Source organism: Nelumbo lutea, chromosome 4, assembly GCF_056320005.1.
Source record: "Nelumbo lutea isolate HS-2025 chromosome 4, American lotus-T2T, whole genome shotgun sequence".
Classification (NCBI taxonomy): Eukaryota; Viridiplantae; Streptophyta; class Magnoliopsida; order Proteales; family Nelumbonaceae; genus Nelumbo; species Nelumbo lutea.
This window is the reverse complement of record NC_142687.1, coordinates 86,854,680-86,926,768: the sequence shown is the minus strand read 5'-3', so window position 1 is coordinate 86,926,768 and position 72,089 is coordinate 86,854,680. Positions and strand designations below refer to the sequence as shown.

Here is a 72,089-nt window from a genome sequence, read left to right as displayed (position 1 = left end):
TTTTCCAACATAACACTGATGTGATACTGTTTTCTGGAGCAACGGCCACGATACCAAACAAACGCTTTGGTGGGAGATTTTAACGTTTTGCGCGGGTGGGGTAAATAATTTAACCACTCCCAGGAAAATCCACAGGAAGAAGGCCTGAGTATTCAACTAGATCAAGCTACCATATTATCTCATGTTTAACTGAGCCTGTTAAATGAATAATGCGCATTATTGATGACGTGGACGTGGAAATGATGAGGTGGCAATGACATGTATCAGGCATTATTAGCTCTTAAGAGTGCATACCCTCTTGTGTTATTATTATTGTTGTTCGGTTTTGGGCTTGAGACACACGGCCCAAAAATCACAGGAATGAAATGGGTGGGGGGCAACCTCCACAGTTGCCCGCCCATAGGGGATTCTATTATAATGATGGAGAGGATGAGACAGCGCAGGATTTGATTGAAAAGATAGTATAGGGTGGGGGGAGAAGCAGCAAAAAGCGAGCTATTAGTGTTGCTTAGTATTAACGTCCATAAGCCACGTGGCTACATCCTAATAGTGGTTATCTTATCCAAATTCCGATTCTTAAATATTACAATTGATTTTATAGATAGAATAGGTTTGATGTCAGCTGAAGTGATCGAACCAGTAAACTTAATTTGCTTTGAAAAGAGGTCATGATTATTAACTCTTTATCGCCAAAAGGAAGGAATTTAGATCGATTCTTCACATAGTGATGAGGAGATGTTCTCAGGTGGGATGGGATGTGAGGTTGATGTAAGGTGCCTCTGTGAGAGCAAATCTCAACTTGATTAGAAGTTGAAATTGGGTTGATTACTATGTGTTTAAATGCTTTATTGCTTAATTATTTTATTCAATTAATAGATAAAAATAATGTCATTCAGTTCTACCACCTCAACCATTATCAAATAACCTTTGGTCATAACTGACCAAGGGGTTGGGTTAATGCCAAGGCTACTCAGAGCAAATTGGAGCATTGGGCTCTTTTATGGCACAACTACAAACGCAATACAGATAAATAGCAAATTGGACCTGGCTGTCCAACCCAACAATTAGATCGGTTCTAGTTCTAGGAACTAGAATTAATGGATCTGTTCCGGTTCTTGATATATTGTCTCGATATGTATAATATTAAATAAATTAATATTATATTATTTAATATTTTTAATAGATTTATTATAATTGGATTCATTTGGAGAACCGATCAGTTTAATTCTGGGTTTAAAATTGCAGACCCTATTAGGTTTGGCTCGATTCTAAATCCCTGATAATTTCTTTTCGGGTTGGGCCTGGTTTTACTTAAACCCAACCCATTGGATTAGCCCTTTAAATACCGAGATATTCTACAGTTAGGAGATCATTTTCTTGAACAAGCATAGTTTGCATTTTCTTGGAACAAAGAAAGATGGGTTCTCTAACAATGACGAAGGGTAGAGCAGACCCAAAACATCTAATCTAGTATAAAATTTTCTGAAAATGCAACTTGTGAGACCGGTCCAAAAGCCTGATTTTAATATAGTATAAAATTTTCAAATCAAGTATCCAATTTACACCCCTATTATAAAGAGAAGCATCTTTAAAATTTAACCAATGTCCAGACATATCTTGGATAATATTTGACTCATGCTGTCAATGACCATGGATTGGTGATTTATCTCTCCCTAGTGGCTCCGTATTTCGCTAGCTATTAGGCCTCATGGCAGGGTTTGCGTCTCACGCCGACTTCACAACACATATCATCCGTGCATTTGAAACATTTTCTCGTGAATTAAAAATTTACAAGTAAGAGATGTTCAAGGTGCGCGATTGATGTGTCCTGTGAGGTCGGTGTGAGGCGCAGTTTGTGAGGAACGCATCCTATCTCCTCATTGCAATCAATTACAAATTACATTGCGTACAACTCTTCTACTTGGGGCGGATAAAAACCGGAGAGAATCTAATATTTTGTCTTTCAATAAAGAATACATTTGGATTTATTCGTACTTTTCCATTTCTTTAATCTTAAATATGGGAATCTAAATATGCCTCCTTCTATAAGTGAACACATACTACGCACTATCCTCATCGTCTATGCCTTAGGTATGTGTTTTTTTATTGTTTCCAAAGTGGACTTCTTCAAGCTTGGCCTTTACCAAAATTTTAATGGGCCTAGCCCGAAGCTTGAGTGTGAGATAGTATAAAGTTGAACTCAAGCCCAGTCATTAACAGGTCTAGTTCCAAATTATATATATGCTTATGTTCCAAAATCGGGAAAAAAAATACATATTCTTAAATTTCTAGTTTAAAGAACAGTTTGAACCACTCAATCCATTCATCTTAAATTTAATCATACCTAATGAGGGCAGATTTGGCCCTCTAGTGATAGTGGGCCATGTGGCTATCCTAGAACCATAATGACACTCCAATACCATGTAGGCGATGACTTGCCTTATTCAAAATAATAGAGACCTACTCGGAACCACATTGGATGCGCCTCGCATGCCCTGAGGGTTCTTAGTCACCACCTCACCATGGCCGACCTGTAAACACCTTGTTATGATCGGGGCGACCACCTTAGGACCGATCTTGAGACCTTGGAACAAAGGCAGACCTCCCACCGAAGACTCACCGATCAGACTAAGGTCCAGGTAGCAATCTACATGACATGCTAGCCAACCTGCCTACACCTACGCCGACTTGACAGAGACCTAGCTTACGACCTACCACCGTCGACCTGATAGAGACCCAACTAGCGACCTACCTTCGTCAACCTAATAGAGACCCAACTAACGACCTACATCTGCCAACCTAAAGGCATAAGGTCTCGACAATACTAGGTCAGCAAAAGAGGCAACCTACCTCCGCCGACCTGAAGAAGACTCAGGTGGCTACCTCATCAAGGTCGAGCTAGGGACCTCGGCGTTAGGGGCGACTTGACTAACATGGAGACCGGTCACTTCGAAGTGAAACATCATGCCCAACTCCTATGGGATAATGTCGCTTGATCGTTAGACCCATCTCCCCACGCCACCCACTTCGAAGTTAATCTATGCAGATTCCATTTCTGACTAAGAAACTACTCTCGAGCATGGCGGATGACTTATCGAGGATCTTGGACGTGCTATGGTAGCCTCCTCCTGGAGATCTTGGACGCACTACGTTTACAACGACCTATGCCTATATAAAGTTTTCTCCTTCATTCAAAAGAGGTATGTGTGATCTAGCTCTCACACACTCTAGCTTTTTCACATTATCAATTCACTGACTTAAGCATCAAAGTGCCCACCCCGGGTAAAGCAACCCAAACACTCTAATCACTTCTTTCTTGCAACTCAACTAGGTAACCTATGCAATTCGACATCCAAGTTGTCTGCCAGTAGGGAGCATCAAATTGTGCATCATCAATTGGCGTCGTCTGTAGGAACACACTACACAAAAGCTAAGTTCTCGCCCATTCTTTGAGCCTCAAGTAATGGAATCCTCAAGCAACAATAGCAACGCCTAGATCAAAGGAATCCCCATAGGGGGCAAAATCAAAATGATCATCTTGGATAGAATCTCCTAGCCCTAACTGTGAGGCTGCCCTCACAGGTCGAGTCCTCCATAGTTCTCGTGTGAGTTGACGGCCAACAGACTGTGGAGCTGCCCTCGTAGGTTAGCCCTGTATGGTTTCTATGGGAGTTGACAGTCAATAAACTGTGGATCTGCCCTCGTAGGTCAGCCATATCAAGGTGACAAGGTGTGTGTAGGCCAAGGTGCTAAGATCAAACTAACCTATTAATATTTCGGTAAGGTCATGTTAACGTAAGAGGTAACCTAATTCTACCAACTTGATTGAGACCCGCTTTGGTGACTTGGACGAGTCAACTCGTGATACACGCACTTTTGCAAAAATCTACGAATGAAAAGCCAGACCACATTTAGCATTAAGGCTCCCTCAAGCTGACCTATTTGAAACACAATGACAATTGATAACTGACATGCGCTAAGCGCACGACTACAAGCTCAAAGATGCAACACCGTCCTTATCCTCATCAACAACACCCTCGTTGGCATCATTCTCGTTGCCCTCTCCGCTATCCTCCACTTCAATTTTGGGCTTTGCATCGACCTTGTCGGCCACCCACTTGAGGACTGGCTTGAGGGACACCGTGTAAAAGTCTGTAAGTGGAGCGACCTAAGGAAGCATGGCATAGTTTGAAGTCCTTATTGAGGGTGGGCACGACAACCTCTACTCTTGAGGTACTCAGACGAATGATGGAACTCCTTGATGGCTACACCCCTAGCTCGGCGGATGCCCTCGGATTGCCCGCTATGCCTCTCCTCATGTTTATGAGTTCGCTCCCGCACCCAGTGGTCAAGATGGCGATATTCTACCTAGTGCCACATTTAGCCCTTAGACTCTTTTAGCTCAGACAAGCAAATTGGATTAGTGCAAAAAAAGAGAAAAAAATATTAGCTAAACTGTCACTTTGGGCCAGAGATGTGCAACAAACTACACCCTTTGTCAAGCTAACCTTAACTTGGGAGTGGGGCAGAATTGATGAGGGAAGATTTGGCCCTCTAGTGACAATGTGCTATGTGGCAATCCCAGAATCATCGCATGACACCCTGACACCACGTAGGTGATGACTTGCCTTAGCCAAAATGACGGAGACCTACTTAGAACCATGTCACATGCGCCTCGCACACCTTGAGAGCACTTCATCACCACCTCACCATGGCCGACCTATAGACACCTCATCAAGATCAGGACAACCACCTTAAGACCAAGCTTAATACCTCGACACGAAGGGAGACCTCCTGTTAAGGTCTCATTGACCAAGCTGAGGTCCAGGTAGCAACCAGCATGATGTGGTGGTCATCCTACCTTCCTGCACCTTCGTTGACTTGACAGAGACCCAACTAGCAACCTACCTCCGCCGACCTACTTCCATCAACTTAATAAAGACCCTCTAGCGACTACCTCTACAGACCTAATAGAAACCCATTTATCGACCTACCTCCATCAACTTGACAGAGACCCAGCTAGTGACCTTCCTCTATTGACCTAATGACATAAGATCTCAACAGGACTAGGTCGGCAGAAGAGGTGGCCTACCTTCGTTGACCTGACGAAGACTCAGCTAGTGACCTACCTCCACTAACCTGACAAAATAAGATCTCAATAGGACTAGGTTGGTAGAAGAGGCAACCTACCTCTGCCGACCTGACGAAGACTCGGGTGGCGACCTCATCATGACTGAGCTAGGGACCTTGGCATTAGGGGCGACCTCCCCCGAGACCCTACTGACTTAACTAGGACCTAGTTGGTGACCTGCCTAACGTGGTAACTAGTCACTTCAAAGTGAAACATCGTGCTCGACTCCTACAAGATCATGTCACTCGATCATTAGACCCGCCTCCTCGTGTCGCCGTTTTGGAGTTAATCTACACAAGTTCTGTTTCTGACTGAGAAACTGCTTCCGAGCATGGTAGACGACTTCTCGAGGATATTGGATGCACTATGGCCACGACCTCCCGAAGATCTCGGATGCATTAAGGACACAACCACCTACACCTATATAAAGGTGTCTCCTTCAATCAGAAGAGGTATGCGTGATTTAGCTCTCACACACTCTAGCTCTCTCGCATTCTTACGATCACATTATCAGTTCGCTGACTTAAGCATCAGAGTGCCCACCTCGAATAAAGCAACTCGGACACTCTGATCACTTCTTTCTGGCAGGTCGACCAAGCGACTTACATAGTCCGGCGTCTGAGTTGTTTGCCAACAAGGAACACCAGATTGCGCATCATTAATACCTATTTTATGGTGCAAATGATCGAATGAGGACCCAATCCAAAAGTCCAATCCTATTTTGTTAGATTTGGATTACCCTCGCCCTCCCTTGTTTGATGTTTGGATCGGATGATAGGATCTAACTAAAAATCGGATCAAATTTGAATCACCCCTTATTATATTTAACTAATTTTATTAATATGTTTATATTACATTTTTATAATTTTAATATTACATTTTTTATAAAAACATGTATATATATATATATGAAGAAAATAGTTGAAAATTACTTGTAGTTTTTGTTTTTATTTTATATAAGCTGTTATGTTTTTCCCTTTTAATAGTTTATTAAATTTTTTAAAAATTAAATTGGATCAGATCAGATCATATTAGATTTACATACACCTCAATTCAAATTCAATCTTGTCCATTTGTAACCCTAATATCCACGTGTAAATAAGGGTCAAATGACCCATTATGGTCAAGGGAAAAGGATCAAGTAGAGGTGCATTTTCATGTTGCCTACATTGTAGCAAGTCATGTTAGAATATGACCTGTGAAGGTTGGGGGTGGGGCCCAACATGAGCCTAGGCCAGCCTGCATTATTCTATTTTCAGATTTTAAATCTTTTTTTGGTTTTCACTAAAAAAAACTAAAAAAAATATAAAATAATAATGAGAAATAGAAGAAAATTTGGTAAATTCAATGATAGCAACAACAATTTGAATAAAAAATCATCTTAAAATGTTATTCCATATGAATAATCAATTCACAAAAAAACTGTTTACAAAATATTTGATAATATGATGTTAAATAAAGTCTATCAAATAAATATGTCAGAAAACAAAAATATGAACAATGAAATAATTATTTTAGTAATTGAAATTAAAAGTTTTCATATGATATGTATCTTAGAAATTTTAACAAATTTGTGTGTGTGTGTGTGTCTATATATATTAAAATATGTATGTACATATATGTAAATATGTATGCAAAATTAACATATATACATATGTGTATAGTTGGGTTGGGTTCAAGTAGACCTGTTCATGGGTCGGGTAGCCCAATGGCCCGGTCTCTGGATGGACTTGGACATGTTTTTAAGCCCGTAGGCTTGACTTCGGGCCTAAAATCCCAACTCGATTATATTTTGGGCCAAGCTTGGGATATAACAAAAAAGCCCGACCTGAGCCCAACCCATCCTAACTTTTTATATAATATAAAATATACAATTATTTTTTTATAATTTCTAAACCCTTTCCCTCTTTTTAGCTTTCACCGATCTCACTTCTCACTCTCAATCTCTAGCTTAGCGAACCAACAATAGCTAGGAACCACCGACGCCACCAAAGAACCAGCAATCTCTAGCAAGTCGGAATCGAGCATAGGCTAGCAACGACATGCGACAACCATTTTTTTGACATTACCTTCTTTGACGAACTTAGGTAGTAGAGAACTAGCAACCAAATCCTCTTGTCAATTGTCATTTTTATCATTCTCTAGTGAGGCGGCAACGAACTAGGCTAGTAGCAGCAGCCGACGATCGACCAGGTCCTCTCTCTCTCTCTCTCTCTCTCTTTCTTGTTATCTTCCTCTCTCTCTCTCTGTTCTGTTATAAGGAAGTCCAAACTCTATTTTTTGAGTTCATCATCACTGTAACTCATTAACTATGTGAATACCGATCCGGGTTAGATTTCTCTTTTCCCTTTTCTCTTTCCTGGTTCTGGGCAATCTTATTTGCTCCTACAAGATTCCACCAAGTTCTTTAATTGACTTGAAATTTTAATGTCGAATATCTCTTAATTTCTTGTTTCTTTTTCTATAAATCAATTTGTTGAGAATTTTCACTTCAAAGTCTACCATTAATTCTATTCTGGTTATGGGTTTTCGATTTCTTCTTTTTTCTCATTTTGGGTTAGTTCTAGCGAGACCCATAAGAATCTATACTAAGTTTGGACACCATCATGGACCAAAGATCTGATGATCATAAGAGTATCATCCTCAGACCACAGCAGGTCTGAAGTCTTCCACAAAATACTTTGGAGCTTAAGAGATTTGCTATTGAAAAAGTAATTGTAGTAATTGGGGGGAGTCTGATTGTATGAAGTCCAAACATGGTTTTGCCTAATAAAAAATGGACTCTTGTTCTATGTACATTGGGTCATTAACCCAAAGTCAACGAATCAAAAGAGATATACAGCGTTAACCTAACATGTGAGATCTACGTATATGATCTAAAGTTGAAATTGAGTATACTCTAGTCACTTTACTATATTTTTGAAGTAATATAGTTCAACAACTTAAGATATTTATCAAAATTAACACAAAGGCTATCAAACAAATTGATTGAGGTATATTTTCTATGTATAGATGTTATAATGTAAGAACAAATAAAAATGACTGATAAGGGATATTTGACTCTATTTTTATTTTAGTTTTTTTTAATATATGCTTGTCTTATTGATAAAATTGGAATGTATTATGCAGGTTATTTCATATTTAATAATTGACATGACATATGCTTGTCTTATTTATAAAATTGGAATGTATCATACAAGTTATTTCATATTTAATAATTGACATGTCAATGGCAAGTGAAAGTGTAGTTTTAGGAGTAGATATGGTAGATGATGACTATCAAGAGTATGATCAGACTTCTAATAAGAAAATATTGACATCTAAGGTGTGGGAAGAAATGGAAAAGATTAATTCGGAGAAGGCATGGTGTAAGCACTACAAGAAAATCTTACAAGGTAAATCAAGTAAGGGAACTGCTCACTTAAAGCATCATTCACATCGGCTATGTGAGAGAAAGAGAGAGAGAGAGAGAGAGAGAGAGAGAGGTGTGAAAATTGATTTGTCTAATGCACTTGGTTGAATTTGTTTAACTTCTGATAATTAGAGATCTGAGCTCATTGATGATGAATTCATGTGCATAATTGTTCATTGGATTGACAACAATTGGAAGTTACAAAAAAGAATTGTTCACTTTAAAGTTTTGACGCCTCCTTTTAATGGACTATCTTTAGCAGATGAGATGGCCATGTGCTTAAGTGAATGGAATATTGATCAGAAAATTTTTAATGTCACATTAGATATTGCTAGTTACAATGATATGATGGCTTTCTAAGATCTTCAATACATAAATCTTTGGTGTGTAGTGGTGATTTTTTTCAAAGTTGGTTGTTATAACCATATTTTGAATCTTATTGTACAAGCTGGTTTGAAACTTGTTGATGATGTTGTTACTAAGATTCGTGATGATGTGAAAAATATAAAGAAATCAGTTGTTCGAAAGCATAAGTTTTATGAACTTTTTGAAAAAGGTTTTCACTTGAATACAATTAAAAATTTGAGGTTAGACATGTGTGTGAGATTGAATTCAACTTATTTGATGCTTGAACATGCCATCTATTATAAGCAAGACTTACAACAATGGGGGCAAATGGATAATATTTTTGAAATATTTATACTTTTAGAAGAAGAATGGGGAAAGGTGGATAAGCTTTATAGATTATTAAAGGTTTTTAAGATGTTATTTGCATGTTTTCTACTACTAAGTACCCTAATTCAAACATTTACTTCAAGAAAGTGTGAATGATACATAGGTATTTAATAACAATGAGTAAGGAATCTCATAATTTTATAACTGACATGGTTAGATATATGAAAGAGAAATTTGATAAATATTGGGTTGAATATAGTATGATTTTGTCTTATGTTGCTGAGTTGGATCCTCATTGCAATGTTAGGTTAGTGGAGTGATGTTTAAATAAACTTTATGGTGATGATGTCGAGGACCCTGTTAATGATATAATTAGAACCCTTCATAATTTGTTTGGTAAATATAAAGACAATTTTTCCTCGACCTCCTTTGTTGGATTTTCTAGTCAAATTGACATAAACGAAAGAAATGATGATGGTGATGGATTTGAGGATTATGAGCAATTTTTCAGTTCAAAAAAAAAATTACAAGATGAAAAAACTTAGTTGGGCTTTTACTTAAAGGATCAAAACCTTGATATCAAGACAGATGTTAATGTATCCTGAGTTGGCATTAATGGCTCGAGATATTTTGGCAATTCCCATTTTCACAGCTACATCTGAATCTGCATTTAGCATTGGAAAAAAGGTGATCAATCCTCGGAGAAGTTCACTTAAATCCAAGACAATTCAAGCTTTAGTTTCTCTTAAAGATTGTCTCTGTGCACAAGGCTTTGTATTAGGTAACTTTTTTATCTATTGATTATTAAAATATATGACTTCATACTTCATTGAATTTATTCTAATAGTTTTTCCAATTGTATGTAAGGGGATCAATTTTGTTAGGGGATCCGTCAGGATCTTCAAGTTTGTTAGAATATGATGAAGGATCAAGTAGTGATGATGATAATGAAGATGTTGAACTTGATGATATGTTTAGGTATTATACTAACATATCTTTCCGTTATTTGTTTGTTATTTGACATGATAACAAATTGCATATGTGATATGTGCAATGAATTTGTCTCTTATTTTATCTTTTAGGATGGTTTGGAACTTGAGAGTTGGAATATTCTATCTTGTTGGTGAATTTAAGCATGGATGGAGAACATGTTTTGTGGATTTTGTTTGTTTTATTCATATATTTTTTATGATTTTGGAGAAACATGAAGTTATATGGATTTAGTTTTAGTGTGTTGTGCTATTTGTAGGAATATGAAGCTATATCAATTTGTCTCATGTGTTTTATTTTCAGGTTTGACTTGTTTGCCTTCTCTCATGTGTTTTATTTTCGAGTTTACATTGGTTGTATAGAAGCAATCGAACAATAGGGAACATATTAAACAACCTTAAAGGTTGTTGAAGATGCGGTTGCTGATTATAAGAAAAAATGGAATTAAAGTGGAATGTGAAACAATTTCTTTGTAAGAATTAAAATGGATTATGTCAATTTGAGCAGATTTTACGATTTAAGAATGTTAAATGGTTGCTCTGTAGGTGGTGATTGGTGAATGTGTGCCCTAAAACGTAAAAGAAATCATGATGAAATCTTTAATAAAAGAAAAAAAAAATCAATCATTTTGTTAGGTTAGGCTTTGAGCCCGGGCCCAGGCTTTAGGCTTTTTATGAGGGTTGGGCTTAGGCCCAATAGTTAGGTTGGGCTTAGGACTGGGCTTAAATAAATTGTTAATGAAGAGTGAAAGCCCAATTTGACCCGACACATGAATAGGTCTAGGTTCAAGCTACCCAAGGGCTAGGCCCAGGACCAGCCCAAAAAATAAAAAAAGCCCAATTTCTTGGGCCCGAGAATCGAAAATCTAAGCCTAGGCCATGTAAATTTTTGGGCAAAGCAGGTTCGAGCTTGGGTTGGGCCCGTCCAAGTTGCACCCCTATATCTATCACTACCCCAATATCTATAATTTACCCTAGTTTCTAACATAGGATAAAGCATAAGTGGAATTCCACAAATATATGTTTTTATAGGGAAATTTCCCAATTAGTACCCTGTACTTTTGACTTAGTGCCACTTTGGTCCTTGAACTTAAAATGTGACAATTCAACACCCGAACTTTCAAAACATGTCAACCCAGTACCTATCGTTAACATATCCATTAATCAACCATTAAGTGGAATTTAAAGACACAAATGCCCTTCGAGTGTCATCTAATTTTCTTTATCAACCATCCAAACATTGATAAAAAATGAACAGTCCCAAATCCTTACATCTTCTATTCAAGAAAGTTGGGGTCACGTCTTAGCAAGCATTCTAGTGACCCCAACTTTCTTTAATAGAAGAGGCAAGAATTTGGGACTATTAATTTTTCATCAACATTTGGATGGTTGGTAGAGAAAATTAGGTAACACTCAAAGGACATTTGTGTCTTTAAATGCCACTTAACGGCTGATTAATAGACTGGTTAATGGCAAGTATTGGATTGGCATGTTATGAAAGTTTGGGTACTGAATTGTCACATTTTAAAATTCAGGGACCAAAGTGACACTAGTCCCAAAGTACAAGGTACTAATCGAGAATTTTTCCTTTTTTATATTTTTTCTATATTGATTATATGGATATTTATTTGGGCAAATTTCTTAAACTAACCCTAAGGTTTAGGAAATTGATTAACTGTACCTTTACTATTTCAATATTGTCTTAAAGTACCCCTATTGTTTCTAACAATTGACTAAATCTTCCTTACCGTTAATGCCTGTTAACAGGAGGATTAAAAAGACTATTTTGCCCATCACTCAAAAAACTCAAACTCTTGGTTCAATAGAAGACATCGTCGGTGATTTTCAAGCTCTTTGGTTCCGATAAATACTGAGGATTGACTAGCTTTGAAATCTCATGGGTCTTTAAAGAAAGATAGGGAACAAAGATCTAAGGCCAAGAGAGAGTTGGTAATCGAAGGAAAACTTTTACAAAAAGACAAAAAGTATATCCAGAAAATTCAAAAGGCTTATTCTGGAGGTGTTGTTGTATGCTTGCTTCCCGAGCTTCATAGATCATCATAGAAAACTCGTCATCGTCTCCATCACTCTTACAAAATGCAGAATGCCTCGGATCACCAACTCTACGCTTCATCGATGCCTAGAATTTCCCTTCTCCTTTGTGTTTTGGATCAACCAAAATCATTACCACTGCCTCCACCCCCTTCTCCTTTGTATATGTTTGGATTGACTAAAATCGTTGCCACCACTATAACTCCTAGCAACAGCGATGTCAGCACCCGATTTTTGCTCGGTCTGATGCCTGAACCTCCAATTCACCCCAAATTCCCGATCAGACACTCCCGATCTCTCTGAAACACTCAAAACCCAAAAGTCTCTAGCTTTCAACCCAAAAGCTCCCAAATCCACCATTAAACCTCTCTTATTCCAATCCAATGGCCCCGATCGACCCCCACTTATGCCCCAACCATTATATCAGACGCAACAATCAGACCTAGGACCTCCAAATACCCACCTGTGAAATCTCAACCCAAAATACCTTCATTTACCCTTCAATTGCACCAAGATTCCATTTCAAGGCCCTAGATTGATTAGATTTCAAATCTGCCCAATCTGGGCCTAGTTAACCTAATCTTACCCTGCCAATCAACCCAGAATGCCTGAAAACCCCACCTTGTAAAATTTCATCCAAAAATACCCTCATTTACCCTTTCATCCAAAAAGATTCTATTTCAGTCAATTTTGCTAGCCCACACATACAAACCCACTTCTTGTGGTTAAACCCATCTCAATCCTCCATTTTAACCAAAATCTCAGACATCCATCCAGAACCCCAGTTTGACCACCGTTTGACCTGTTTTGACCAGAATTTTTTGAAATTACGAAAATACCCCTACATCCCATAAAAATTTAACCAAAACTGTGATTCGCCCTAATCCGAAATTTTTTGAAGGAGAGACTATTCACTCTCTTCCCCCTCTCAACCAAACAAAAAAATTAAAATAAAATGGGGTGGGAAAGGTTAGTATTTTTCTTTTGGTTAATCAAGATGAGAAAGGTGGTAATAGCACAAATACACATAAAAATAACAAAAAAATAGAGAAAAAGGAAAAATATAAAGATTGAAAGGGGATTTTGTTTTAAGAAGAGAAGAAAAAAAAGGAAAGAGAAAAAAAAACAAAGACCAAATAAAAGGAAAAAGTAAGATATAAAATATAAAATAATCCAAATTATGAAAAGTTAAAAAAATTATTAAAAAAATAAACATATGAAAAAACTCAAAAGAAAAAGAAGAAAAGAAAAAAAAAAGAGAAAAAGGAAAAAAAATGATTACAAATGCCACATCCTGCTCAATGCTACCCTTTAAATGGTTAAATGGTGGTTGGGTCTGCTGTAAAAGTATCATAGAACTGGTTGGGTCTTTTGCAGGGGAAGGAGTCCCATGGAAGATTAGAGGAAGCTGCTATTGACGGCATTTCAACTTTCTTTAAATGGTGGTTGGTTGTCTCAGTGATCCTAGCAGTCTCAAAATTTTGAGTGACTTTGATGAGGGCCTGGAGAGCCCAGAACTGTTAAGAAGGTCATCTAATGGAGATGACCCATGTAGCCTCCCCTCATGGCCTTATGATTTATGTTCTGACGACAGTGTTTTACAGACTCAGATCCAGGTTTTGGGGTTTGAGTAGAGTTTGGTTGGACCATTGCCGGATTTCCTAGCCCAAATGGCGTCTATCCCTGTCTTGGACTTTCCTACAACAATCTAACTGACAAAACCCAGCAATTTTCAACCAGCCACAACTGTAAATTCTGGGTTTGAATAATCACAGTGGTGACATGATGACTGGTCTAGTCGATGAGTTTGGAAACATCCCCTTTGCGAACATGGCCATGGTTACTGGGTCGATCCCAGAGAACATCGGGCATCTAGTTTTTCTGATAAATCTTGACCTTAGTGGTAACCAACTCGTTGGGCTTATCATCCAAAGCATGACAAGTCTGCAACTTCAGAGGTTGAACTTAAGCGACATCATATCCAGGGGTCTATTGCTGAACCAAGTCAAAAGATTTTATCTATGATAAGGGTACCAATCTATGTTTTGAATGGTTCCCTGAAGTAACAACATTATATAATTGTTTGTCTGATTCAACCTTAATGGCACTCTCGATCCCTGATTAATGAGGCTGGATTTTATAAATGAAATCGGATTTGCTGGAAGCCATCTAACAGGTCCAATCCCAATTGTTTGACTGCCCCCAAAAGCTCCACTGGGAAACTCAAGGATCCGTCTAGACTTGTCACCAGATAGGAGAAAATTAGCTGGAATGATCCCCTTTAAAGCTCCTTGACTGTATCCTCTATTTCTTTTCCTAAAGAGACCTGTTCGGATTTCCAGTAGTGCACTTACTGATTCTGTTTTCTTCAATCAGTATTATGGGCTGTTGATCAGTTCACTGTTGTGAGTATTGTTATCCCTTATGGCCTTGCGGGTCTTTCCGTCAGTTTCCCAAACAATTTTTATTCAAGAATAAGCGTTGGAAGATTGCAACATTGCTGGTCCATGCTGGCTAAGTCACCATAGCATAACTAGTTTACCTTTTCTACTCATTTGCGTTCCCTCCGAACATAACTTCGATCCAGGACATTGCACTCAGCCCTCTTATTGTTTCCTTTGGTCTGTTCAGGCGGAGGATGTCTGCGACAGTAATATGGAAAGTCGATTGAGAATTCAGTTCCATTCTTAGAGCATTGCACCTTCAAGTAGGAGACTTTTCTTGTTTATGACTACGTGGAGAACAGGAGCCTTGACCTGTAGCCGAAGAGATGGCGGAAGAGGCGGACGGATGTTGTTGGGTTACTTGGATGGCCAACTTGTTTTAGGATCTGTCTAGGATAGCCGGGAGAACTAAGATATAAAAAAAAATGAAAAATAGAATCATAAAAAACATAAAAGACAAAAAAGAAGAAAAATTTAAGAAAAAAAAAAGGATAGGAAGTTTATGCACAAATACACATATAAGGAAATAAAAGAAATTAAATTCAAAAATTAAAAAAAAATAAAAAAGAGATAATTAGAAAATAAAAGAAAAAAGTGCAAAAAAGTACAAAATATATAAAATTATCAAAATTCCCAAAAAAATAATAAAAGTCAAAAAATGCATAATAACAAATAAAAAAATCAAAAGAAAAAAAATTAAAGGGGAAGTTTTTAAAGAAGAAAAAATATATATAAAAATGTCAAGAGAGCATAATAAAGAAAGAAGCAGTTGCTAGCTGGGTTATGTTGACAGGAAAGTACCATTGAGAGTCCATGCCCAATTCTTCATCAGATAGTGACAAATTAGTTACCAAGTCATGACACAAAATCCTTTCCAAAATCTTGCAATCACTTCTCAGATAGCAAATTTGACTGTTTCCTCCTTAATAGAGCCAAGGGTGTCAATCTTAGTTCCATTTTTGAACTACGTCCAACCTGATCCCTTTCAAAGGGGTACGTAGAGCAACCCGTCTCATGGGTCTGGCCACTTCTATAAATAAAACATTATTTTCCCCCATTCCTCTTTTCCTTGCCTGAGATGCTTACTTATAAGAGAGTGGTTAGATCATTTAGGGTTGTCTACTTGTAGAAGAAGGCAATGCTTGTCCCCTTTCAGAGTCCCAAAATCATGTATGAGGAATGTTAGTTGTTGATCAAGAGCTCTATAGTTGAACTTCTTTTGACCTCCCAACCCGTAATAAAGTCATCATCTTTGTCCAAACTAGGGCAGAATTGCAACTGCCAAAGAATGCTACATTCCCTTTGAATAATGCCTAAGCTGACATAGAATAAAGGCACCATCCTAAACTAGTGCCCTATCGATTAATCAAAGAAATAATTGGAGGCCATCCTCGGCCATTCCTTTTCCCTCAGTGATCCCTTGAATTCGCGAAAATCGCTTGTTAGCTAGTTGAGCTCATGTACTAGACCTTTTTTTGGCGAGCTAGCCAAACCCACAAGATGCACATCAGGGATCTTCAAAGGGCTAAAAAAGAAAACAAAAAAAAAAGAATAATAAAAAGAGAGAGAGAAAAGAAAAAAACAAAGAGAGAAAGAGAGAGAGAGAAGAAGGAGAATGCCCAAGGGGGCTTTGCTCGACATATACTATGATCAACATGTACTTCTTCAATATGTGATGTACATTAAATAATGAAATGAAGAGAGGCCATCCTTCGCCGCTTGTTTGATTTTGTGCATTCAATCCTGATAATATGTAGTAAAATCCCTTAATTGACCCTTTGAACCTTATTGTTAGGCCCTGATAATATGTAGTAAAATCCCCTAATTAAATATGCGGCCATCCTTGGCCGCTTGTAGTAAACACTTTCCAATGAGTGGGTGTCAAAACAAGCAGAATGCAATTAGGGCAATCGAGCAAGAGTTCAAAAAAAGGGAGAAAATAAAGAAAAAAGGAGAAGTGAAAGCTAAAAGGAAGAAAAGTGTGTAAAAGAGCAAAAAAAAAAGAAAAAAAAAAGGGAAAATGAATGAGCTATCAATAACTTTGTGGGGAATGAAATGCTCAAGTAAAGTGGGGCAATTATTAAGGAAGATCAATGCCAAGGTGAATTACCAAACATAGAATCAAGAATTAGACACAAAAAATAAAATAAAACGAGGCAGTTAAGATGATTGTATCATTATGGGAGCTTTTATGATGACACCCACATGCTAGTTTTGATTTTCCCTATTCATTTACATTTCGTCCCAAAATAAAGTCCTCCCTTATCAATAAGAATGCACGATTCATGTTGATTTAGAATATGAAGAGCAATTTCCGTCCATATGGCTATGAATAGAGCCTTGATAAAAAAAATAAAAATATAAGAAAAATAAGAAGAAAGAGAGATGATGAAAATATAATGATGAGAGCAAACCCTGAATCAAATTTCTCAAGAGGTGGTTCATGCATCTGATGCCTCCCATCAATTTTTATTTGGGCCTTTTAACCTATCATTTGTAACCTTCATCCTAGAACATGTTCGGTCCTGATGAGCAAGACCTCCTCAATCTTTGAAAATTCAGTAAACCAGCACTAGACAGACTTATTTGCCCGGCGATGAAGGATCATATCTGTCACTCACTCCATTTAAGTATCAGCTTCATAGCCAACCATTGTTGTTAACCAAAAAAAAAGAAAAAGAAAACTATGGCAGACCCCCTCTAGTAAAGCCTTTCTTACAATAACTCCCTTGTTCAACAATTTACAATTCCATCGCGCATGCTTTTGAATTCAATGACTTTTAAGTAATGACCTTGAAAAGATGATGCACATTCTCACCCGATGCGACTCGAAGTAACCCATTTGGACATAATCACTTTCATATGAGTTGAGATTGAAGGCACTTTTACCCTTGAGTTTCGAAGATTTTCCATCTTATTATTCCCATATTTCATGTCCCTTGTGCATTGCTTGATATTTGAATACACTTTGTACCATAGTTTGAGGAGATGTTTTGACCTTTTTAGTACATACCCAGTTTCTATCTTGGCTCTACATTCACATCATATCCTTTTGCTTATATGTTGGTTATTTTGAGCTCTTTCGTGCAAACTATTGCTCTATCTTCCAAAAATCCCTCTAAGTGTTTATCTCACACTTCAGTGTTCTACTTCTACTTCTTTAGTTCATAATTTTATTGAAGATTTGTCAATTAGAGTATCTAAATCCCAACTTCATTGTTGGTATTCACTTTGAATTTTGTTGGTCATGTCAGCCTCTATGCTTTGGCCTGCGTTTGAAAATCCATCGGTCATGTCAGCCTCTATGCTTTGACACACGTTAGAAAATCCTGTTGATCATGTCAACCTCTTTGCTTTAGCCGGCGTCTAAAAATCCGTCGGTCATGTTAACCTCTATGCTTTGACCCACGTCAAAAAATCTCGTTGGTCATGTCAGCCTCTATGCTTTAACCCACGTCGGAAAATCCCGTTGGTCATGTCAGCCTCTATGCATTAACCCACGTCGGAAAATCCCGTTGGTCATGTCAGCCTCTATGCTTTAACCCACGTCTGTCTTCCGTTGGTCATGTTAGTCTCTATGCTTTGTCCTGCGTCAGAAAATCCGTCGGTCATGTCAGCCTCTATACTTTGACCCATGTCAGAAAATCCCGTTGGTCATGTCAACCTCTATGCTTTGACAAGCATTTGTCTTCCGTTGGTCATGCCAGTCTCTATGCTTTGGCTTGCGTTTGAAAATCCGTCAGTCATGTCAGCCTCTATGCTTTGACCTGTGTTTTTCTTCCGTTGGTCATGTCAACCTCTATGCTTTGGCTTGCGTTTGAAAATCCGTTAGTCATGTCAGCCTCTATGTTTTGACCTATGTCAGAAAATCCCGTTGGTCATGTCAGCCTCTGTGCTTTGACCCACGTCTATTTTTCACTGGTCAGGTTAATATCTATGCTTTGACTCGCATCTATCTTCCATTGGTCTTGTCAACCTCTATTCTTTGACCCACATCTGTCTTCTATTGGTCATGTCAGTCGCTATGCTTTGACCCACGTCAGAAAGTTCCGCTGGTCATGTCAGCCTCTATGCTTTTTGACCCACGTTAGAAATCCTGTTTGTAAGTCTCCTTTATTTGACTGACATTAGTATTTTAACTGAGTAAATAGAGATGATATAAATGATAAGAAAATTTAAAGAAAAGAGAGAAAATATAAAAAAAAAAACAATGAAAAAAAAAGAGAAAAAAAAGAATGAAATGGAGGATAAATAATGTCTGAAACTCTGGAATAATTATTTTACATTGTGTTATGTCAAAAAGCAAATACGGTGTATCAATTTCAGAACATCTATTAAACTTGAAATATGTTATTAAAATCTTTCAAAATGTTCTAAAAAATAAATAAATAAATATATTTATTGGTGTTTTATGATTATGCTTTGCAAGAATTTTGAACCTTTTTGTCCTGCCTAGTCTTGATGATTAATCTATTTGTCTCTAACATGATTTTTCTTTACAACAAATGTACCCTGATTTTGTAAGGTTTCTGATACCTAGGAGGGGTTACTTTGCCAAAGGTAATTGATTCTAATATTATAAGTTACTTTCATTATAGTTTTCTACATATTTTCTTTCCTCTACGACAAATATACCCTAATTTCGTAAGGTTTTTACTTAGGAGGGGCAGTTTTATAAAAGAATTGCAGTTTTCATCGAGTTTACCCTAATTCCATAAGGTTTTTACCTAGGAGGGGTAAATTTTCTAAAAGAATCACAATTTTCATCGAGTTTACCCTGATTCCCTAAGGATTTTACCTAGGAGGGGTAGTGTTCTAAAAGAATCGTAGTTTTCATTGAGTTTACCTTGATTCCGTAAGGTTTTTACCTAGGAAGGGCAGTTTTCTAAAAGAATCGTAATTTTCATCGAGATTACCTTGATTCCGAAGGGTTTTTACCTAGGAGGGGCAATTTTCTAAAGAATCACAGTTTTTCATCAAGTTTACCCTGATTCTGTAAGTACCTAGGAGGGGTAGTTTGCTAAAAATCACAATTTTCATCAAATTTACCTTGATTCCGTAAGGTTTTTACCTAGGAGGGGCAATTTTCTAAAAGAATCATAGTTTTCATCAAGTTTACCCCGATTCCATAAGGTTTTTACCTAGGAGGAGCAGTTTTCTAGAAGAATCACAGTTTACATCGATTTTACCCTAATTTCGTAAGGTTTCTGATACATAGGAGGGGTTACTTTGCCAAAAGTAAATGGTTCTCACATGATAAGTTGCTTCCATCGTTGTTTTGTACATGTGTGCTTTTCTTTACGACTAATGTACCTTGATTCCATAGGGTTTCTAATACCTAAGAATGATCAATTTGCTAAAAGTAATTAGTTTTCTCACGATAAGTTGCTTTCATCACCGTTTCTTATTTGTTTTCTTTCTTTTACAACAAATGTACCATAATTCCGAAGGTTCTTGATACTTAGGAAGGGTCACTTTGCCAAGAATAAAATGACCTAAACATGATGAAACGATGTTGCATGGGAACTCCTTTTCGTCTCAATCCTCCTTCCTTATCTTGCTCCTCTTCCAAGCTTACCCTTCGCAAAAATCTTTGTGTGCTTTTTTTTTGTCTTTGTTGTTTCGTAGTTTCCCACCTCACAATAAAAAGGGGTAACTATCAGCACCCGATTTTTGTTCGGTCTGCCACCTAAACCTCCAATTTACCCCAAATTCCTGACCAGACACTCTTGATCTCTCTAAAATACCTAAAACCCAAAAATCTCCAGCTTTCAGCCCAAAAGCCCCCAAATCCACCGTTAAACCCCTCTTATACCAATCCGATGGCCCCGATCGACCCCCACTTACGCCCCAACCATTAGATCAGACACAACCATCAGACTTAGAACCTCCAAATACTCACCTGTGAAATCTCAACCCAAAATACCTATGTTTACCCTTCAATCGCATCGAGATTCCATTTCAAGGCCCAGGATGATCAGATTTCAAACCTGCCCGATCTGGGCCCAATTAACATAATCTTACCCTTCCAATCAACCCAGAATTCCCAAAAACCCCATCTTGTAAAATTTCACCTAAAAATACCCTCATTTACGCTTCCATCCAAAAAGATTCCATTTTGGTCAATCTTACTAGCCTATACACACAAACCCACTTCCTTTGGTCAGACCCATCTCAATCCTCCATTTTTTACCCAAAATCTCAGCCATCCATCTAGAACCCCAGTTTGACCACCCTTTGACCCATTTTGACCAAACTTTTCTCAATTTATGAAAATACCCCTACCTCCCATATAAATTTAACCAAAACTCTGATTCACCCTAATCTGAAAATTTTTGAAGGACAAACTATTCACTCTCTTCCTAAGGGTGATCATTTCAGCCTGGTCTAGCCCGACCCATACAAGCCAGGCCTAGGCCCGAGCCCACAGTAGGCCCACAAATTTTAGGGCCGGGCTTAGGCTTAATACTTCAAGCCCAACCCGACCTGCATATATTTAAGATTACACATTTTGTGTATAATGTATACATATGTATACATGTTATTTTATATTATATTATATATTTTGTACAAATTTTATAAGATGACATGTATAATTTATATTAGGGAAAATTCTGGATAGGTAACTTATACTTTAGGCTTAGTGTCAATTTAGTATCCAATCTTTAAGATGTGACAATATAGTACTGAAATTTAATTTTGCAATCTAGTACCGGGCGTTAATTCATCGTTAATTGTCATGAAAAAAAGACACAAATGCCCTTAAATTTATCTAATTTTTTACTGTTCACCATCGCTGTTCATCGTCTCGTTCAACACCGCCACTGTTCCCCGCCACAGGAGAAAACCTGAGAAAGAAAACCAGTGTGGTTCCAGTCTATGAACACTGTTCACCGCCACTGTTCCCGCATTGTTCATCTTCTTCACAAAGAAGCAGAGCGGCGGCAAAGAAGCAGAGAGAGTCAACTCGATGCAGAACGGGTTCAAATCTGCCGCCGCTCTACTTCTCTATGAAGAAGATGAACACCGTCACCAAGTTGAACTGTTCATCTTCTTCACAGAGAAGCAGAGCGGCGGAAAATCTGATCACCGTCACCAAGTTGGAGCGGAAGTTGGACCATCGAATCAACTCTCTTGAGCTTGGAGCGTTTGGAGTCGTTGGTGCTGAACCCTGTTCCCGCATTGTTCACCACCACCATTCGTAGACCTTGGCTTTCCACTCTCCAACGGTCTCCGTTCTCTCTTTCCTTCTCCAGTTTGTTCTCCCTACCAGCTAGCCTTGGTAACGTCCAAGGCGCTAAACACTCATCTACGAACAGCCCATACCCAATAGGAGGAAAGAAGTTGTCTCTGTTTCGGTGGTCGCCAATCCTTGGGAGGAATTGTAGGTGCAAAGGAACTCGGAGGTGGAGGGTAAGAGCGTTTGGACTCCTGCTTCATGCCTGGTGTTTGGAAACGCTCAGGAGTTGGGAAATGCCGCTACGGGTTTCGTCGGAGTAGTAGTGGAGAACCTCTACTGGAGGGACCTCGAGGCCGTGAAGCTACTGATCTGGGCAGGAGCACCGCATGAGATACTTAAGGCTCTAACAGTGGAAGTTCTCGGGGAAACCTTCGTTGTTAGCTTCGTGGTAGAAGGTCTGGAGTCGCTGGTCTTGAGACATTCTTTAGGGCTCCGTTGGATTGAAGTGGAAGAAGAATTTAAAGGTTCAGGGCAGCTAAAGGCGGGCGGTGGCGGTTCTGGTCTTGGGGCTCAAGAGGGGAGAGAAAGACCTCAGGTGGCTGAAAGAGTAAGGGGAAGATCCCATCGGCGTTGGAGGAGGAGACGTCATCGATTTGGTTCGGGTGTTTCCAGGTGCTCTTGCCTAGCCGAGAATGAAGATGGGTCATTGCTGTTGTTGGAATTAAGGGAGGTGTCAGGTGCGTATAAACTATGAACAGTGTGTTTTGTAAGGGTAATTTTGACATTTTAAATTTTTTTAAATCGGATAAATGACAGTGGGTAATAGATTTCGGGTATTACATTGTCGCATTTTAAGGTTTGGATATTAAAGTGGCACTTGACGTAAGTAAAAGGTATGAATTTTTCTTTTATATTATATGTAATATTTTATATTAATAATGTATAAAATAAGTATATACACATGTTATGTCATTTAATATATAGATATGTAATGTTTTATATACCAGTGACATTGGCCTGGAATCAGGCTCGACCCAGTTCGGGCTCGTATAGACCTGGGTTAGGGTTTATGCTTCAGGCTTGGAACCCAGGGCCGAGTCGGGCCCAGGCCTAAGCTATAGCCCTTATCATAAGGCAAGCTTCTTTCGGCGACCGGCGACAAAAGTTGAGTGTTTTTCTCCTTGTGGTGGTTCATCTGCAACTGAAACCCCAAAAGACAAAAGGCATCAACGGCTTCATCTGCAATTTTGTGCTTCTACAACTTCATCTACAATGGCTATCATTTGCGGTGGGCATCAACGGCTATATTTTACTTTGGTATATCTTAGAACAAAACAATAATAAAATCATTTTTGGGTTAATTTTTTTCTCTTATGTAAAATCATTTCTGGGTTTTTTTTTCTTTTATTTAAAATCATTTCTGGGTTTTTTTTTCTCTTATAAAATCATTTTTGGGTTAATTTGTTTCTCGGTTATTTTTTTCTCTTATGTAAAATCATTTTTGGGTTAATTTTTTTTCTTCTCTTATGTAAAACCAGTTTTGGGTTTGTTGAATTCCCCACTCTCAAAATCCAAAAAAAGAATGTCCCTTCAAGTTATAAAATTCCAATAAAGAGATAAGATTTAAAAAGAAAAGAACAAGCCCTAAACATCATATTAATTTCAAACCACCTATTGTTATATCATATGATCCATCTATATTTATCTCTAACGTCACCTGTACAATTTATGGTATTCAATGGTGGGGTGATTCAGACAACTTGCTGCTCAATGGTGGGTTTGAAGTGGGACCAGCTTTCCCCAATGATTCCACTGAGGGGATTCTACTTGATGCAGAACCAAGTCTCACTCTATCAGCATTACAACAATGGTTTGTGATAGGGACAGTGAAATACATAGACTCCAAAAACTACCAAGTTCCACAAGGCAAAGCTGCAGTTGAGCTTGTTTTGGAAGCTTCAGCTGGGATACAAACAACAACAGAGATCAATAAGGGTACGACCTAAAACTTGGAATTTGTACTTGGAGATGCTTGTGTGGGAAATTTCATTGTGAGGGCACAAGCAGGATATACGTCAATGAACTTCACGATGCAGACCAATGGAACCGGCTTGGCCTAAAGCTTCCTCATGACTTTCAAGGCAGATTCAGTTCTAACAGACATCAGCTTCGTTAGCCTAACCACGAGTCAGACAAGAGATTTTGTGTTTTGTGATCCTGTGATCGACAACGTGGTACTCCGTGCTTCATTTGGGCTCAAACCACAAATGCAGAGTTGGGTGCTATTTCTATGCTTGGTTTTCCTTGTAGATGTTGTATAGATTATTGAGAAGTAGAGCCAAATCTGAATCTGTTTTACCACTTATTATTATATATATTACTGTTATTTTTTTTAAGTTGTTCCTTGTAAGTTGTAACTGAATAATTTGATTTTGAGAACTTGGGTAAAGAATAGCTGGCCTGATTCCTTCGCCTGTAGAGATTGATTGGATCTCATAGGTCCAAAAACTTCTTATAAATTGCACTCCTTCAAAGGTTCTGATGGATTGATTGAAAGAGAATGATTGGTTTAGCAATTGGCTAATGGACTTTATTCAATAGTTCTGGGTTTTGGACAAAACAAGTTTTGATAATGCGTTAATGTGGATCAACGAGGTCCCCACTGAAGGAGTGGAAGGGCAGGGTATTAGATATAAATGAGTAGTTCTATACATTGAGACCCTGTTTGGGTACCAATAAGGAAAATCGTAATGTTCTTCAGTTTCAAACAAATCTAAAATCTGAACTAATTTCATCGCACGGTTCTGTTACCAGTCATAAGAGGATCCATCTTCGATACTGAATCTATGGGTTATAGGAATAAAAATCATTTCGTTTCATGTAGCGCCTTAACTCTAAACAATGTGTGCTGAAAGCCTGAAACAGGGTGGTTATCTTCCGTTTCAGAATTTTAGGGACCATGAAATTTATTAGAGAAAAAATGAGGGGATAAAAGAACGATGATTCAATTATCTGCTCTCTCATTAAGTCATGATTCATGAGTGCACTACCCTATTTATTAGTTGACGGAGGGTGATTTGCCCCGACCTCATAGCACGGGTGCACGTGGGCGTGACTTTGTTCAAGCGATGACTCAGCGTGACAGCACGGCAGGCACAGCCGCAACTCGATGGGAAAGTCACACCGAGTTCAGTCCAGAAACTCGGCGGGATAGACTACTTGTCGGGAGCTGCCTAGCCCGCACCTCCTCCCCGGGGCTAAGGCACCCCGAGCTACCTCCGAGCTCGGGGCCCCCTGACCTCTCCTAATTTCCGAGCCCCACCAATGGATCTCAGGCCACTCCCAAACAGGAGCACACCGACCTGCCTCTAGATGCCCCGAGGTGAAGACACCTCGGGTCAGACAGCTCGGCACAGCTTGCCACAGGCAGCTCGTCGCTTACGGGATAGCCCGGCACAGGGTAACTCATGAAAGAGTAGTTTGGCATATCGCAGGAAGATCTCCTGCCCGACCACCGTACCTGACAAATCTGGGGATAGCAGCCATGTCCCTCGTCAGACAGTGCCATGCCTGCCACCTTTAGAGGGTGTCTTACACCTAATAGGCACATACCCTACAATGACGGCCCTACGTGTGCCACCTCAGCCCTGCCTGTAATGGCTGCGGCAGGCTAACAGTGGCGGTTATACCTGCCCTGTCAGAGACTAGTGGGCTTGATGCAACAGAATTATGTTATAAGGAGCCTATTCTCAAAGAACGAGGTATCTTCTATCACTCGCGCTATCTGCACTCTTAGCCTTCACCTTCTCCTTGCTTCTTCGACAGAATACTAACTTAAGCGTCGGAGTGTTCCCACCAGGCAAGCCCTCGGGGATTCTTCTTTCTTCTTCATCTCAGGTACCTTTCGGGAGCCACGCAAGTACCTTTCGGGAAGTGGTGATTGCGCTTGTGTCCAGATCGGGGTAGAGGTGCCTGATCAGCCACCGGCTGAGCTTGAAGCCCTTGCGGTAGGCCTCGATCATCACATCGTCAAACTTCGACGACTGGACATAATCAATAGCAGCCTGTACCTTGGTCTCCTGGAGGGCGTCCTCAAAGATTTTTGTCTTCTCCTTGATGTCAGCTCGGAGGAACTCCACCTCGCGCTCTAGCTTTCCTTTGGCCTCCTTAAGGCCCTGCACCTCAAGCTTTAGGGTGTCCCAGTCTGCCCTGAGCCTATCCCGACCTACCCTGAGGCTGTCCCGGTCTGCCTTGAGACTGTCTACCTCGAGCCTCAAAGCTTCCTGGCCGACCTTGAACCCGCTCACTTCAGCCCTCAATCTGTCGTTGTCCCGGGCCAGCTCGTTCTTCTCCACCAACAGCACCTCAATAAAGCTCTTCTGAGCTGAGGTGTCGTTCTGAAGGCAGTGGATCTGACCCCGAGCTGCTGTCAGTTCAGTATGGGCTTCACGGGATGACTTCTCGGCTTCTAGAGCCTATCTCAAGTGCCGGTTGGACTGGAAGGTCAAGGCACGCACGACGGAGTTCACCTACAAGAAGGCAAGACCAGTTAGTAAAAAAAAGGGGGGGAGGAAGAAGGGGGAGAAGAGAACCCTTCACGAGAAACTCACCACCATGGTATGAGAAGCAGCACAGGCACCGAGCTGACCAGGAGTGAGATTAGCCCATTCTCTGACCTCCTCCAGGTACGCGGCCTCTTTGCTCCTTTGGAGACTACACCGGAGGTTCAAAATGCTTTCACCCCCTAGCTCTCCGAGCTAGATGTCGTCATCTCTACCGCATGGGCGGACTCCTCGGATGCCTCGGCGGTGGGACCAATTGGGCAGGTCTCGGCTGTAGCCCCTGCAGGGCGTGCCTTAGGAGCGGCTTCTGTAGCACCTCTGGCAGCTGTCTCGACAGGCTCAGTGGTGGGCTCTGCCACTGTCTTGGGTCCCGGAGGCACCATGTCCTCCTCCAAATCAATGACGGGCTGAACGCCAAGGAGCTCGGGCTCCGGAGCTGGAGCCTGTGAAGGCCGAGCCTCGGCGGAGGCCTACGGAGACTCAACGCGCGCCTTCTTGGCCACGCGCTTCTTTCTCTTCATTTGGCGAAATAGCCTCTGGCCGTCAATCTTCTCCGCCTCCATGAGGCCTGCAGTGAAGCTCGGCGTTAGTAATCCCAAAGTAAATATGTGGACAAAAAGCCGAAGTAAAGGAAAACCTACCCGGGCTCAAGCCGACCTGGATGAGCTTCTCCTCAACTGTGAAGTCTTTGTAATTTAACCCGAGCTGTGCCAACGACTGGAGTGCCTTCTTGGTCTTCCCATCTAGGATGACACCGGGGTCTTGAATGGCCACCCTCCAGTCAGTAGGGAAGAGCCACCTCGTGTTGCTCCGAACTACGAAGTAGTCCCACTTCCAGGCTGGGACTTTACTCGGGAGCTTGTGCATGGGTTTGAAACCCGGGCGGGGAGACAGATAGTAAGACAATCTGTGCCCGGGGAGAGTGCCCGAAGCACTCTTCTTTATGGCCAAGATTGTACTGATAATGTCCAGGTCAATGGAAAGAGATCGGTCAAAACAAAGGGAAATGGTCCCCACCACATTCTGTATGGAGTTTGGGTGAAGTTGGTCCAAAGTGATGTTAAAGTGCACCAGCACCTCAACAATTAGGGGGTGAAGAGGAAGTCGGAGTTCGGCTATCAATTGCTCCCTGAAGACCACAATCTCGTCAGGACCGTGCTCCCATGGGAAGTTGCCGGTAGGAAGACTGTATGAATATTTCTCAAGGAGGTTGAACCTCTGTATGAGGTCCTAGAGCCTCTCTGGGGTCATGGTGGAAGGGCAAACTGATATAGCACCCGACCTCGGTGGGAAGTGGATGCTAGATGACCCGAAGCCGCCCATATATCGGACGACTGGGCGGTAGAGAAGCCACCCTGAGCCGAGGTACCCACCTCGGGCTCGTCAATAAGACTATCTACGCTAAACGACATTATGAGACAAAAAGGGAAGGATATTCATAAAAGAAAGAGGAGCTTGGGGACTCACCACAGGAAACGCGAACCGAGCTAGAAGACCCGAGCTAGGAACCTCAGACGCGAGTTCAACTCTGATGATGGAAGACTTTGTGGCAAAGAAATGGCCAAGGGTCCCCCACTATTTATAGCCATTGCGCCCGAGCATTAACGGTCACGATCAAGACGATCTAACGACTTTCAGAAAAACCGGCTACGGGTTCCTCGAGGTGAAATCAGTTTAGCGCGTTTTTTCGAGTCCGCAAAGTCCAAACCACATGACTTCCGTGCAAAAGCTGAACATGACCTGGGTTCCTTTTGAATGAGCCGGAAACTAGACCGGTCCAGCTGGGCAAAACGCATAACGAAGTGGCATGAGTGCCGAAGCCAAATCCACCCAACGTAACATGAACTCCCTGCACTGGGTCAATACCGCCAGCACAAGGAGTGGGAGGCAATTGATGGAGGGTGATTTGGCCCGACCTCGTAGCACGGACACACGTGGGCGTGACCTTGTTCAAGCAATGACTCAGCGTGACAGCACATCAAGCACAGCCGCAACTCGATGGGAAAATCACATTGAGTTCAGTCCAGCAACTTGGCGGGATAGACTACTCGCCGGGAGCCGCCTAGCCCACACCTCCTCCCTGGGGCTAAGGCACCCCGAGCTACCTCTGTGCTCAGGGCCCCCTGACCTCTCCTAATATCTGAGCCCCACCAGTGGATCTCAGGCCACTCCCAGACAAGAACACACCAACCTGCCTCTAGATGCTCCGAGGTGAAGACACCTTGGGTCAGACAGCTCGGCATAGCTTACCACAGGCAGCTCGTGGCTTACGGGATAGCCCGACACAGGGTAACTCGTGAAAGAGTAGTTCGGCATATCGCAGGAAGATCTCCTACCCGACCACCGTACCCAACAAACCGGGGGATAGCAGTCATGTCCCTCGTCAAACAGCATCGTGCGTGCCACCTTTAGAGGGTGTCATACACCTGACAGGTACGTACCCTGCAATGACGGCCCCGCACGTGCCACCTCAGCCCTGCCTATAACGGCTGTGGCAGGCTGACAGTGGCGGTTATATCTGCCCTGTCAGAGGCCAATAGGCCTGATACAACGGAATTCTGTTATAATGAGCCTATTCTCAAAGAAAGAGGTATCTTCTATCACTCGCGCTATCTGCACTCTTAGCCTTCACTTTCTCCTTGCTTCTTCCACAGAATACTAACTTAAGCATCGAAGTATTCCCGTCGGGCAAGACCCCGGGGATTCTTCTTCTTCTTCGTCTCAGGTACCTTTCGGGTGCCACGCAAATGCCAGGTAGGAGTGACCGGATTGTGTACCATCATTACTCATTAGTTAGATAATTAAGACAAATTCTGGAATTTCATTCTTATTATATGAACCCATATCCTCTCTGCACTTGCTCACCCCTTCCATCAACTTGCTTTCGCTTCGCTTTATCGTGTAGCTCATTGATATCTGCACACACGACCAGATCAGACTATCTCAGAGATAGATTTTCAGTATGTTGCTGCCTGGACATCCACCTCTTAGAATTTATGAACTTATTGCATCTGTCGGTTACTTTCATGATCATGGGTATAAAAATTTGCATCAATATCGAAATGATCGAGTAACAATGAATATGATGGCATTGGAGCTCGTCCTCTGTCATTATACTATTATAGCACCCAGAATTCAGATCGCTGTTCACAATACTTATTGGCTTTAACTTTCCCAAAGGAAGTTGGTAACATGCTTGGCATATGGCTGTCAACCAAAGCCAAAGCTCTTATTTGGCACTCTGTAACACATTGCCAGATAGATGGCAAATTAAGCAAAAAGATTTTAGCAATAATAAAACCACAAACAAATTAAGCAATTCAACAGACCCAGAAATTATTTTACATAAGTGAAGAAAAAATAATTAACCCAGAAATGACTTTACATAAGAGGAAAAAAAAAACTCAGAAACAAATTAACCCAGAAATGATTTTATAAGAGAAAAAAATAGCCCATAAACAAATTAATCCAGAAATGATTTTAAATAAGAGAAGAAAAAAAAATAACCCAGAAATAATTTTACCTAAGAGAAAAAAATTAACCTAGAAATGATTTTATTATTATTCTGTTCTAAAATATACCAAAGTAAAATGTAGCCGTTGCAGATGAAGTAGTTGATGCCTTAAAATCACTCAGATGAAAGCCATTGCAGATGAAGCCGTAGAAGCACAAAGTTGCAGATGAAACCGTTGATGCCTTTTACCTTTTGGGGTTTTAGTTGCAGATGAACCACCGCAGGGAGAAAAGCACTAAACCTCTGTCACCGATCACCGGAAGAAGTTTGCCTTCGCCAATTATGCCTTTGCCTTTTGGGGTTTCAATTGTAATTGTAGATGAACCACCGTAAGGAGGGAAACATTAAACCTCCGTCGCGGGTCGCCGGTTGAAGAGAATAGCATAACGAAAAGTTTGGGTGAAGAATAGAGAGACGCGAACAAGAAGATAAGAACACAAAAATACTTTGAACGAGAAATGGCTAATGGCGTTCATGCTAAATGCCCATTTACCATTCCCGCATGAATGAGGAATGCACGCGTGTCAGTCTCTCATAATGTTCGAAGAGTGTTCGAGCCATCACTCTTCGATTGATGCCCGAACCCAAACAAAGCGGCGGCAAAAAAGAGAAGCAACAAATCTGCCCTTCCCTCCTCACATCACTCGATCTCCTTCTCTCTCCTTTCTTCTTCTCTTCTTCTTCACTTCCCCCGTTCGCTCTCTGTGTTTCCGTCACCGCTGCTGCAACTCACAGCAGCGGCGATCTGCTTTCTCTCGTCCGTTTTACCTCATTAACCCCTCCGTTTTCATTGTTCCTCTTATTGTTACTTATACCAGGCGATTTCGGTACTCCAGCTTCCCTAGCACATCATCGCTCCCCTGTTTCCACCTTCGTGTATGGCTGGGATGAACGCATTAGCGATATCTCCTCGTTTGAACGCATTAGCATTTAAATCGATATCTCCACTGTCGAACCTCTTGGTCACAAGCCGATCCGGCATTTCAATTCGAAGAAAGCAACCTAGAACGAAGGTAACTCGAAATCCCATTGCGGCACCCAATCTTAGGACAAATCCGACACTGTAGTCACTCCACACTGCTGTAGTGGTTAGGTTTACTAGTTTAATATTTGGATCACTATTGAATAATAGCAAAAATTGGGTAGCCGAAGCTAGCGGTGAAGATCCTACCGAACTGGTTCTGTGAAGTCTAAAACCAGTTTAGATCTGCCATGACATTGTCATTCCATGCTATAGAGGTCATTTATCGTTTTTTTTTTTTTTTTTTTTTGTTTTGCAAGAGATGTCCACTTTGATTGTTTCTACCCTTTCTCATTATGCCTTTATTTTCATAGAGATGAGATTTTGACTTGAAAGGTGACATTAATGAATTTCAAATTTCAGTGCTGTTTATTTTGCATTACCATTCCATTATTTGTTGTTTGTTGAACTTGTCAAGTGATTCGAAATTAGACTGTGTGAAGCTTGATCTCAACTGTAGTTTCGTTCAGACATGAAAAGGTTGTTCACTGTTGCTCAAACTGAAGGGCTGTCAGGGATGATTTCCTAGGGACTGTGGCAGAAGAATTGATACATAGCAGCATTAAAGGTGAAGGGCTGCGGAGAATTGTTAACCAATAAAAGATAATAAATAAAATAAAAGATAAAAATAATAATAAGAAATAAAAAACAAAAAAAAAGAAAGGAGAAAAATAAATGAAGCAATTAACAAACTTGACAGTAGAGGTGAAGTGGGTAGATTAATTTTTCTACATTCATGCATACTTAGTTAACAAGGGGGGAGGATAAATCCCTGAAAAGGGAAACAACAATAAAATCTGAAATAAAAAAAAAGAGACATTTGTAAGTCGGGTTGATTCTCTAGATTAATTACTTGCTTGCATATTTCCTGTTTGTGCTTATTTGGAATACCATGTGGGCCCCACCTATTGGACCCGGGAGAGGGGTGCCTAACCCCTTCCCTCTCCCATCCGAGTCTTATCCGGACTGGTTAATCGGTGCTTCCGCCTTTGGAATTACTAATAAATCAAAAGCGCTTTCCGATATAAATCCCAGAGGTCCTATCACCGCCTTTTCGTTCACTTGATGGGTAGCGATTATATTTTCAGCCTAAGTGGCAAGTGAGTTGTTTTTTCGACGCTCACAGGCAATGATGTTCTTTTTCTTCCACCCCTTCACCTCTATTTATGGAAAGAGTAAAAATAGTCAGTTGTGGCTAGATAAAGTGCAAAGGTTGAATACAGATCTATGGCTCATAGTGTTTTAGAACTATTTTGGGTGAGTATCTCTATTGAGTGAGATTGGAATAAAAGCTAAGGAACCCATGATGTTATATTGTGGCAACTAAGCTGCAACCAATATTGCTCACAAACCAATTCAGCATGACAAGACTAAACACACTAGGTTGATAGGCACTTCATAAGAGAAAGGGCGGCAACTGGAAAAATCTGCTTGCCTTATGTCTCTTCTGAACTATAATTAGTTGATGTCTTCACCAAAGGGGTTGCAAAGAATAAGCTTGAATACACAATCTATGCAAGTTGGTAATGTGTGACATTTACTCCCAACTTGAAGGGGAGTGTTGAGGTTTTGGACAAATCGTGTAGTCTATAGTGGTAGTTTTTTTATTATTTATTGTTTAGATAGGAAGTGAGGACCATAGCACTCTTGTTGGGTTCTTTTTGAGCAGTTATTTTAATTCTTTTATGTGTTAGCCACCCTATAAGGGCATATTTGTCTTTGTATTCTTTATTATTTCATACTATAAATAATAGTGAAGGGTGGCCAACATCATTGCTCTCTTTTCTCTCTCTCAAATCTCTTCTCTTCCTTCTCTCCTTTCTTCTCTTCTTCTTCTTCAAGAAATATTCTTTAATTATTTTCTTTTACAGATTTTTATTTTAGCACCTTTCTATTAGAATAAAAAACAATAAATAAAAATAATGATAATAAGAATATATGTGATAAAAATAGAATAAATAAATGGCTAATGCCGCTAGGGGTGAGCAAAAAAGACCGAAAAACCGAACCCCAAAAAAACTGATCGAAATCGAATAAGAAAATTGGTTAACCAGACTGGTCGGTTCGTTTTGGATAACCAATATAAAAAACCGGTGGTTAACCGAACCGACTGGTATACATGTATTTCTATATATTATATATATTTATGTATATTATATAATATATATATATATTATTTTTATGTATTATAAATTAATAAATATGTATTATAGATATAAATATATATTTATAATATATTATATTATTATTTATTATTTAAAATATAATATTTTATTATATATTTATATATATTTTTATAATATATATTGTTAAAACTAAAAAATCGAAAAACCGGTGAACCGAATTGGTTAACCAACTAGTTTTGGTTCAATTCTGGTTACCGATTTTCCAAAAACCAGCACTACCGGTTCGGTCCAAAAAAATGCCCCACGGTTTAGTTAACCGAACTGTGAGCACCCCTAAATGCCGCTAATCCAATAAAATAAATAATCAATAAATATACAAATAGGGTTCCATAGGAAAACAATAATAAAATAAATAATTGACAAAATTAAATAAAAAAGAGAAAATAATAAATAATGAATAATAAAAATGAAGATATATATATATATATTGTATAGTAATATTAAATAAAAAATAATAAAAAGATAGGGGGACTCTCTTGTGTTGGTTTGTTCTTGTCTTGTTTTGCTTTATTTATTATTAATATGTTCTTAGTTAATTCATTTATCAAAAAAAATATGCTCTTAGTTAATTGAAGAATTGCTTGTGTGATGGATCATTTGCATATCAATCTCACAAATTTTACTTACCATAAAAAACCATTAAAACATATAAATAGGAATTGTTTTATAAATTTTGACTTTTTTTAATTTTTTGAAAAATCCATGGATCTACTAATACAAGTAAAATTATCACAAATTTAATAAGAAATCAACATATCAATGCATTTTTATACATCCAAATACATCATATCGATAATTTGAAATCTGGTTCTGCAATGAAAGATCTTTTAAAAACAGGAAGCAAGTTGTCATTGCAAGATGTATCAGGTTTCACTGTTCACATTATGCAATAGCAAATAAGGTTCCAAATATCAATACGGGTATATCGGGCGATGCCAATACTTTTTTTCACTTTTTTAATTTTTTTTTTCAAAACTAGTTCAGGAGGATCGGTTTAAGGTTCCTCCCCCGTGAACCGGTCAGAATCCTGATATCGATATGGGTTGATATGTGTCAATACCTTGAACCTTGCCTACAAGAGCCAAATTAGTGAAGACCAACTTAACCTTTGGGAAGGAATCAATTGAGAGAATGAGAACAGCAATGTTGCACAAAGCTCCACCTAAAATAGATAAATATTTTAACTCAAACCGTAAACAATGATAATCGGGACCTACTGGGTACTGGGTACTTTTAACAAGACCACCATTAGCTTTCTGACTTCTAGACTGTTTTATTGGTTTTAGAAGATTATTTTCCACCGCCACAAAATAAATGCGTTAACTGACGTTCCACTAAGATATGCTGAACATTGATCTTCCATTAAATTTATTATTTGATATTTTAGTGCCGGAGCTAAATATTCTGTACATTAGCTCAAATCTTGCAACACTAAAGTGAGAACTCCACTCTAACTAAGAACCGTTCACAATTGCACAGTAGTACGTAAGGAAAAAAAGCAACAAACAAAAAGGAAAACCCAGCATATCGTTTTATTATTTGACCATTAAATAAATGAACAACCAAGTTATGACTCCACATTTACAATACTATCCCCGCTTCAGACACACACTAGAAGAAGAAGAAGAAGAAGAAAACCCCATAGCTTAACCAATGTTGCAATGCTTCTTATAGAGTTCTGTTAATCACCCTCAAGCTGCTCTTTTTTTCCCTACCCTCTGTTGAGTTCCAATCATTTTGATTGAAGCTTCATACACATAATTGAAACATGTGCATCCAAAGAAGTATTAGTTGGTGCAATCGAATCCTTGGCAAACAGAAACCCAGATAATTAGGACCAGAAGCAAGAGTATTCCAAGAACAACCAACTTTATTTTCATGTTTTGGAACCACATTTTCCGCCGAACTTGTGTTCCTACTTTCTTGAATTCTTGGGCCTGTAAATTTCATCCATTATAATTGTTCAATGCCTGTATAATGCACTATAGTATAAGAAAATTGCGAGCTGGTTTACATTTACCAAGTGAAATGGTTAACCCACCTGAGAATGCAGATCTTCTGTTTTGTCCGCAAGAATATCTAGCTTCTCTCCTCTATCAAAAGCCTGAAAAGGAATTCATCAGGTCAATAAATGACGAATAACTGAAGCAAAATAATGTTGAGGTAGGAAAACCACCATAGCATGATGACAACAAACAGCACTATATAGACATTTTAGAAGAATCTGTCCATAAAAAGAGCCTTCTGCTCAACTAAAACATTTCTATTGTCTAAAAATTATAGCTAATTGAGCCATTAGCTCTATATGGGTAACACAATAATCTCCCTCCCGCACCCCCAATATCCATTTTTCTGACGTTAAGTTGAATTTGAAGTTCTACTGTACAGTAGATCACTTCCCTAACTAAATTTCTTGGATACCTGGTCATCCACCTTAGTTGTAAATTCTTTTGATGGATGATTTAAATTTGTACAGCGTGTGATCAGAGGTAGGGTGGGAAGGGAGAGATGAACATGGGATTGCATCAAGTTCCACAAAGGGCACATATACAATGTCATTTCAAATAAAGGCTATTACCCAATGCTGGTCCTAGTTATCTGGGGTCTTGAGAGGAGTAGACTGGATATGGTCCTAACTTTCGGCATTTTTTTTTGTTCACATAAGCCTGTGATCTCATGCACAACTAATTTCAAATAGTTGTATATATACATAATCAGTAGAGGTGCGCATATTAGTTTTAGGACAGAGTAAAATGCCAGTAAATATACCTTGTCTATATTTTCCAGCATAATACTTTTCACTTCTGAAACCTGAGCCTTCACTTTTAAAAGCTTCCCAATCTCTTCAGCATGGTCAATGATATATTGCATGTGCTCTTTCATAACTGGGCTGCAATTTCAGAACCATTTTCCACTGGTAATTATTGTTATACCCAAAAAGAATGGAAGAATATGAAGGGGCTATAAACAAATTTCAAAATTTGAAGCAATTCATTATGTTTGAAATAGGATAGTACAAGACGAAATAGAGAAGATATAGGGAGGATAAAGATGAAATAGAGAAGAAACAGGAAAGGGAGAGAAAAAGAAAATAAAAGGGGGTAAGAAAAAGACATTTTCACTTTCCTTTTTATGATTAAAACACTTGAAAACTGAAGCTGAAAACTGAAACAGAGAAAACTGAAGCTGAAAACTGAAACAGAGAAACCTTGGGTAAAGATGCAACCTATTCACAAAGGTGGTATCTCTTGAATAAACATACCCAAACTCCTTGTTAAGACTCTTGGCAACGGCTGTATCAGCTTTACCCCCACCATATCTCTTTTTGAAGTCTGCTTTTATGCGTTCAAGAAAAGCTATAGACACCTGTTTCCCAATGGATTCTTTGGCAACAACACAATATGCTATGACATCCAAAGAGCATCAAGATGTGAGAAGGGTGTGGCAGAGAAAGTTCTCCCTGTCAAACTTAATCATCAAGACCACATTAACCTTAACAAACAAAAGATAGAAAGGAAAATATTCTATCATCCTTGCACTGCATACTTAACTCTTTTAACTCTTGAGCACTTGAATTGTAACCACAATATGTGGAAAGGATAATTGCATTAGGTAAATATATGTGCATTATATAGTAGCATTACCCCAAACATGCTTGACGATCACCTTAATAAACCAATGGTTTCTGTAGACATATGCAGTGAACATAAAGCCAAAGGCTAGGCAAATTCCCTGTCCATGAATGGAGCAATACGATTTGCACTTTGCAGGTATGAATCAACTGTTATTTTGATCGAACATACCCTCCACAAGGTTTGAATTTGTCCCAAGAGAAAAAAGAAGAGGCAAAGGAAATTTTCATTCTCATCCTAAGAAACGTCTGAGAACGTTTTTCAAAAGAGAGACCCTGGAAATCAAAGGCTTCACCAGAAAATAAAGCATTTTCAGATTGGTTTCTCCATCCAAGTCTGTTACTACTTCTTTCATGCTAGTTCTAACTACTCTTCAGGTTCTTTCCCTTATAAAGGAACTCTAACCAGTCAATTACATCAATCAAAACCCTCACCCTCACCAAGGCCAATTCATGCAAGTCTAGAGAAAAACACTCCAATTTATAAACAAAAGGCATGATAATTCCCTATAAGATTAAAAGTTGAAACAATACCAACTACGACAAGAACAGCAATTTTTCTTGTTTCTTTTCTATAAGTATTCAAGTTCATGGCGAAGAAGCATATAAAGTTCTCTGGATCGGTTAGGTCATGAGATAATCCTATTATATCCATTTCAAGTTGTCTAAAAATTCTAACTTGAAATCAACTACGATGGATAGCAAACATCAACCAACCATGATGGAACAACTAGCGTCACTAAACCCTATATCTACTAAAAAATAAAGAAAAAGTGAAGGAAGAAAAGATCTGCAGAAGCAAGCAGTGGAATGAATACCGTAGCCGTCTTCGACGAGGAAGTTGAAGGTGTGGTGATCGCAGTTGTAGGTGAACTTGTTGTTGGAGGAGGGGAGCTTCTGAAGGCACTGGGACGCGATGGCAGGGAAGTTGCCAGTGAACTCAGTGTACTCAGCCAAGATCATCGTCCCTCGAGCCACGAAGCTGTAGATGAACGATTCCTGCTGGCTCATTTTCGAGTGGGCCGAGAAATTGAGGAGGAAACAATACCAACTCACCGCCGGACAACTCTTCTTCACTGGAGAAACCTTCTCTTCCTCCTCCTACTCGGTAAATCAAGTAATCAACTTTTCTATTTTCTCAGAAAACTCTAGAAGTTGCTGGGTTGGTTTCTGAAATTCGGCGGGTCTCGCTTTAATCCAAAAAAGGGGGAGAAGCAATGCCTTTATTTACAGAGCAAGCAAGGTAACCAAATTACAGAGCATCTATTCAGACAAGTCTAAGTGAGATTTGATTGAGAGAGAGAGAGAGAGAGAGAGAGAGAAGATACAGGGATGGAGTGTGGTGATGGGTTTGAGAAAATTCATTCATATATTCTGCTCTGCTCTCTCAGCGCCAGAACGCAAATGGCCAAGAATGGCGGTGAACCTTCTTTTACGTGGCCCGGTCCAAGGGCTTAAAATCTCAGCAATCGGATCGGATCGAATCGGATATATGGTACACCAAATCATAGACGGATCGAATTCGGATTACCCAGTCAACAAGAACTGAAGAACAAACAGTTATTACCTTTATAAATCCAAAACCCTTTGATATATGATATCACTGTTGAATTCCTTACGAAGCTGCTGCTTCCATTGTGGAATTCTCAATGCAAAAAACATAAAGGTGATGTGATGTCACTGTTAAACAGGGCGATTGCCCATGTTCCTTTGCTGTGTTCTTGTTCTTTCTGGTTATTTGCAGGCATCCTTTTTGCTCGATGTTGCACTATATTTTCTGATAATTGAGTCTGTTGGTGGGGTTGTGACAAGGTTGATCCCTGCAACACTCTGGTTTTGAATCTCCGTCCAATAAGTTTCAAACAAGAGACTGTGTTGATTCTGTGCTTAATTTTGATTTGTTTAGAGGGGTTTTGCTTTTTAACGTATGATAAGAGGTTTGATGTTGATGCAATCATGCACGCGCTACAGTGAGTGCTAAGAAGGCAGAGGACAAGGCTTCAAACAGGGAAGAGTGGAATTATATTACGAATGATGTCTGCAGTCTTAATCAGGAAGGGATTGAGATGATGGTGAAAGAAGCAGCAGTCTTTGTAGAGGAAGACAAGAACGTTAAGGAGAGGATCGATCGATGTCGAGAATAGGTAGGAGTTTACGACATCAACAGCATCACCATTGACAGAGAGAGAGAGAGAGAGAGACAGAGAGAGAGAGAGACAGAGAGATGATGTGAAGCAGATATTTTAATTTCAAATCAATCTGATTGAAGATGATATTAGTAGCTACATCAACAGTCACAATGTTTGCTTGATTGAAAATGTAACTATTAGACACATGAACAGTTGGATGAAAGCAATTGAATACCCAGAAAAAGGTAAAAAACAGAGATCTCATACAAAAAGTCTATACATTTATAATTATAAACCTACAGATTGATATTATCTATCGGAAAGGAGCCACAGAGTTTTGACCACTTGGGGTCTTCAAGCTTCTAAGCTCTTTACAGACTTCATCTAACATAGCCAGGAAGTCTCCCACAATCATAAAAATCTCAAGTGGATTAGCTTCATGTTTGCCCACATCTCCATGAAAATATTCTGTGATGTCTCTCACATGTGATAGGACTCGATCTTCATCTTCCTGTAACTCTTTGATACTCTTCTCTGCATGATTCAGGAAAGATCTCATAGAGTGAATGAAATTCTCACTTTGAGCATCCATAGACAAATCCTTGTGTATTAGATGTTGCAGCTTGATCGTTCCATCTGATAGGGTTGTGATTGAGCTCGCCAGCACATCCCAGTCTATGGTGGCTGTCTTCTTCACATTGCAGAGTTCAGCACTCATGCCTGAAACAAGATCTAAGCCCATTCTTCTGTAATCTTCTTCCCTTTCATCAATAGTTTTGTTCTTAACTTTTGGATGACTCTTCTTTGTACTGATCTCAAATTCTCTAATTCCTTCTGAACGATTCATTTCTTGGACAACAAAATGGAGTAATGTGGTCTTCCCATCAGTTCCTTTCACATCTGCAAGTTTAAGGAGGGCATCTAGTTTGAATGCTTTGGCACCCCCCCTGATTGTTCCAACATTCATCCTGTTTCCTGTTTTAAGTACAGCTTCAAGTAATATCAGAAATATCTGGCTTGATCTGAGTTCCTTGCAGGCTTCCTGAAAAAAAAAAAAAACACAGGAGGAACTCAAATGGCAGCCATGCCAAATGACTGGTTCAAAATTAAAATAGCTTTGCAGTATTAGATTTTTTTACCTCTAGAATATCAAAGGACTTTCTGAGATGAACCACCTCATCTTCAAAAATTTCTCTATAGAGCATGGCCTCAATCCTCCGAAAAGCGAAGGGTATTCCAAGCATCATCTTCACAAACCTCTCTGCTGGCCCCAGGTCATTGACATTTCCTTGATAGTTTGAGAGCTTGGCCTCTTCTTCTTTGGTTGGTACCATTTTCAATAGTGCCTCTAGTTGCTGTAAGCGCAATCCATCCCCTGCTTTTATCCACCGAAAATATCAAATAATTGGCACAAACAGAATGATTAATGCAATCTTATTTGTTTCTAGTGACTTTTACGATCTAGGTACGATACCTTGCACAAGTGCATAACAGACTTGCTCAATAGTCGCATTCAAGGTTTTCAATAGTATGGTGATGTTCTGCAATCTCTTAGGCTCAAGAATGTGCCTACTTGGGGATGAACTCTTGCTCATACCTTCATCATTCTTAATTGAACTTTGGAAATTGTACCCAAAGAGTGATTCAATCATTTCCTCATCTAACCTGTTTCATTGCCCCACAAGATGGTTCAGTCTAAATAGAAAATATATTGAAATAGAAAGAAAATGACAAAAGACAGTGTTAGCTTACTCGAATGAGCTTGATCTCAGCTTGTCCCACACCATGGAACGATCTGGGGCAGCTCTTACTTTATCCCAGTGAAGTGGTTTTAGTTTTGGCAATGGCTCTCCATTCTTTCCAACTGGTGTAGATCGAGGAAGTACACATTGTGGGGGTGGCGGTGGTTGGCCCTTTTGAAACGGAGTTGGCAAGAGAGGTGGCAAAGGTGGGAATGGTGGGGGAGGAATACTTCCATTACTACCCAATTGGGTTATTGAAGACTGAATTGGTGTAGGAATAGGAGAAGAAGTCCCATATTCAGTTGGGCCTTGATTCGATCCTGAAGATGAATCTGAATGCCGAGGTGAATCCAGAAAAATAGGTGGTGGTGGTGGAGGAGGAGGAGGAGGAGTTGGTGGTGGTGGTGGAGGTGGAAGTAAATCTTGCAGACAATTGAAAGAAGGGGATATTGATGTTCTTTGCTTGATTTCAATTGGAGATTCAGGAGAAGAGTGCAAATTTGAATATAGAGATGGTTCTAGATCCGGTGTCAAGGGAGGAGTTGGTGAGTGGGGCAGCGTAGGCTCTCTTAAACAGTGGTTGGGTGGGTCACTCAGACCACCTTCTGAAGCATTGGATAGCCTTACATTTGATGAATATGAATCACAAAACGAGTGAAATGATTCATCATCAAGAGACAGGAGTTCAGGATGAATACTTCCATAGGTAGATGAAGATTTACTACTACTCTTGATTGGTTCTACACGTGCGTGGACAGAAAGAATTTCCTCAGCAGAAGAGCAACTCACATAATCACATTCTGCATTCGTCGATTTTCTGCATGATCCATCTACCTCATCTGACAAAGACTTCAATAGTTCTTGTTTGGTTGATATGGCCAAAGTTTCACAAGTGTGATTTATACATGATGCTTCTAGCTCTGAAACTGGAGCTAATGAATCTAAATAAGAAAGATCTGGGCCTGGAATAGAACTTACCTTGATTATTGAATTTGAGGAATTCTCAAATTTTGATCCCCTTCTAGATACCATTCTGCTTGCATATCTCCTTTGACAACATGTTTTCAATTTCTGCAAGGCCAAGATGAGCCCAAGAACAAATAGAACCAGCGTTGCTCCAATGGATACAAGAATTGCTATAACAATTCTTCTTTTAACTCTAGCTTTATTCCCATTCCCATATTGAGCCTTGTTAGGTGGCTGGGCCGGACTTGGATGAAGTGATGGATGATGATGATGAGAGTGTACAGGAACTGGAGCTTCAGCTTCAATTGATGATGCTGGAGAAGGTGCTGAGAACCCATGTTCAACGTGATCATGTTTTGGACTTCTTAAGTGGACATTGTTTAGTCCAAGCAATAATCTGAACTTCTCTAAGATCAAAGCCGTCTTCTCTTCATTCTCATCGTTTCCTGAGACCTTTCTAATCTTAATCTGGGTTTCTGAACTATCTTCCACCCAGTAGAACTCTTTCATGCCACGTTCAACAGAATTATTTACTGCACTCAATGAAGCACCTGACATCAAAATCTGGTAGTTGAGAAATGAAATGAGTACAAAGATGAAGAGGATCGCACAAAAGATCTGATGACTATAACCCATGTTCTTCAGCTAAAAATCATCAAGAGATTAATAAACTCTCTGCTTCATCATTTTGTTTCTTTTTCTGAAGAAATTTACTATTTTTGTACTGGGGTGGTGAGGGTTGATGTAATGGAGAAGATCTAATACAAAGGCTTTAATGTTACTCCAAGTAACCCCTGAACCAGGTAGTTTCAGTGGTACTGGGCCTTCTTTACTCCTTTGGCTCATGCATTCTGATCTCTTCCTAACCTCACAAATCTTTCCTCCAAAATACGGTTATTTCTCTAAGGAAAAAGCTCCTCATTTTTTACCTAGGATTTCTTAAACTTGGCTCTCTTTTATATTTCTGTTAAGAGGAAAAGCTGAACATGTATGCTTTTCTGCTACTCAACACCCATCTCCAGAACAATTTCTGAAATTCTAGTGTTGATTTGGCTGTCCAAGAAAACCTCAGCTTAACACTTGGATTCATGAGTGTAACAGTTGAATAACGCTAATGGATATAAAAGTAATCAAATAATGTAATAAAATTGTCTCAATCACTGACGGTGTAAGTTTTCTCCAACCCCCCCCCACCTATCATTAAGACGTAGAGAAGGGGGGAAGTGGTCCATCACTTTCTCATTAGAACACATAAAAGTCTTGTCTAAGCCGAGTATAGAATGTTGATTTTGAAGTATCAGAGGATGTAGACTGGATTAGTTGCTTGTCTCTTTCCCACCCTTCATTGCTTAATTCATGCAATAAGCCATAAACAATGGTTCAACTGCTGAGCTTCTGGGCACAGCAGTTTGGTAGCTTGTGTCTTCTGGTGTTACCTCACCTAATCACAGAGAGAGAGAGAGAGCATAAAGCAGATCTATCTATAATGTTCCTTGTTGTCTGGACATGGGTATTGTTTGGAAGTTGGAATACCATGATAGAGAACATACAGAAGATCTAAATTATTGGTATTGGCATGACTTGGGTGGGTTGTCCCCTATTTTTTTATGTAAGACAGAAACTTGTGTTCCTCCTTCCTCTATAGATTAATGAAAATCTAAATAGAAAAGAAAAAAAGAAGTCAGCCCCACTTTGAGTAGTCTTTACAATTCTTTGAAGGTAGTTCATTCCAATTAGGTTCTATCAACAGGCTGACTTGGTCTAATCCCGTGACTTCTGCTGGCAGAGGAATCCCTATCTAGCTCAGCTGGACAACACATTCATCCAGCTTGACAAATAATGCCCCATCTTATAAGGCTAATATATATATATATATATATATATATATATATATATATATATATATATATGTTTGGTTTGATAGAAAACAAGAGAGATTCCATAGCTTTCTGTTTCTCTCTTATTTCCCATCAAACCAAACACAACCCAAAGTTGATGAATTGCCTTTTTCCCACGACTAATTAAGGAGCTGTTTGTGCATGATTTTGTTTTAATTCATGCATATATGCAAATACCCCACCCCCCTAAATCCATTATTTTATCTTTAATGATTTTGGGCACATCCAATTTCTGATAAAGGGGTACAATGGCTATGAATTTTGTCTTTTCACTACGAAAATGAATATGTCGAGATCAATATTCTTTTCCACCCTACTAGCAATGCAAAATGATGGTGACATATGCGAAAAAGTTGGGATGCAACTTTTTGGATGGGTTGGGTCGGGTTTGAGACCAAACCAAGCTAGATTCTGAACTGGGCTTGGGCTATTGGGCAAGCCAAGTCCAAGTTTTCAACCCAATCGGTGTAAAGGCATAGGTCGAGTTAGGTTGGGTTCGGGCTTAGCCTTGGGAAAAGCCCATGGGCCATTTAAGGTTGCCGCCTCTGTTTTTTCTATTGTCAGATTTGTATATTTTCAGCCTTGTGGGTTTAGGGTTCCGTGAGTTTGTACTCTCTCTATCTCTCTGTTTATGTGGATTGATCTGTGCTTGAGATTGGACAAGACCTAGCTGAACCTAGTGGCAAGTCATTCATTTTTTCTCAATCCTGTTTTTGAACTGTGTTTTTGTTTGGAGAAGTAAAAACAAGTTGGTTGTATTTCAAAAAAAAAAAAAATCATTTTTTGCCATCATCAAAATTATGGCTTTTAAAACAAACAAATTTTGAGTACAGATATTGTATGATTTATGAAAGATATTTTGGATAAGTGAAATGCATGTAAGTTTGTACAATTAACGTATGAATCATAAAACTTATAGGTTAATATTTTGAGAAAAAGAGATCAATAAAAGACAGATTAAAGAGAAAAAGAAAGAAACTTTACTCACAGGGTTCACCCATAAATTTATGGTCCTGATGTGTACCATGCATGTATAGCCACATAATCAGCAATCTCTGAATATTCTTTGGCAGTGCCTTTTTAATTTGTACAATATTATATCCATGTGTAAATGTTTTGATTCTACATGTAATGGAACTGTAACTGAGCCAGCTCATCTTATGGCTCAGTTCATGAAGACTTAAATGGATTAGGAAGTGTGGTTTTGATAATCCTCCTAGATGGTTAGCAAACTGTGGTGTTTTTTTTTTTTTTTTGATTAATCCTTTAATATAGTATTCTTTTGATCATTCATCAAAATTAAAAGGGTGAAATGCAGAAAATTATCTGTAGTTGGGGAGTTCAGATCTGCGCCCCACAATGTCCCACAGCACATCCCCGTCATGTATTGGGAATATCTTTCGATAATGACATCATCATTTCTGATACTATCATCGGGGATGTACACAATGGGGATGTGCTGTGGGACGTCGTGGGGCACCCCTTTGTGGGTCGCAGATGTGAACTCGTACTTTGGGGTACACCGGACTTCCATTTGCGATAGAGGACTATCCTGTATCTTCAGATCTAACATTTTGCTCCTGCCTTTGGTATTCCATCTGTTTTGAACTTTTATGAAACCATTTTTCCCTGTCCTTTACTATTGATTGTAACCAACAAAGATAGTGGGTTTCAACTTTCCTCTGTTCTCTCTTAAACAAAAGAGAAGAAAAGAATAAAGATGGGAAAAAGTGTCATACTTGGATTTTGGAAATGCAATAAATGAGAGGGCAAAATGGCCTCATATATGTCTAAAAGTGTCATATTAGATTTGCAAATAAAATGCTAAAGACAGGAAGGAATGGAGTGTTGGAATATGAAAGTAACAGTTGCTCTTGTTGGAAATGAAAGTTCAAGGACCTAAGTGAGTAGTAGTTCACATTATTGGGTACGATATTTTACCCAAATTATATAAAACTCATGACCTTACCCTTTGAAAACACATTATTGGGTATGATATTTGACAAGAGCCCCATTCTCTTCGGGGCTTTATATTGGGATCTTACATTTCATCTTAGAAGCAAAAAAGGTACAATTTATAACAGCACAAGGTGCAACCTATATAACAAACAAGGAAAATTTTATAATATTATATAACCAAGAAATAAAATATTGACACAATATGCCCAATATAGGGTATATACCGCATTGGTATCGATGTATTCAGATATATACAAAGATTTGTTTTAAACAACTACAACTTTAAAATGATAAATAGAATTCTCTAATAACTATAAAATAAAAATATAACATATTGACCATATTGATATTGTGCACTAATACCCATTTAATTTAGGGTATTGGGTATCAATATTTTAGTCCTTGCATATAACCATAACCACCACCACCACCCATTCTCTCAATAAGTACATAAATAAATAAATAAATGAAATTGTTCTGCAACAAAGAAATTGGGAATTTTTAATAATACAAAGATGATATATATTTGATTACTATATTCCATGACAACTGTGCAGCTTCTCAAAACATTTGTTATGCAGACGCTTTTGATAAGGAAAAAAAAAAGTGTGCAACTCTACAATTTCTCCTTGCAAGAATCACAATGTACTATTTTTTTTTTTTCTCTTTTACATGTTTTGGATAACCATTCACTTGTCCCAAGCACCAAGAAGATAATGATCTTATGAGGAGACTCGAAAGAGCAAATTGCTTAGACCTTTCTGATCGAAGGGTGACGACATTGAAAATTTTCTGAATTCTGCTCTAAATCAATCTTGTAATGTTCTTCAACTATTCTCATCCTTTTCCTGTACTTACAATGTAGGAGAAGCTGGAGGATGCCTAATGGGCAGCCTAGCAGATTTGGGGACTGCAGAACAAAAATTATAAGACCTGGTTAGTGGTTACTAATGGAGGTTTATACTCCCTAGTACTTCTCTAGAGTTGAAGGTGTTGAAGCAGATAAAATGAAGTCGATGTCAATTACAAACCGCTAGCAGAAGATCAGGGCCAAGTAGACCATATTCCATCCAAAGTGAACTTGTGAGGAATGAAAAGAAGGACAAGTAAAAGGGCATAAATTCCACACTCTCTGTTTGGATCACTTGCTTCTGTATTTACATTTTACATAGTAGAGTTAAGAGTTCATTCGGAAAAAATAATAATAATAATGATTGATACAGTGAAATAGTCATCATATCATCAGAATATCCTAAATAGGGGTGAGCAAAAAAAAATCAAAAAATCGAATCAACTAAAACCGGACCGAAAAATCAGTTAACCGAATTGACCGGTTCGGTTTCAGTTCGATGTTTTTAAAAAACTGAAGGTATTGGTTCAGTTTTGGTTAATTAATATAAAAAATCGGCAGTTAATCGAATTGACTAGTATACATATATTTTTATATATTTTATTTTACATATATTTATGTATATTATATATATATTATATATTTTTATATATTATAAATTAATAAATATGCATTATATATAAATATATATTTATAATATATGATATATTATTTATTATTTAAAATATAATATTATATATATATATATTTTATAATTTTTATTATATATTGTAAAAATTAAAAAACCGAGAAACCAACGAACCAAACCAATGGTTAACCGAACTGGTCAACCGGTTATTGATTGGCTTTGGTTCAGTTTCGATTATTGGTTTTCCGAAAACCGGTAGTACTGGTTCAGTTACAAAAAAAGGCCCGCCGACCGTGAGCACCCCTAGCCTAAAAATTGCATTCCGGATTTTGGGATTGAACTGAGTTCCTAATTTCAGAATAATAATGGATAAATTGCATTAATTTATGGGGTGTTTGTTAATATGTATGATTTTATTTTTCAAAACAAAAAAAAATTGCTGCATTGGAGCATTATTAATCATATTGCTTTTATTATTATAGAAGTTTTGGTTTTTTTTTTTTAATAGCAAAAGCATACAAACACCCCCTTAGTAAATTCTGCATTTGAAGAATTAACTTGGGACAATAAGGATGAACTAGAAGATAATAGATAGAGGATAAATTAGACAGAAAAAGAAAAAGAAAATGACTCACCACAGCCACCAGTGGAGAATCATACATTGTAATAGAGAGCAGTAATCCCATACCCCCAACAATGGCTTTGCGGTAATGGCGATCATGCAATGCAAAAGTCAAGACTATCATACCAGAGCAAAACATGATGATGGCTGGTAGCATTATCAAACAAAAAATATTCTGCACCATTAAAATAAAATTCTCATTAAAACTTAATATTGGAATATAATTAACATACGTATATATACATGCAGGCAGCAAAAGTAATTGATCATGTGAACCAATGTTGTAAGACCCAGCCCAGGTCGGATGGTTGGACCATAAAAATCGACGATCGGTGGCCCTTAAATCATGGTTTTTATGGAGTTAATCACCAACCAATAAAACCGGGACCTATAGAACATTCTGGTTTTTAGTCTGGTTTGAGTCTTACAACATTCATGTGAACAATTCTAGTGTGTATAATTGAAGAGAATGCTTAGTAAAGAAACAAGTAGTAGTTGCCAAAACACATTATGAACTCCATGGACTTCTCTCCAATCTAATCAGATAGAAGATTTGGTCTGATACAGAAACATGTATTGCCAAAGCAAGTAGAGGTTTGTAAATTTTGATCGCTTGATCGAGCTGTAATTAATGTTGCGCTAGTGTGTATAAGGCTGTCAAAGGGTCGGGTCCAATCCAATAGATGCAAATCAATTGGGCCGGTTCTTATTCCACGATCTGCACCGATGAGTCAGTATTGGTTCCTAAATTATTGTCCCAATCCTTATTACTTTGGAACCAACTCTACCCAATCCCAAATCATCATTATACATATATACATACATTATCAATCAGTTCCGTTCTGGATCATTATTAGTTTTCAGTAATTTTATTATAATTGAATCAGACCTGATTGTCCAACTAATCAATCAATCCGGTTCTGGGTCTAAAATCATCAAGTCTGATTCGATTCCAATTCCTTAATTTTTTTGTCAGATCGGTTCTGATTCTATCCTGTTTCAACCCGTTGGCAGCCCATTGGTTGCGAGTTTTGGGTTGATTAGGGTTTTCCAAAACCTCAACCCGAAGTTAGGGGTGGCTTCATATTTTCAATTTCAACCCGGCCCATGTTTGCAGTGGGATGTGGGTTTATCACCAGACAGGTCCATTGGGAGAAAATAAATGGAGGTAGGTAAGGAATGGGGTTTCCAAGTAAGAGTGTAAATGGATGAATTTGAATTAAATCAATAATATTCAAATCGGAATATGATTAGAAAATCTGATATTCAAATTTGATTCAATATCCGACAAATATTGAAAATTAATATCCGAATTTGAATTTGATTAAATATTCAAATACTTGATTCGATTTAAATTTGATTATTTAATTATTTTAGATAATTAATAAATAAATAAAATAAATATTTTATTGATATAAAATATATAAATATATAAACTATTTATATAACTTAATTATTATATATAAATTATATAAAATATTTTAGTAAATTGGGTCATGAAGCTAGAAACTTGCCCTTTCTCTTGTTGATGAAAACCAGAAGTAAATGAGGACAAAAGAGATCTCGAAAAGAACCCGACGCCGTTGATGGTGACAACTGGGAGATTTTCCCACTGGTGGCTCACCACCGGCAAACCATACCACGTATAAACTAAACAGTTCAACAGGGTGGCGATGTATGGAATGCAGGAAAAGTCTTGTGTGCTCTTCTTCTCTATCACCCTCTTAAAAGTTAGTCTGCAGAGTGAAGACGAAGATGCAAGAGAATAATTATTATCGATCAGGCGAGAAATACTGATCAAAATCATCTAGTAATTATCATTTAGGGAACTGGGTTTAGTCATCTGATTACATGGGTGCCGTGTAAAGTAGTAGAGAAGCAGCATTCCCTGAAAGAGAAATTAACTACCCAGAATTCCAACCACAAAGCGCATAACTCTGATATTTTCGTCGGAAAGAACCCATGGTGTAGATGAGGCAAAGGGAGAGATACCGTCCATCTCTGTGTGGACTGTGGTGGATGTGGATGTGAATTGTGAAAAATAAATTAAAGCTGGAAAGCAAGCATATTGAATTAGGTTTTCTTTTTTTTTATGCTTCAGTGCTTCACAGCTTAAAAGGGCGAATTGTTTCATTCACAGTTCTGTGGTTAACCTGGGTCCACCACAACGGCCACTCATCTCGTCTGTCATCCTACTATGACCCAGCTCAGCATCCAACTCTCTGTCACAAACTCTAATCATATCTGAAGCTGGATTGGGAGGTTTCCTTTTTAATTCGTGTGTAGACGGTAGTTTGTCTTTGGATAACGCTGTAATTGGGTTGGATATGGATCGGATCCAGAATCATCCGAATCTGATCCGAAATTCGATATTTTATATTTGGATAGTTTGAATTCGTTTTGTTGTGTTTAAAATAAATAAAAAAATACTATACATATAATAAATTTATTTTTTAACATAAATATAAATATAAAATATTGAATTTATATATTTTTTAAATATATTCAACTTATATAATTATGGGCAATATCTATCTAAAGCCATCCATAGAAATCTAGGAGTAGCTCTAATAAGTGATAAGATGAGAGAAAAGTTTAGGGGCGGATTAGAGCCAAGCCGAGCCGAATAGCTAATTATTCGAGCTCAGCTAAAGTCAAAAGCTCATAAGCTCGAGTTCAATTTGAGAAATGTTTTATAAAAACAAAAGAATTATATTTAATATTTAAAAAATTAAGAATTATAATAATTAGTTATTATTATATGTAAAAAATATATTATATATATAACATTTTTATTATATATTATTTATTATTATTATTATTATTATTATTATTATTAGTGTATGTGTGTATGTACGTAACTATTTGAGTGTGACTCGATTAATAAATGAGCCTATAAATTAGACTCGAGCTCGATTAAAACTAAGTCGAAACAAATTTTTTATGAACCCATTTGGGAATTGGGGTGGCTTCACAGTTTTCTATTGAGGCCTACCTTGCGATGTTAACCAACTGAGCTCAATTGATAGGATCTCTACTTCGTTATAGCAGACCTGACTTGAGATCAAATCCTGCTAACCTCCAGGGTTGGGGGTTAAGGGGAGGGGGATGGACTACCCTGCATTGTATAGCCTCACGAAAAAAAAAAAAAAAAAAAAAAAAAGAAAATGGATGAACTTAGATTTTGTCAAAATTTGAATGAACCTGACCCTGAGCCCAAAACAGTGTGAAATGTTAAACTGGCCAACCCGAATTGCACCCCTAATCGCTGATAATGAAGATTAATTCATTTAAGAATACATACTATATATGAAATGTTTAGTACCCTAGGTGTTTTTAAGTCAAAACGTTTCAACTTAAACCATCAGAAATGGGCAGGGCTTGGTCTGGTCTGGGCGATTGGGCGTATAGGGGCTTAACCTAGGCCAAGGGCCTGGCCTGACCTGCATCATGGGCCTGAAATATAGGCCCAGACTCTGTCCTATACTGCTATACAGGCCCAGGCCATTTTTTCGGGCTGGGTTAAGAATGATCATTGATCATCCTAGAATCTAGCTAAGCAAATCCTCTCCTTCATGCCCAACATCACGCGGAGTCCATTCATGCATTTTGAGAGAGAGATGGCATGAATTAGGGGTGTTCATTATACGGTTTAAACCGTAAAACCGAATCGAACCAAATTAAATTTACAATTTGGTTCGTTTTACACCTAAAAATGGTTTAGTAGTTTTCTAAATTAGGTTTACGGTTTCGGTTTGGTTTATTGGATTTTAAATCAAACTAAACCGTAAACCAAAATTATATATATTATGTAAATGTATAAATATAATATGAATATATATGATGTATAAATAAAAGTTTAAAGTTTTAATTTTTAGGGAAATTATTTGGACTTTCTAATTGCATTAAGCCCAAAAAAATCATAAAATGGTCTAAATTCTCAAACCTTATTAAAAACCATACCTAACCGTAATAAAATGGTTTCATCTGGTTTGATTCCATTTGAAAATTTCTTAAACCGTAATCCATCTGTTTTGTCTGAGATTTAAGAAACCGCACCAAACCAGACTGTGAACACCCGTAACATGAATTGATCAACTTGACTAAACCGGCATTGGCGACCAGAGTATCAAAAATCAAAAACAAAAAATTATATAAAAGCAAATACGAGACCCCAGCATCATCCCAAATCAAATATATATATAAAAAGAGCAAATACGAGGAAAATAGAAACTTTCCCCTCACCCCACGTGTTTTGGGAGAAGAGAGGTAAGGTGGCACCATTAAAGTAAAGACTGATAAATGAACGGAGTCACGGACATGGATATGGACAAAGCTAAGTCTGCTTCAAACAAGACGTGTACAACGGACTGAGTAACCCAGTTGTAGCAGATCGATCCATGTGATACAGATAATGGTTATAACTCAGTCTGAAAATTGAAATGCTAGTACTGTCAGTCGCATGCAATGCTGCAATCCATGGTCATTGACTCATGGGCATGCCGATTCCTTCCTTCACTCGTTTGTTCAATATTGGTTCCTCTCTTTCAAGCTTGGCTCTATCTGGGATACGTGTGGATCACTGAGTTTGGCAATTTATCTCAGCGCCAACGCATCTCTCTGCTAGAGCGGCAAGCTAGCTAACTATGTCAGTCGTTGTAGGTTCGAGTTCGACTGAACACAAAAAAGGTTTGCCAAGCCCAAGTCTCTGTTAATGCGTCCCTACCACTTTCTGCTCCTTCTTGCTGTTTTTAATATAGCCCAACTGACACTGCAGTACTGCACTAAACAAGCATCCAGATTGAAAAACAAGCCCACCCCACAAACCCCACCAGAGCCCATATTCTATAATCTATACACTTGGGCTTCTCCTCTTTTAGATGCAAGCCAGGCCCCCTCTCTGCAAATTCCCATCTCCCTTCTTCAAAACACTAGTGCTCTTTCTACATCCAAGGTTTGTTCTTCTTGAATACTTGATGTGTATTAAGGGGTTATTTGTTTTTGTGTTTTTATTATGCGGATCATTTGGATTGGTCATCTGCCCACCGCCTAGGAGGCCTGTGGACGTGCCATTTCAGAAGAACTATGTACCCACTTGGGCTCCTGATTACATTAAGTACATCAATGGCGGTTCTCAGGTTCAGCTGGTTCTCGACAAATACACAGGTATACTTTAATTATCTGAAGACCCTTGCTCCCAACTCTTAAACTTGATGCCAGTGTACAGGGTTGCTGATGGAAGCCAAACTCTGTAGCCTGTGCTCTACACATAAGATTGGACACGTATCAAACATATGGCAGTATAAAAAATGGACCGTCTACATTTTTTTATTGTTCTATTTGAGACTATAATTTCCATCTTGTGAATTGTGTGTGACAAGGCACCGGGTTTCAATCAAGAGGCTCATTCTTGTTCGGGCATTTCAGTATGAGAATGAAAATGGTTGGGGGTGATTCCGCTGGAGTTGTCACCGCTTTCTATGTAAGTTTCAATTTTTTTTTTATCTTCAAAGGTGAAAACTTTTCAGCAGGAGTTCACAACATCAGATCTCAGGTCTGAGATGACTGAGCTAATATATAACTTAAAGCCTAGTTTCAATTTAATTATTTGCTGCCTCATCAGTCATCAGGCTCAGGCTTCTAGGTGATGGATATATTTCCTAGTTTCATTTAGTGATGAAATCCCCAAGCAATCTCATCATCATTTTCAATACTAATTGTTTCTGGAACTGTTACATTCTTATTAATTTGGCAGCTCTCGTCGGAGAAGTTAGAGCATGACGAAATAGACTTTGAGTTCCTGGGGAACAGGACGGGCCAACCATATATTTTGCAGACCAATGTGTTCAGTGGAGGGAAAGGAGAAAGAGAGCAAAGGATCTACCTCTGGTTTGATCCCGCCCAGGACTTCCATACCTACTCTGTCCTATGGAATATGCATCAGATTGTGTAAGTTCATGATCACATTCGCACCTCTTTCATCTTCTTCATGGAGGCTGTAACAACAGCTAAAACATGGTTAATTACTTTGTGTTAAGTTGTTTATATATATTCAAGTGAGGCGCCATGACTACTGAAGATATAAAACATGACAGATTCTTTGTGGATAACGTGCCCATAAGGATATTCAAGAACAACGGAGACCTGGGCGTGAGATATCCATTCAATCAACCCATGAAGATATACTCAAGCTTGTGGAATGCTGATGACTGGGCTACAAGGGGAGGACTGGAGAAAACTGATTGGAGCAAAGCACCCTTTGTTGCTTCCTACTCTTCCTTCCATGTAGACGGTTGTGATGCCTCTTCACCTCAGTCTCTGCAGTTCTGTGCTAACCATGGAAGAATGTGGTGGGATCAGATTGCCTTCTATGACTTGGATGCCCAACAATACAGGAGACTTCAATGGGTCCGAAAGAAATTTACTATCTATAACTACTGCACTGATAGGTCAAGGTATCCTACTATCCCTCCCGAGTGTGCTAGAGACAAAGACATCTAGATTGCACAGTTAGTTAGTTAGTTAATTAGTTAGTTAGATTGATAGATAGATAGATATAGAGAGAGAGAGAGAGAGAAAGAGTGAGAGAGAGAGAGATGTGTTAGTAGAGTTGTAAAGAAGTATGATTTGCTTTTGTTTATCCAATGTACAGATTACAAGAAGGCCTCCTCCTTTCAGACAATGTAATTACGCCTTATTAGGAAAAATGGTTCAAACAAAAAAAATCAAGGGGTGTGTTCTGTAATATGTATGGTTTTGCTTCGTAAGACAATAAAAACAGCTTCGACATCGGCAAAAGTGTTTTGGAAATCAAAACCAGACATGATAAGCAAACACACCCCAAGTATATGCTCATGTGAGTCGGGGTCCCATATCCTAAATATGTTGCTATCTGGATGTGGGTCCCGTGCCAAAGCAATGGGTACTGATAAGTATAGGCTCGTTGAAAACGGTACCCCAAACTGCAATTTGTTGGTAGTGTGTAGTTTGTGTTCTCAATCATGGTTGACCTGGATGGTTCAACCGAGTCAAGGGAGTGGTTTAGGCCAATCACGGTTCATAGAGCCAGAAAAAACTTTGACTTGGGACATCGATTTTGGTATGTCATAGAACAAATTAAAAAGAGAAATGTTAGCTTTTCGACTTTAGAGCAATATTTGACTCAGATGGTCAGACCAAATGAAACCGGTCAGTCAACTAGCTCTGTCAAAATTGTTGACTTGGTCAGCAACCCATTGATTCAGGCTGTCGAATCATTAATTTGTTTAACCCAGACAACGGTTTTTGGCAACGGACCATCCGCTCAGACCGAACGGGTAAAGTGCTGACCCAGAAGCAGAAATGCCGGTCGGTCTGTAAAACATGGCATCAAACAACAAAGTGGTGGATGGATCTCCTTATTGAGAAGGCAAAAATCAATGAATAGAAAGAAAACAGTCTCAGTTTTTTGGTTGGTGATTGAGAATTTGAGAGGAACGACTGCAATTTTTCTTCTTTGGTTCGCATCTTTTAATTTATATGTTTTGATGTCCTTTTCTTCTACCCGACTGCAAAATGAAGAAAAATAGAGTCTTCTTCCACGGGTCTAAGGGCTTCATGTCAACGTGTTTGTGAGAGAATGGGAGAGAATAATTTGGGAAGATGATTCCGCTAATGAGTAATCATCTCTCCGAGAAAAGAAAAAGAATATCGATGGCCGCTGCCAGCTCAATGCGTTCAAACATCAGTGACGATGCCATTGGATAATGTTTTTCTTTTCCTTGGTACTGTTATTTGACAACGTGGAGAGATTGCTTATCGATGTCCACCATTTCATTATTTTATTGCACTCTCCTTTCTTTGTTTTCTCTCCATCTTCCCATTTGCTCCAGTTCAATTGTTCTGGGTGGAGGGATGGGTAAGGTTGTTTGGGAGAGCTAACATGGAGAGTTGCTGCCTCTTCTTCTGAAACATTGAGCTCAAATCTATTTGAAAGCGAAGAACTGTTTGGCACATGGTTTTTAAAACTGACTCGGTGACCGAATCAGTCGGGTCCGGTTACCGGGTCAAATGATCCAATCATTCAAATCAAATGCTCGGCCCATTCTGACAAAAAAATAAAAAAAATGGCCAAAACCGTTTGAATGGTTTGAACAATTAACCTCCCGGTTCAGTGGTTCGCTAACCAAAATCAACGGTTTTTGGGGAAATCCAGCTTTTAGGGAAAATGATGATCGGTTCCCGGTTTTTCCAGTCTGACCATCTGGTCTGGTCCGGTTTCTCCTAAGCCCGTATTTCAGGCCTGGGACTAGAATTGGAATCAGAATTGCATTCTCCCACCAGTTTGATTCAGATGGAAATTAGAATTGAACTTCATTTTCAAGAAGAGTTGGCATCAGATAAAGAGAAATAGGGTCTGGGGGGTTTAAGTCATGAGACTCTTATTCTCAGGGGAGGCCAACGGGAGGCCAAAATGATCATTCTCTTAAATGGATCGGGAATGCCATTCCACTAGGAATGAGAATATTCCCACAAACCAAACGAACACTCAACAAGTTCAGAGGTGACTTAAATAAGAAAAAAATGGGAAGAAAATAAAGAAATTAGTTATATAGATGGAGACCGTGATTAGAGTATAGAGAGATGAACAAGAATATTGATCAACCATTGATTAAAATAGAAGAAGTTGACAATTATTCTTGCTCTCTACTTCTCTAAAATATTTCCTTCAAACTTTGGGATCCCTTTATTCAATATTGCATCGCAATGCCTGGTTGGCAGCCCACGGCTTCACATATAATTTATCACTTGCACTAATTCTTAGCCCATCAATAAAATGCTCCAAATTACTCGTAGATATCACATTATCACCAACCAATTACACGGAAACGTACGTTGACACCACTGCTATTTGTTCATTTTAGTTTACCCTTTCTTTGGCTTGCGTACTAAACTATCTCAATTGCTCCTCATTAGTTGTTGGTCCAAAGCTTAATAACATCAAATTCCACTAGTTCATTAATTAATATTCCTGTGGAAAGCATATCAAGACAGAAATTTGTGACGTTGTATTGGGGCCTCACCGTCCCTGGTTTTGTTGAGACTTTTGGAAAGTGGAAGCCATCAAAGCATCCAAAACCCACAAGGGTCGGGTCTCTTTTGTTGGGTGGAATCAGAAGCTAGTCCAGTTTTATTTTTAGTGGAATGGCATTTTCCCATTTAAGGGTACTAGTAGAAGTGCACGTATGTTGTATGTGGCATTTCTCCATTACTGGTTACTGGTTGAATCATTAATCTATTTAAGCAGGAAAATGGACTATGATTAAGACATTAATTCATTTTTTTTCTTTGTATTTTAGTCATTTCTATCTTTACTAACAATAATTCTTATTTTTCAAACATATTTTTGTTTAATATCAAGAATATATAATATTAATGCATGTTCAAATTTTTCTCTAAAATTTATAAAAAATATATTTTTTTTATTTTTTATTATTTAATTTATGGAATAATAAAAATTACTTATTTACCAAGAGGAAATGCAATTCCAATATATTGTTTAAATATTGGTTTTTAATATTGTGGTCAAATCAATTATATATATATATATATATAATAAGTTATTTATTATTTATTTATAAATATGTTGTTTATATTGCATTTTTGTAAACTTCTTATATGATGAAAATAGTTGACAAAATACTTATATTTTTTGTTTTTCTTTATTTCAACTATTATATTTTCTTTTCTTTTTAATAATTATGATTTTTTTAAATTAAATCGGATTGCATCATATTCGAATATCCAATATCTTGATCGGATTCATATTCGAATAACTATTTATGAGATTCGATAAGATCTTCATATTGAATCTAATTCGACTATACCATAATTCAAACTCGATCCAATCTGTTTGCATCTCTACCAAACCACTTGCCTACAATGACCTAAGTAATTAAATCATTAAACCATTTGACATGGTTAGTGGGGTCATGTGTTAGACATTAATGTTCTTTATTTTATATCCTAATTTTTATCTCATTTATATCATTAATGAAAATAATTCTCATTAATCACATTGTTTTTATATGATGAATATATAATATTATAGAATGTACCCAAAATTATCTACAAACCATTTGACACTGGTTGAACCACTAACCTACCACTATGATGGAAAAATCATTTTTTCTTTTTTGGTTGATTTTAAATCAAATATTATATTTTCATCATCAATAAAAGTAATTTTTATTTTCACATTTATTCTTGCATGTGGCAATATCAAATGATGATGATGATGATGATAATCAGCAACCAAATGACCTTACTGGTTGAATCGTTAACCTATTTAAGCAGGAAAATGGACTATGATTAAGACATTAATTCATTTTTTTCTTTGTATTTTAGCCATTTCTATCTTTACTAACAATAATTTATATTTTTTTCAAACATATTTTTGTTTAATATGAAGAATATATAATATTAATATATGTTCAAATTTTTTTATAAATTTTATAAAAAAAATCTATATTTTTTATTTTTTATTATTTAATCTATGCGATAATAAAAATTACTTATTTACCAAGAGGAAATACAATTCTAATATATTGTTTGAACAATGGTTTTTAATATTGTGTTCAAATCAATTTTATATATATAGTATTTATATATAATATATATGTTATTTATTATTTATTTATAAATATGTTATTTATATTGCATTTTTGTAAACTTTTTATATGATGGAAATAGTTGAAAAATACTTATATTTTTTTCTTTTTTATTTCAACTATTATATTTTCTTTTTCTTCTAATAATTTATTATTTAAAAAAAATTAAATCAGATCGTATCATATTTATATATCCAACATCTTGATCGGATTTCGTTTCGAATCAATATTTATGAGATCCGGTTGAATCTTTGGATCATATCATATTTGAATATACCCTAATTTAAATATGATTTGATCTGTTTACATCCCTACCAAATCACTTGCCTATGATGACCTAGCTAATTAAATTACTGAACCATTTGACATGGTTAATCAGGTCATGTGTTAGTCTGTTAGACATTAATGCTCTTTATTTTTTATCCTAATATTTATCTCATTTCTATCTTTAATGAAAATAATTGTCATTAATCACACTTTTTTATATGATGAATATATAATATTGTAGAATGTACCCAAAATTATCAATAAATTTCTACATTTTCTAGAATTTTATTATTTAATAATAACATCATGTGTTGATCCACTTGACATTGATAGTATAACCACCAATCCACCACTTGGATGAAAAAACCATTTTGCTTTTTTGGTTAATTTTAAATCATGTATTCCATTTTCATCATCGATAAAAAAAAATTCTTATTTTCACATTTATTTGTTTAATATGGTGAATATATAACAATAGAACTATATCAAAATTCTTTATACAAAGCTTATATTTTTCTTTGAATTTATATATGTACGTATGTATGTATGTATGTATGTATGTATGAATATTTAATATTCATTACTTAGTTAATACATCATAGATTGACTCATCCATGGAAAAATCACTAACCTACCTCCTAGATAGGAAGATAGTTTAATTTCCCATTGGTTTCAAGTTGTATATTTGATGTCCATCAATAATAAAATTATGTCTATCTTATCATACTTATTTTTTAATATGACAATTATATAATAATGGAAACGTGTCCAATTTTTTTCTATATTTTTTATATTTCTAAATTTGTATTATTTGTTTATGACATTATGAAATTATCTATTTGACCCAAATGGTTGAAGTACTTACCCACGACCTAGATGGAAAATATAATTTCATATCTAGGTTTATTTTAAAATATAATATTTCATATTATTAATAATTAGGGTAAATTACAAAGACCCCCTTGTACTATGGGGTTAGTGACAAAGTCCCCCCTGTACTTTTTTTTTGCAACAAAGACCCCCTGAACTTTAAACGTTAGACAAAGACCCCCTTCCGTTAACGTTCTGTTAGTTAACTTCGAAAAAAATTTCATTCGATTGTTTAAAGTTTTTTAAAATATCCAAACTACCCTTTTTATAATGTTCATTGTCTTCTCCATAGAACCTCAAAACTAACCTCAACCACTCTCACAACGTCCTAAACCCGACCATCGCCAGCCAGTAGTGGCAAGACCTGTGCCATTCTGGGCCTCTTAGTTCACTCCGAAAGAACATAACTGTCATTGGCAATCCCATTCTGGCAAAGACCTGTGCGACCCATCTATTGTTCTCTGGAAGTGAATTGAGAGGCCTTGATATGGATGGATTGGTGGTGGGCCATGACTAAGTCTGAGTGTCCTGATGGTTGAAGCAAGTAGAGTGCTAATAATCCCAAATCGGATCAGATTAAAAGCCTCTTGCAGCATCGTTGCTCAAGCCAAATTTTTGATTCAAGTATGTCTCTTCTCCTCTATGATTTCCCCTTTTTAGTTTACTAGTAATTAAGCACATGCATTGCATGTGAGAAATTTTTCTTCATATTAATTACTTGAATTTTAGATATATCATAGTTAAGATTAAAAATTAACAAAAGTAACAATATGATTAAAAATAAACTTAAATATTTATTATTCAATTATGACATCATGGGTTTCTTTGAAATGTTGGATCACTGACCCACCATCTAGATAAGAAAATAACTTTGCTTTTAGATTAGTTTTAAATTAGGAACTGGCTCTACATTTCAAATTATAAAAACACTTGCCATGTCATCAAAGGCTTATGTGGTTTCTCACACACACACACAACACACATGCACGCACACACAATCTCCCTCACACTCAATGACTGTGATTTGAAAATAAATAAAAATGGTTTTTGATTTCTATATTTACGTTCTCAATATGGAATAAATTAAAAGAAAATTGAGTATTTTAGTCAAAAACTCCACAATCAATTAATATTTTAATAGTAGTGTAAATATAGAATTATAAATGTATTCAATTTTTCTATAAGTTTCGTATTTATATTTTTTAAAAATAATTCTGATATATCACTCTTACTTTTTGTTTAATATGATAATTATATTATATTATACATGTGCCTGAATATATTTTGCAATATATATATATATATATATATATATGTGTGTGTGTGTGTGAATAATTGTTTGATTTTATGTATAATATTATATGTGTCTGTGTTTGTGGTTCATTTTCATTATTAATAAAAATAATTATTGTTTATTACACTTATTTTTTATTTTAATTAACAAAAATATTATAAATGTGTCTAATTTTTTCTATATTTTTATATTTATTTTATTTTAAAATCTTCATTACCTAATTATGACTCCGTAGGTTGATCAATTTGATTCGGATGGTTGAATTTCCTAGCCACCATTTTGATAAAGAATGATTTTATTTTTTAGCCTATTTTAAAATGCATGTTTTTATATTGTCAAAAATATTGACATGGATCTAATTAATAGCATTTATTAGTAAAAAAGTAACTTACTAGGATTTAATAGGAGAAAATGAAAATATCTTAAGTATAAGACTTAAGAGAGTGGACTAAATGAGGTGGAAAGTTACATTCTCAACTCTAACAATTAGAGATGGACTAAATAGACAAATATGGACATTTTAATAGCCATTAAAACTAACATTAAAGATATAATAAAATGAATTTTATACCTTTTTTCAAAACAAAAAATAGAGGTTAATTTTAATCCAAAAAAATCCACTTTACATTCACACTTTTAATATATACTAGTAATTAAGCACATGCGTTGCACGTGAGAAAATTTTCTTCATATTAATTACTTGAATTTTAGATCTATCATAGTTAAGATTAAAAATTAACAAAAGTAACAATATGATTAAAAATAAACTTAAATATTTACTATTCAATTATGACATCATGGGTTTCTTTGAAATGTTGGATCACTGACCCACCATCTAGATAAGAAAATAGCTTTGCTTTTGGATTAGTTTTAAATTAGGGAAAATTATAGTCAGAGACTACTTTACATTTAAAATTAGGCTACAAGTTGGTCCATAAACCAACAAACTTCTCACAACCGGCTGTACATTTCAAATTATAAAAACCCTCGCCATGTCATCGAAGGTTTATGTGGTTATTGCCAATATGGGACTCTTAATGCATGTTGGGCACAACAAAAAGCTTATAATGTGTGATTGGAAAATTAAAAAAAAAAAAAGGTTTTTACTCTCTCTCTCTCTCTCTCACTCTCTCACTCACAGTCATCTTTATTTGCTTAATGTGTATGTGATTTGAAAATAAAAAAAAAATGGTTTTTGATTTCTATATTTACGTTCTCTATATCAATTTCTCTCATTCTCCCTCTCTACCTATCATTCCCCCTCAATCTCTCTCATTCTCTTTCTCGATCTATCCTCTCATTGTCCCTTAATTTTTATCATTGTCCCTCAATTTCTCTCATGCTCCCTCTCTCATTTTTTTTTTAATTTTCCTACACACTTATATGGTATTAATCAAATCATATAAAAGAACACGAGACCAACTTGGTATGGTTTAAAGATTATTAGACCAATTTGATAAAAAGTCACAAGAAGCTCCTGACTATGAATTTTACACCAATTGGAGAATGATAGAGATTGAGGGAGAAGGAGATATTAACCGAGAGGGAGAGTGGGGGGAAGAATGAGAAAGATTGAGGGAGAATAATAGAGAGAGAGAGAGATGTTTTGATTTGGCTATAGACCGAAGCTGAGAGAGTGGGAAAGACAAAGGGAGCGGGAGATCAAGAGATGACTATGAAAGTGAGAGAGATGGGAGGGAGATCGAGAGACAGAGGGAGTGGAAGAGAAACTGAAAACCTATTTTCGGTATAGGTTATTTTGTTGTATCCAACATGGACTAAGAGTCCCGTGTTGGCAACAACCACATAAGCCTCCAATGACATGGCGGGGGTTTTTATAATTTGAAATGTAGAACCAACTGTCGGAGTTTTGTTGGTTTCTGGACCAACCAACAACCTAATTTTAAATGTACAATTGACTTTGGCTATACTTTTCCCTTTAAATTATATATTTTATTTACATTATATAAAATATTTTTTACTTACCACACTTAATTTTTGTTTGTCTATGGTATCATTTGATTCAAACCACTAACCCACCATCTAAAAATAAAAATTGTTTGATTTTAGGTTGACATTAAATTTTGTATTACATTTCCATCATTGATAAAATTATTTCCTATAAAACTTTTTTTTTCATTATAATGAATGCACAATATTAGAGATGTACCCAATATTTTATTTTTTTATAAACATATAACATTAGATATGTGCCCAAAAATTTTTCTATCTTTTTTTTTTCATTTTTGTGATTTTTTGTATTTTTTATTATTAAAAATTTTATTATTTGACTATGATATCATTTCATTTATAGGTAGATTTTGAATTTGGCATTCCTTTTTCATCATTAATAAAAATACTTCTTACATTTCATTGTTATTTATTTTAATTTTGTATTATTTAATTATGGCATTATTTATTAATCCATTTGGCCTTAAATGGTCAAATTGCTTACCCACCACCGGGAGGGAAGAAAATGGTTTTATTTTCAAATTACTTTTCAAAATATTTATGTTTATACGACTAAAACTAATATTGTGGATTTAATTACAACAATTTAATGATGAGAAAAATATATCTTAGATATAGAATTTAATGAAATAGAATAGTAAAATATTTTTATTTTCAATTGGTTTTAAATTTTACATTTCATTCCCATCATTAATAAAAATATTTCTTATTTATCATACTTATTGTTTAATATGTATGTTAAAAATATTCCCAATTTTTTTAATTTCTATTTCTTTCATTTTATCTATTTTTTAATTTTATTATTTAATCGTGGCAACATGGATTAACCCATTTGACCCAAAATGATTTAATTTCTTACCACCACCTAGATGAAAACACTATTTTTGCTAGGTATATATTAAAAGTATAAGCTTTTATGTTATTGGAATTATTAATTTATTAAGTATGGATTTAATTAATAGAACTTAATGATGAGAAGAAACAAAAATGGCTTAAATATATGATTCAATGAACATGAATGCAAGTTAATCAATTAAATGTTGGATTTAATGAGAGAGAATTGAATGTATTGAATATCTTTAAATTACCTCTTTTCAAATCATTTAATATCAAGAACTGACTACCCTATTTGTCCTCATTTTTTATCAATAAATTTAAATATAAAGAAAGGGGTAAATTTTATTCTTATAAAATTCTAGAAATATTTTTGAGGTCATTCTTACTTTTTAAAGTAGTATAAATTTACATATTTCATTGTATTCTTCTCATCCCCTGCTGATCAACATTCGATCATCAGCCATAGAGCCGACCTCTATAAAATCATTGTTGGCAACGAATCCAATGGTCACGATATGTGTTTGTTTGCCATTTGAACTATTGGTTTTGTTGCTCCAAATGCTCTTTCCCATGTCTCAAATTTCCCGATTCTTGTTATTTACAATTAAATTGATCTATTATTTGCTTAGAATCAGTTTAAGTTTCGTTCTGCATCACTTAATCGTCTACTCTACATGGATACAGTGTTCACCGTAAGTATATGCGTAATTGCTGCTTGATATACCTGCCATATATCTCTTTGCTGCGGTGTGTTGTGCTGTCCTGCGAGATGGACAGAGCGGGAAGGATCCCCAATCCGATCTTTTGGGTTCGCAACGGGTTGAACCTACATGTGTTGTGCTAGTTGAATTCTGTGAAGGTCACGGGTGTGAGACTCTGGATTACCTGAGCTCATAACACGAAGAGGGTTAATTCAGTAAGCAAAGCAAAAGAGGGGAGGGGAGCGGAGCGTTTACGAGAACCAGAGCCGACTCTAAGGAACTGAGAGGCCGTGGGATTGATCATTTGATCCTAGGCTTTCTGGACTCCCTCACTGTGTTGACCGGAATCGTTTTTCTCTCTGTTCAAAACACAAAATCTAAATTACAACCATTGAGAACTCCATAGGAAAAAAAACATAGCTTTTCCGATTTTCACCCATAAATAGTTTGGCGGAGAGAGTGGCAAACGGCATAAGCCTGGAGGGAAGACGACGGCCATGTGCACGTTAGAAAAGCATGGTAACATTTTCCTTCTAACTCTAGTCGGCGACGATGAGCACCGGTTGAACCCCAGCCTCATTGGCGAGATTCGGTCATCTCTAATCCAAGTCCGTGCCCTGGCCAAGCGCGGTTCAGTCCTGGTCACCACTGAACAGGGTAAGTTCTTCTCCAATGGCTTCGATCTCGCTTGGGCCGAGTCCACCGGGTCCAGCGGTTTCCTCCACCGGCTTTAGCACATGGGCGTCGGCTTAAAGGCAATCATGGTTAACCCACTCTCCCTCCCTATGCCCACTATAGTAGCGGTATCCGGGGCACGCCGCTGTTGCTGGGTTCATGCTCGCGCTTAGCCACAACTACGTTTTGAAAAAGATAATACCTCATCATTCACACTTTTATAAGTAGTATAGATATAGATAGATATAAATAGCCAATTCCTTCCCTTTTCTTAGTAATGAAAATTCATTCTAACCAATTCTAATTTCAATTCCGATTAAAGTTTGAACTAAAAAGATGAGGAAAATAAATCATTCCAATTCTAATTCCGACCATCAACCGACACACCCTAAATTATATACAACGAATAGATGCTTTTCCAATTTGCCGAAGAGGAAAACAAATGCAAGATTACAATTCCCCAAACCCCTATCGTTAAAATGAAAGTATGATTTCTATGCGGAATTCAATTCTATTATGGCCTGGCCCTGATAGGAAAGGGTTGAAAAGAGATGGCCCATCCCAATGGACTGGCCTCTCACATGGAGCTCACTTTGGTTTATATGTTAAGGGTGATCCATGTCAGATTAGATGGAAACTTGATTAGAAACAGGCTTTTGTGCCAAAGACTCAAAATTGGTGTCTCATCTAACCCACTGTTTTCAAGCTGATCATTGATTCGGATGGTTAGACCATCTGAACCATCACCCAGCCCCTTTCTAGATCCCGTTTTCTTGAAACCTACAAATTGGTCAAAAATCATCCATTTGGATAGAGATAAGGGTGTCAATTTGACTGGATTTGGTCCAATCCGATCCAGTCCAATATGAATCTATTTACAAATAGATTGGACTTAATTCAGTCCAAATCCAATCCAATTTATTAAAATGTAAATGGACTGGATTGGATCCAACCCAATCCAATCAAACTTTTTTATATAATCCAACAACCATGCTAGTCGAAGTTCAAATTAAAATTATAAAAATATATTAAAATAAAGAAAATCTAAAACACTAAAATCAAGGTTTTTAAAACTAGACAGGACAGGAAACCATTTTGGGGTTCGTTCTCTAGTCAAACGGTCCAATCGTCAAGTCCAAACAGACAACCCGCTCTAACAAAAAAATTTAAAATTTAAAAAACAACCAAACAACTATTCCTGGGTCGAACGATTCGACTGCTCGGGTCAGTGGTTCGTTGACCAAATCAATGGTTTTTGGCTAAATAGCGGTTTTGGGGTAAAATGGAACTGGTCAGGTGACCGATTCTCGGTTTCATGTCAAACGGTCTTACCGTCTGGTCCGAATGGACAACCCACTTTGACAAAAAAAAATTAAAATTTTAAAAAATCCAAAAACAACCAAAAACCATTTTGGGTCAAATAGTTCGACCGCCCAAATCAATGGTTTGCTGACCAAATCAACGGTTTTTTGCCAAATAACAGTTTTGGGGTAAAATGGAACCGGTCATCCCGGCTTCCCAATCCGAATGAACGACCCACTCTAACAAAAAATAAATAAATAACCCAATCAACGATTCGACCACCCGAGTCAAAGGTTCGCTAACCACATCAATGGTTTTGGAGTAAAACGAAACTGATCAGGTGACTTTTCCCAGTTTTTCCGGTTTGATCGTTCGGTCCGATCCAATCTTAAAAACATTGATTAAAATCAAAGCTTCTTCACAAAATGTTTTTTTTTTCATTTTATAGAATCTTCTTCATGATATACTATTAATCTTCTTCATCTCACAAAGCTCTTTTTTGCAAAATTTCCCCCACATATCCAATTTGATTGGAGTTTACAAAATTTAAGTCCAACTCAAACCGATAGGAGTTTGGACGAATTTATTTAGATTTAGTCCAACCCAATTTCTTTACTGGGCTGTTCAAATCCAATTTGGTTAGTTTCGATTCGGATTGGATCTAATCCAAAACCGGTCAGTTGACACCCCTAATTAGAGACCCTCGAACCAAGTGTTTATAATAACCCATTACTTGGTGACTCGGTCAAATGGATCAATAGTTTAACCACTTTCGTCAGAGGGTTAGGGGTTGTCTGTGTTGACATTCTCTGAACTCGACGATGAACCTTTGACCATAGTTTTCAAAATCAGATTAAATCAGACGATTGGAGTGGAAAAATCGGGAACTGTGATCAGTTCCATTTTACCCTAGATATTTCCCCCAAAACCGTTGATTTGGTCAGCAAATCGTTGATCTAAGCTCTCAAACCATTCGAACCGTTCAATTATTTGACCAGTTTTTATTTATTTATTATTTTTTTCAGAACGGACCATCTGTTCGATTCTAACGGCCAGACCATTTGACCCAGAAAACCAAACCCTTAACCAGTTCATTGTCTGGATCGATTTTAAAAACCACAACCCAGAGGCACAAATTGTTCAACCTCTAATCTTGTTGTTGGCTCTACCATTAACTGAGGACTCTGTTTCTTGTTCATCGTTACTTCCCCCTACTCTAAAGTGGACCACTCTTTGACAAGGGATTAGGGCTGTTCATAAGAAGGCCCAACCCAGCCAAACCGACCAACTCGGACCGACCCAACCCGAGTCAGTCGGGTTTTCATTAGCATAGGTCGGTTTTGAGTTGTGCAAATTCCTAAACCGATGATTCAGATCGGTTTTGGTTTTCACACAAGAAAACCGAAACTGACCAGACCCGAACCGACTTAGTTCCTAGTTCAAACATGAAGTTCCAAAGCCCATTATGCCACCTAGTTTTTGAATGGTTGCAATAAACTTTAGATTAGTGAATAGTGATTAATGAACAACTTTTGTGGTTAACTTTTCATTTAAATTTTATCATAGGAGATGGCTGAAATGATGTTCAATTTATGACTATTTTTAAAATTAGCAAGATTTTATCACAGGGATGAACTTAGAACCGAAACTGACTCAAACAGACCCAACCCAACTCAAACCGATCAAGTCGGTTTTGCTTAACACTTGATCGGTTTCGGTTTCTATATCATGTAACCCGACCAGGTCGAACCGGTTGAAAAAACCACAATAAACCAACCCAACCCGACCCATGAACAGCCCTACAAGGAATCAACTCATTTCTTGGCTGAAGAAATAAAAATGAGAGCTGTGAACAGAATTGAATTGATGATTTCTTCAAGTTTGTACCTTTTCATATATGAATCATTGAGAAACGAAAGAAAATAATCCAACTCAATCAGATGAAAAAAGGGACACGTAATTTAGTCATATACTTTTAAATTTTAATCGTCAATTGCTGGAATAGCTCAGTTGGTTAGAGCGTGTGGCTGTTAACCACAAGGTCGAAGGTTCAAGCCCTTCTTCTAGCGAGTAGCTTGGTGAAATTGAAGATAAATTGGCATCTATGCTGCAGATACAACACAACTTTTCTTTGTTTGAAAATGTTGTTGTTAGATAAGACATTTTCTGGAGTAATAGCAACGTTTTTTGTTTGGTATTAATGTTCTAGTAAATATTTTCAGCAACTCATCAATAGATCTGTTCATGGGTCGGGCCGAGCTTTCACTCTGTATTAACAGAATTTTCTAAGGCCCAGCCCGACCATCGGGCTTATAACTTGGGCCTGAGCCCGGTCCTCATAAAAAGCCCGAGCCCAAAATTTAGCCCATACTATTAGCGGCTAAAGAGAGAGAGAGAGAAAGAGAGAGAAAGAGAGATTATAAAGAAAAGAATAAAAAATGTATATATTAAATTATAAATATATATTTTAGTAAATATTATATTATTTATATATTTTATATAATATATACATTACATATTATATATTTTAAAAAATATATAATGCTGAGTCAAACCGGGCTTTTTTGATAAATCCCGAGCCCGGCCCGAAACACAGTCGGGCTTACTGTGTTAGGCCCGAGGTCAGGCCCGCGAGCCTAATTACATGACCAATCCCGATTGGGGTGTGGGCCGGGACATCGGGCTACCCGGCCCATGAACAGGTCAGCTCATTAATAAGTGATGTGATGCTTAAGACTATGTTTAACATCTATACTGCAGATACAACACAACTTTCTCATGCTGCTATATGATGTGTGGGTTGAAAGCATCGTTTTCTAGGAAATGTTGATGTTAGGTAGGACGTTTTCTGGAGCAATAGCAACGTTTTCTGTTTGATACCAATGCTCCAGGAAACATTTTCAGCACTGATACCTATTATATATCTAGTGCTATGTCATGTCCCTGTCACTGCAGTTCATGTCCCTGTTGGCAGCAATGAGCTGCAGCTCCAGGAAACGTCAAATTTGGCATTGCTCCAAGTCATGCATTCCTGATTTCTAAAGTATTGTTTGAAGCACTGCTTTTTATGAAAAAATGGTTCAAAATAAATAGGCGTTTTTTGGAACACCGTTTTTTTCAATGTAGCGTTAATGTTCAGCCGTTTTCTGGAGCAACAACATCGATGTCAAAGAAACGCTAAGTTTGTATTGTTATAGTAATCAAGGATACTAATAATATATTAGAGGAGATTGTGTTGGATGGATGAAATCTATATCTTGATTTAGATACAAATTATGGTTTATTGTTTTGTTTCAAAATTTACTTATTTTGTTTTATTTCATTGCAGTGCAGTTCTCTCCCTCATGATTTCAATCCCACGCAAGAAAGGTGGACACAATAATATGAAAATAAATCAAGAAAATTCGAATGAAAATAAACCAAGAAAATCCGAAAAAATTAAAATCAATCAAGAGTTATCATAAAAGAGATGACCAACCAGGTGGTATTCATTAAAATTCAAATCATATAATAATATCAAATGTATCACGTTGGATAAGGAGACAGGGACCTTTTTTTTATCTATAAACTAAATAAAAAAGATAAAGTGTCAATAATTGGCGTTTGGTGTAGAAAAGGAATAATAATTAGAAGAAGACAAATGACTGGACAGAGTGGTTGAATTGAAGTGGTTTCTAACAAGAACAAGATGCCTCAAGGCGACTGTTCATGTGATGGCATCCTTCTTTTGAATCAAAATGAAAGAATCTCTCCTTTTTCTTTTGCCACGTGGAGAGAGGTCTTTGGGTTAAAACTTGTCACGTCATCTTGACTAGTTTTTTGCCTCTTATGGATATAGAACAGAATTGTACTAAACGAAATGATAATGTATATAGAATTTCAATAAAGGCAGGTTACAATTAGAGCTGTTTTGAGCAAATTGAAGTTTAAAGCAACTTATCCAATCCGAGATTCGATCCTACTTTGTCGAATTTGGATTGCTCTTATTCGGATCTTTGGATTGGGTAATAGGATCTGGTCAAAAAATTGGATTGGATTTGGATCATTCCTCTATCCGATTTGATATATATTAAAATATTTATAAATATAAATATATAATACATATATATGTTATTTATTCATTTTATATTTTTATAAATTTGTTATATTATTTATTTTTTATAAAAAACAAGTATATATGATGAAAATTGATGGAGCGCGATCCGGCTGGTCTTAGCTGTCCGCTGCCTTGCTTCTGAACGGGGTAGCAGGGAACTTGAAACGGAAGAGATGGGAAAGCTCCGGGGGGAACCCGGTGTAGAGGCTCCGAAGCTCAAGTTAGAATCCTTCAAAAGCAAGGTAATACCAGATAGCGCAAAGTTTGCATACCTCCGTTGTCGGGGGTATGATTACCCTTGTGCTTGTCAACTCAGCCGTCGTCCTTTCTGCTGAGACAGAACCATCACTGCCTAACCGTCTAACTGGAGATGGCGGCGTCAATGGCGGTGGCAAGTGGCCGTTTAGAGTGCTGCTGCTAAATGTCAGATCCCAAGTCAGTTAGGCATGGCGCCCTCGGGCACGGACTTCCCTAGTGTCAGGCATGGTACGACTTGTTTGGCTTTGGTGCCCAGAAGATGATGCAAAGTGCTGAGCGAGGCGGTCTTGAGCTCGAAGGTATCCCGAACTGTTACAAGGTGAGTCAGTTCGGCGAAGTGTATCCCGAGCTGTTACAAGGTGAGTCAGTTCGATGAAGTGTATCCCGAACTGTTACAAGGTGGGTCAGTTCGGCGAAGTGTATCCCGAGCTGTTACAAGGTGGGTCAGTTCGGCGAAGTGTATCCTGAGCTGTTACAAGGTGGGTCAGTTCGGCGAAGTCTATCCCGAGCTGTTACAAGGTGGGTCAGTTCGGCGAAGTGTATCCCGAGCTGTTGCAAGGTGGGTCAGTTCGGCGAAGTGTGTCCTGAGCTGTTGCAAGGTGGGTCAGTTCGGCGGTGTGTCCCCTTCCCGCCTAGGCTTGGCCCCTTTTGCCGAGTTGTCGTTTCTGCCACGTGTCACATAATGAAGAGGTTGGGCCAAATCTTCCTTCATCAATTGCCCCCCACTCCTTGCGCCGAGGGTCTTGCCATGGTGCGGGGAGTTTTCGCGAGGTAGCTGGTGGATTTGTCTCGTCCTTCAAACCTTCACTGTACGAGATGCTTTTGCTAGGGTTCTTTCGGTTTCCGAGGAGGCTGGGAACGTGCTTACTCAAGAACGCTGGTGGTTGTGACCGCGCGTTTTAAATTTCAAACCAACTCGCGCCGCTGGGACGTGACAGCGGGTCATTTCAAAAAGGGACGCCACTGCTGTATGTGCGCGGTCGACTGTCAGGGAGACGTGCGGCGCGTCAGTTTTGAAAAGATGCGTGTCGAAGCGACGTCGGTTTCAAAAAGACGCGCTGACGTTTCGCTTTTTTTTCGAAAAGACGTGCGCCAATCACGTCTCGACCTTAAGGGTTGTGTGGCCGGTAAGAACGTGAGCCATCGGATCATCTTCGGTCTGCACGGTCGATTCTTGGTTACTGTAGCTATAAATAGTGGGGGACCCTGGTTGTTGTCACTTCTGCGATTTGTCTATTGAGTTCGCATCCAACCCTTCAGCTCGCGTCCAAGTCTTTTCCAGCTCGCGTCAAGGCTGGTTATACAGTTCACGGTTCTTTGGTATTTCTTCAAACCTTCCGGTGAGTACTTTCTTTAATTCTTTTCCCCAATGTCTAGCTTTGATAGCTCAGACGATTCTTCGAGTAGGGCCGATGTAGGTTCCACCAACTGAGCCGTGTCCCCAGACTGCCTCAGTGATCCTGAGGTGGAGTTTGAGGACTACGAACCAGTAGGTCGAGTCACTTCGGGCAGTTTGGCGTCTACCTCCCGCCGAGGTCGGATGCTAGACTGGTTTGGCCCTTCGACCATGACGCCTGA

General features: G+C 37.8%; 3 protein-coding genes, 1 non-coding gene and 1 pseudogene across 6 annotated transcripts; 2 read left to right on the top strand and 3 right to left on the bottom strand.

Annotated features, from left to right (window-relative positions):
* Positions 1-34,674: 34,674 nt before the first annotated feature.
* Positions 34,675-38,450, bottom strand: LOC148861554 (vesicle-associated membrane protein 724). The gene is made up of 5 exons (XM_088982032.1): positions 37,616-38,450; positions 36,429-36,570; positions 35,936-36,056; positions 35,208-35,270; positions 34,675-35,103 (listed from the first exon to the last, which is right to left on the bottom strand). Exons 1-5 carry the CDS (start codon positions 37,806-37,808, stop codon positions 34,954-34,956), a joined length of 669 nt encoding a protein of 222 aa, XP_088838158.1. The 5' UTR covers positions 37,809-38,450; the 3' UTR covers positions 34,675-34,953.
* Positions 38,451-39,038: 588 nt separating this feature from the next.
* Positions 39,039-42,403, bottom strand: LOC148861553 (uncharacterized). 2 transcript variants are annotated; one of them, XM_088982031.1, is made up of 5 exons: positions 41,647-42,403; positions 40,679-41,517; positions 40,401-40,591; positions 40,066-40,301; positions 39,039-39,968 (listed from the first exon to the last, which is right to left on the bottom strand). In XM_088982031.1, exons 1-5 carry the CDS (start codon positions 42,268-42,270, stop codon positions 39,240-39,242), a joined length of 2,619 nt encoding a protein of 872 aa, XP_088838157.1. In that variant the 5' UTR covers positions 42,271-42,403; the 3' UTR covers positions 39,039-39,239. The 2 variants fall into 2 exon arrangements, with proteins under 2 accessions (XP_088838157.1, XP_088838155.1); XM_088982029.1 differs by having other exon boundaries at positions 40,679-42,403.
* A 3,839-nt stretch (positions 42,404-46,242) lies between these two features.
* LOC148861552 (bidirectional sugar transporter SWEET3b-like) lies at positions 46,243-49,590 on the bottom strand (annotated as a pseudogene).
* A 2,784-nt stretch (positions 49,591-52,374) lies between these two features.
* Positions 52,375-54,389, top strand: LOC148861551 (putative xyloglucan endotransglucosylase/hydrolase protein). Of its 2 annotated transcripts, XM_088986606.1 has the most exons (5): positions 52,375-52,757; positions 52,973-53,073; positions 53,347-53,540; positions 53,687-54,046; positions 54,244-54,389. In XM_088986606.1, the coding sequence occupies exons 1-5, from the start codon at positions 52,472-52,474 to the stop codon at positions 54,290-54,292; spliced, it is 990 nt and encodes a 329-aa protein (XP_088842732.1). In that variant the 5' UTR covers positions 52,375-52,471; the 3' UTR covers positions 54,293-54,389. The 2 variants fall into 2 exon arrangements, with proteins under 2 accessions (XP_088842732.1, XP_088842731.1); XM_088986605.1 differs by having other exon boundaries at positions 52,392-52,757; positions 53,687-54,389.
* Positions 54,390-68,152: 13,763 nt separating this feature from the next.
* Positions 68,153-68,226, top strand: TRNAN-GUU (transfer RNA asparagine (anticodon GUU)). The gene has a single exon. It is a non-coding gene; the product is annotated as a tRNA-Asn (tRNA).
* Positions 68,227-72,089: the final 3,863 nt, after the last annotated feature.

Bases quoted from the DNA above. Each gene is read 5' to 3' on its own strand.
- LOC148861554 (XM_088982032.1), bottom strand. From the start codon at position 37,808: ATGAGCCAGCAGGAATCGTTCATCTACAGCTTCGTGGCTCGAGGGACG. The intron at 36,057-36,428 runs GTATGTTTATTC...CTGAAATTGCAG, and splicing joins AGTCTTAACAAGGAGTTTGG to CCCAGTTATGAAAGAGCACA. The intron at 35,271-35,935 runs GTATATTTACTG...ATTCCTTTTCAG, and splicing joins TGCTGGAAAATATAGACAAG to GCTTTTGATAGAGGAGAGAA.
- LOC148861553 (XM_088982029.1), bottom strand. From the start codon at position 42,270: ATGGGTTATAGTCATCAGATCTTTTGTGCGATCCTCTTCATCTTTGTA. The intron at 40,302-40,400 runs GTATCGTACCTA...GGATAAAAGCAG, and splicing joins CTGTTATGCACTTGTGCAAG to GGGATGGATTGCGCTTACAG. The intron at 39,969-40,065 runs GTAAAAAAATCT...TTTTTTTTTCAG, and splicing joins AGTCCTTTGATATTCTAGAG to GAAGCCTGCAAGGAACTCAG.
- LOC148861551 (XM_088986606.1), top strand. From the start codon at position 52,472: ATGCAAGCCAGGCCCCCTCTCTGCAAATTCCCATCTCCCTTCTTCAAA. The intron at 52,758-52,972 runs GTATACTTTAAT...GTGTGTGACAAG, and splicing joins GGTTCTCGACAAATACACAG to GCACCGGGTTTCAATCAAGA. The intron at 53,074-53,346 runs GTAAGTTTCAAT...TTAATTTGGCAG, and splicing joins GAGTTGTCACCGCTTTCTAT to CTCTCGTCGGAGAAGTTAGA.